This window comes from Triticum aestivum, chromosome 4A (assembly GCF_018294505.1).
Source record: "Triticum aestivum cultivar Chinese Spring chromosome 4A, IWGSC CS RefSeq v2.1, whole genome shotgun sequence".
Taxonomy (NCBI): domain Eukaryota; kingdom Viridiplantae; phylum Streptophyta; class Magnoliopsida; order Poales; family Poaceae; genus Triticum; species Triticum aestivum.
In genome coordinates, this window is record NC_057803.1 from 539,513,680 (window position 1) to 539,585,768 (window position 72,089).

Here is a 72,089-nt window from a genome sequence, read left to right on the forward strand (position 1 = left end):
CACAACAAGCATGATGGTTTCGATAGGGAACGTACCACCTTTGGTAATGAGACGATATCCGTTGCTTCTTATTGCTTTCCGAAAATTTCTAGTGTCAACATAGAACAACAGGAGTGTTGTGTTCAATCTAGGAATTTTCCGGGGTTCGTTTGGCCTTTTTATACATTAACTGGGTTTTCTAGGTATTTTATGTGCATAATTCAAATTTGAACTACAAGCACATGCTCCAATACACCAAAGTTGGTTGAAAAATCACATGTGTGTCCTTGGGTGAATTTCTAGGTCCCATGCAAGAGATGGGAATGAATTTCAAACACCATGGCATTGTTGATTGCCAGCAAAACATTGAGATGTCTGGTTTTTAAATTCTAGTAAATCCAAAACTCATCTGAAATTCATGAAACTTGGCATGCTATCATGGAGCGGCATTAACATGCTGTGTGAAAAAAAATGTCCCATTTGGGGCAGGTTCGGGTATATGCTTCTCACAAACCAGAGCTTCTCACAACAAGCATGATGGTTTTGGTAGGGAACGTCCCACCTTTGGGGACGAAACGATATCCGTTGCCTCTTACTGCTTTCAAAAAATTTCTCATGTCAACATAGAACAATAGGAGTGTTGTGTCAATTTTTGGGATTTTTTGGGGTTTGTTTGGACATATTTATGCATTAACTGGGTTTTCTAGGCATTTTATGTGCATAATTCAAATTTGAACTACAAGCACATGCTCTAATGCACCGAAGTTGGTTGACAAATCACATGTGTGTCCTTTGGTGAATTTCTAGGTCCCATGCAAGAGATGGGAATGAAATTCAAAAACCATGGCACTGTTGATTGCCGGCAAAACGTTGAGATGTCTGGTTTTTAAATTCTAGTAAATCCAAAACTCGTCTGAAATTCATGAAACTTGGCATGCTATCATGGAGCGGCATGAACATGCCGTGGTGAAAATTTTGTCCCATTTGGGGTAGGTTGGGGTATAAGCTTCTCACAACAAGCATGATGGTTTCGATAGGGAACATACCACCTTTGGTGACAGGACGATATCTGTTGCCCCTTATTGCTTTCAAATTTTTTCTCGTGTCAACACAGAACAACAGGAGTGTTGTGTCAATTTTTGTTCGTGGTTCATTTGGACATTTTTATGCATTAACTAAGTTTTCAATGCATTTATGTGCATAATTAAAATTTGAACTTCATGCACATGCTCTAGTGCATATAAATTGGTTGAAAAATCAAATCTGTGTCCTTGGGTGCATGCTTAGGTCCCATTCAAGAAGTGGGAATGAATTTCAAACACCAGGCAACGTTGATTGCCGGCAAAACATTGAGATGCCTCATTTTTAAATTCTAGTAAATTCAAAACTTGTCTGAAATTCATGAAACTTGGCATGCTATCATGGAGCGGCATCAACATGCCGTGTTAAAAGATTTGTCCCATTTGGGGCAGGTTCGGGTATATGCTTCTCACAAACCAGAGCTTCTCACAACAAGCATGATGGTTTCGGTAGGGAACGTCCCACCTTTGGGGACGAAACGATATCCATTGCCTCTCATTGCTTTCAAAAATTTTCTCGTGTCAACATAGAACAACAGGAGTGTTGTGTCAATTTTTGGGATTTTTCGGGGTTCATTTGGACATTTTTATGCATTAACTGAGTTTTCAATGCATTTATGTGCATAATTCAAATTTGAACTACATGCACATGCTCTAGTGCATATAAATTGGTTGAAAAATGAAATATGTGTCCTTGGGTGCATGCTTAGGTGCCATGCAAGAAATGGGAATGAATTTCAAACACCAGGGCACCGTTGATTGCCGGCAAAACATTGAGATGCCTTGTTTTTAAATTCTAGTAAATCCAAAACTTGTCTGAAATTCATGAAACTTGGCATGCTTTCATGGAGCGGCATCAACATGCCGTGGTAAAATTTTTGTCCCATTTGGGGCAGGTTTGGGTATATGCTTCTCACAACAAGCATCATGGTTTCGATAGGGGACATCCCACCTTTGGGGACGAAACGATATCCACTGCCTCTTATTGCTTCCAAAATTTTCTCGTGTCAACATAGAACAACAGGAGTGTTGTGTCAATTTTTGTGATTTTTCGGGGTTCTTTTGGACATTTTTATGCATTAACTGAGTTTTCAATGCATTTATGTGCATAATTCAAATTTGAACTACATGCACATGCTCCAGTGCATATAAATTGGTTGAATCTGTGTCCTTGGGTGCATGCTTAGGTCCCATGCAATAAATGGGAATGAATTTCAAACACCAGGGCGCCGTTGATTGCCGACAAAACATTGAGATGTCTGGTTTTTAAATTCTAGTAAATCCAAAACTCGTCTGAAATTCATGAAACTTGACATGCTATCATGGAATGTCGCCCGACATGATGTGGTATTTTTCGTGTCCATCTTGAGAGAAGGCGCACTCGAATAATGACGGCCAACAAAGGCATTTTGAAAAAATAGCTGCCACTTAATATCTCAAACGTTTGTATAATTCAAAACGTGTGCGTTCTGTTAACCATTCACGTGACGCCACATGTCTTCGTTTTAATGGTTGTAGAAGGTCCCGTGCGGGCAGCTGCTTGACCTTGACTGAACAGGAGGCGTGCGAGCATAGTCCGGTGCGCAGGCTAACCGAGAGGCGTGCAAGCCGTCCTCCAATGCGTAGGCTCACCGGGAAGCATGCCTGGTTTACGCTGCGCAGGCTCACTGGGAAGCGAGCCCTTTGACTTCCATGGCCACCCGCCTTCCTCTCCATTAATGGCGCCCGAGCCGTTGTTTAATACGGGCGGCCTTACCATTCTCCTCCCATTCCCCTCCCCCCCGCAGACCTCCACCGCCATGGCGCAGAATGATCATCTGCCACTAGTCTTCAGGTTTGGTGAAGTCGACTCCGAGCCGGAGGAGATAGAATATAAGGAGGAATGGGGCCTCATGGACATGGCCCAGAATGAGCTGGCCACGGCGGTTGCTGCCCCCATTCCCATCCCAGCTCCCATCCACACGCCCGTGCTAGCGACCATCCCCGTAGCATTGACGGGCTGGTCGCCGAGCACTATCGCTGAGCTAGAAGCCGCGGGCGTCAGCGAGGTCTCCGCGGATCCACGCGAGCTCGTGTACATGCCAGCGCCAGCGTCCGTGCCCGTGCACGTCCCTCCACCCATCGTGCCACCAGCCCCCGTGCGTTTGGCTGCATCCACGACACCTGTGTGCGCCTCTCCACCTACCGCGGCGCCGGTCCCCATGCGGTTGGTTGCACCTGCCACGCCCGTGCCCATGCCCGTGCGCCCCCCTCAGCGGCATGGGACGCTGCCTTCGACCGCTACCTCTCAGCGGCGCCAGTTGCCGTCCTCCCGCGCCCCACCCGTTGATTGCGCGACAACATGATGTTTGATTTACAAGTGAAGAACATTTTGTGCTGCCCTAAAGACTTCAACAACGGCGTCACGGAGGACCGTCGCTGCCGGAAATAGTTTTTTTGGGGTTTAATACTGTATCTCGAATTCTCGATCATATGAATATAAATTCGCAGTGTGACTGAATGAAAGATATGATTTGAACGAACTTGCGTTTTTCTCTCTTAATGTACGGACTTATCAAACGATTTTATTTTGAAAAAAACGTCAATGGTTTTTAAATATAAAACTCATCGCAAACATTTTAGTTAGAACACCCGTATGCAAACCAACAGCTTCCCCAGGAAGCCAAGGGAAAATGTGCCGAACAGGATTTCTGCATCCCTTCAACGCAAATGGTTGTTTTGCATGCCCGGGTGCAACCATGTACAAACAATTGGGTAAGATTTGCATATCTGTCATTTTGGGTATCTTGCCATTTCTCAAACTGGAAAGACGGACATTTGTTTATCTAGTAACATTGCCATTTGTCAACCTTGTAACATTGCGATTTGTCAAAATATGCAGCTAGAAATCACTAGCACTATCTAATTTTTGCAACTAAAATCACTAGCACTGTTCATATGGACACCACTAGCAGCCGTGAGTTCATGGACGCATATGCAAATGTACCATTGATTACATACAACAAGTCATCAACCCACAATGACAACGAGGATACACGTTGGATTATAGATCATTTCCAACAAAAAATTCTAGTAAAGTTTTTCTCACACAACAAATAACAAAGCAATGAAATGAACTTCAGCTCAACCACTCGTCGGTGTTGGAAACACTTGCTTAGAACCAGAAGTGATTCTCTGGGAAGGGCCAGCAACTATCAATATCGAGACCAACACAGGACTGATCATCCAGGCTGAAGCGGCCTATTTCGATACCCATATTGGGACGGTAGGGAAGCATAGTAATGTCCGAGGTATACATATAGTTGCTTGTCATAAATGGTAGTAATGTTGTGTCAACAGCAGCTGGATCGCCTTCCACCATCATTGGATAGTTTTGTCCAAGGAAGAATGAGTTTCCTCCAAGACTTTCAATACTGAACCAGGGAGAAGGTGTTGGCGTTAGTACACCAGTATCCATCCCGAATACCCTGCAACAGATGTTGGAATAGGTCCGGAGAGTGCGACCATACAAGACAACACCTGCTTCCTTAGTAACATCTGAAGGAAATATGCCCTAGAGGCAATAATAAAGTTATTATTTATTTCCTTATATCATGATAAATGTTTATTATTCATGCTAGAATTGTATTAACCGGAAACATAATACATGTGTGAATACATAGACAAATAGTATGTCACTAGTATGCCTCTACTTGGCTGGCTCGTTGATCAAAGATGGTTAAGTTTCCTAGCCATTGACATGGGTTGTCATTTGATTAACGGGATCACATCATTAGGAGAATGATGTGATTGACTTGACCCATTCCGTTAGCTTAGCACCCAATCGGTTAGTATGTTGCTATTGCTTTCTTCATGACTTATACATGTTCCTATGACTATGAGATTATGCAACTCCTGTTTACCGGAGGAACACTTTGTGTGCTACCAAACTTCACAACGTAACTGGGTGATTATAAAGGTGCTCTACAGGTGTCTCCGAAGGTACTTGTTGGGTTGGCGTATTTCGAGATTAGGATTTGTCACTCCGATTGTCGGAGAGGTATCTCTGGGCCCTCTCGGTAATGCACATCACTTAAGCCTTGCAAGCATTGCAACTAATGAGTTTGTTGCGGAATGATGCATTACAGAACGAGTAAAGATACTTGCCGGTAACAAGATTGAACTAGGTATTCAGATACTGACGATTGAATCTCAGGCAAGTAACATACCGATGACAAAGGGAACAACGTATGTAGTTATGCGGTCTGACCGATAAAGATCTTCGTAGAATATGTGGGAACCAATATGAGCATCCATGTTCCGCTATTGGTTATTGACCAGAGACGTGTCTCGGTCATGTCTACATAGTCCTCGAACCCGTAGGGTCCGCACGCTTAACGTTTCGATGATAGTTATATTATGAGTTTATATGTTTTGATGTACCAAAGGTGGTTTGGAGTCCCAGATGTGACCATGGACATGACGAGGAGTCTCGAAATGGTCGAGACATGAAGATTGATATATTGGAAGCCTATGTTTGGATATCGGAAGTGTTCCGGGTGAAATCGGGATTTTACCGGAGTACCGGGAGGTTACCGGAACCCCCCGGGAGGTTAATGGGCCTTAGTGGGCCTTTACGGAGAAGAGGAGACGCGGCCAGGGCTGGGCCGCACGCCCTCCCCCCTAGTCCGAATAGGACAAGGAGAGGGGGCGGCGCACCCCTTCCTTCCTCTCTCCCTCCTCTTTCCCCCTTCCAAGTCCTAATCCAACTAGGAAAAGGGGGAGTCCTACTCCCGATGGGAGTAGGACTCCTCCTGGCGCGCCCTCTCTCCTGGCCGACCGCACCCCCCTTGCTCCTTTATATACGGGGGCAGGGAGGCACCCTAGAGACACAACAATTGATCAGTTGATCTTTTAGACGTGTGCGGTGCCCCCCTCCACCATAGTCCACCTCGATAATACTGTAGCGGTGCTTAGGCGAAGCCCTGTGTCGGTAGAACGTCATCATCGTCACCACACTGTCGTGCTAACAAAACTCTCCCTCAACACTCGGCTGGATCAAAGTTCAAGGGACGTCATCGGGCTGAACGTGTGCTGAACTCGGAGGTGTCGTGTGTCCAGTACTTGATCGGTCGGATCTGAAGACGTACGACTACATCAACCGCGTTGTGCTAACGCTTCCGCTTTCTGTCTACGAGGGTACCTGGACAACACTCTCCCCTCTCGTTGCTATGCATCACCATGATCTTGTGTGTGCGTAGGATTTTTTTGAAATTACTACGTCCCCCAATAGTGGCATCCAAGCCAGGTTTTATGCGTAGATGTCATATGCACGAGTAGAACACAAGTGAGTTGTGGGCTATATAAGTCATACTGCTTACCAACATGTCATACTTTGGTTCGGCGGTGTTGTTGGATGAAGCGGCCCGGACCGACATTACGCGTACGCTTACGCGAGACTAGTTCTACGGACGTGCTTTGCACACAGGTGGCTGGCGGGTGTCAGTTTCTCCAACTTTAGTTGAACCGAGTGTGTCTACGCCCGGTCCTTGCGAAGGTTAAAACAGCACCAACTTGAGAAACTATCATTGTGGTTTTGATGCGTAGGTAAGACTAGTTCTTGCTAAGCCCGTAGCAGCCACGTAAAATTTGCAACAAACAAAGTAGAGGACGTCTAACTTGTTTTTGCAGGGCATGTTGTGATGTGATATGGTCAAGACATGATGCTAAATTTTATTGTATGAGACGATCATCTTTTGTAACCAAGTTATCGGCAACTGGCAGGAGCCATATGGTTGTCGCTTTATTGTATGCAATGCAATCGCCCTGTAATGCTTTACTTTATCGCTGAGTGGTAGCGATAGTCATAGAAGCATAAGATTGGTGAGACGACAACGATACTACGATGGAGATCAAGGTGTCGCGCCGGTGACGATGGTGATCATGACAGGTGCTTCGGAGATGGAGATCACAAGCACAAGATGATGATGGCCATATCATATCACTTATATTGATTGCATGTGATGTTTATCTTTTATGCATCTTATCTTGCTTTGATTGATGGTAGCATTATAAGATGATCCCTCACTAAATTATCAAAGTATAAGTGTTCTCTCTGAGTATGCACCGTTGCGAAAGTTCTTCGTGCTGAGACACCACATGATGATCAGGTGTGACATGCTCTACGTTCAAATACAACGGGTGCAAAACAGTTGCACATGCGGAATACTCAGGTTAAACTTGACGAGCCTAGCATATAATAGATATGGCCTCGGAACAGGGAGACCGAAAGGTCGAGCGTGAATCATATAGTAGATATGATCAACATAGTGATGTTCACCGTTGAAACTACTCCATCTCACGTGATGATCGGACATGGTTTAGTTGATATGGATCACGTGATCACTTAGAGGATTAGAGGGATGTCTATCTAAGTGGGAGTTCTTAAGTAATATGATTAATTGAACTTAAATTTATCATGAACTTAGTACCTGATAGTATCTTGCTTGTCTATGTTGATTGTAGATAGATGGCCCGTGCTGTTGTTCCATTGAATTTTAATGTGTTCCTTGAGAAAGCAAAGTTGAAAGATGATGGTAGCAATTACACGGACTGGGTCCGTAACTTGAGGATTATCCTCACTGCTGCATAGAAAAGTTACGTCCTGGAAGCACCGCCAGGTGTACCACCTGCACCAGTAACTGCAGACATTGTGAATGTCTGGCAGTCATGTGTTGATGACTACTCGATAGTTTAGTGTGCCATGCTTTACGGCGTAGAACCGGGACTTCAACGATGTTTTGAACACCATGGAGCATATGAGATGTTCCAGGAGTTGACGTTGATATTTCAAAAGAATGCCCGGATTGAGAGATATGAAGTCTCCAATAAGTTCTACAGCTGCAAGATGGAGGAGAATAGTTCTGTCAGTGAGCATATACTCAAGATGTCTGGGTACTGCAATCACTTGATTCAACTAGGAGTTAATCTTCTGGATGATAGCGTCATTGACAGAATTCTCCAATCACTGCCACCAAGCTACAAGAGCTTCGTGATGAACTATAATATGCAAGGGATGGATAAGACAATTCCTGAGCTTTCCGCAATGCTAAAGGCTGCGGAGGTAGAAATCAAGAAGGAGCATCAAGTGTTGATGGTCAATAAGACCACCAGTTTCAAGAAAAAGGGCAAATGGAAGAAGAAGGAGAACTTCAAGGAGAACAGCAAGCAAGTTTCTGCTCAGGAGAAGAAACCCAAGTCTGGACCTAAGCCTGAGACTGAGTGCTTCTACTACAAGCAGACTGGTCACTGGAAGCGGAACTGCCCCAAGTATTTGGTGGATAAGAAGGATGGCAAGGTGAACAAAGGTATATGTGATATACATGTTTTTGATGTGTACCTTACTAATGCTCGCAGTAGCACCTGGGTATTTTGATACTGGTTCTGTTGCTAATATTTGCAACTCGAAACAGGGGCTACGGATTAAGCGGAGATTGGCTGAGGACAAGGTGACGATGCGCGTGGGAAATAGTTCCAAAGTCGATGTGATTGCAGTCGGCACGCTACCTCTACATCTACCTTCAGGATTAGTATTGGACCTAAATAATTGTTATTTGGTGCCAGCGTTGAGCATGAACATTATATCTGGATCTTGTTTGGTGCGAGACGGTTATTCATTTAAATCAGAGAATAATGGTTGTTCTATTTATATTAGTAATATCTTTTATGGTCATGCACCCTTGAAGAGTGGTCTATTTTTGTTGAATCTCGATAGTAGTGATACACATATTCATAATATTGAGGCCAAAAGATGCAGAGTTGATAATGATAGTGCAACTTATTTGTGGCACTGCCGTTTAGGTCATATCGGTGTAAAGCGCATGAAGAAACTCCATACTGATGGACTTTTGGAACCACTTGATTATGAATCACTTGGTACTTGCGAACCGTGCCTCATGGGCAAGATGACTAAAATGCCGTTCTCCCATACTATGGAGAGAGCAACATATTTGTTGGAGATCATACATACAGATGTATGTGGTCCGGTGAATGTTGAGGCTCGTGGCGGATATCGTTATTTTCTCACCTTCACAGATGATTTAAGCATATATGGGTATATCTACTTAATGAAACATAAGTCTAAAACGTTTGAAAAGTTCAAAGAATTTCAGAGTGAAGTTGAAAATCATCGTAACAAGAAAACAAAGTTTCTATGATCTAATCATGGAGGAGAATATTTGAGTTATGAGTTTGGTCTTCATTTGAAACAATGCGAAATAGTTTCGCAACTCACGCCACCCGGAACACCACAACGTAATGGTGTGTGAGGGAGTCCTGGATTATGGGGTGTTCGGGTAGCCGGACTATACCTTTAGCCGAACTCCAGGACTATGAAGATACAAGATTGAAGACTCCGTCCCGTGTCCGGATGGGACTTTCCTTGGCGTGGAAGGCAAGCTTGGCGATGCGGATATTCAAGATCTCCTACCATTGTAACCGACTTTGTGTAACCCTAACCCTCTCCGGTGTCTATATAAACCGAAGGGTTTTAGCCCGTAGGACAACTTCATCATACAACAATCATACCATAGGCTAGCTTTTAGGGTTTAGCCTCCTTGATCTCGTGGTAGATCTACTCTTGTACTACCCATATCATCAATATGAATCAAGCAGGACGTAGGGTTTTACCTCCATCAAGAGGGCCCGAACCTGGGTAAAACATTGTGTCCCTTGTCTCCTGTTACCATCCGGCCTAGACGCACAGTTCGGGACCCCCTACCCGAGATCCGCCGGTTTTGACACCGACATTGGTGCTTTCATTGAGAGTTCCTCTCTGTCGTCGCTTTCAGGCCCGATGGCTTCTTCGATCATCAACCACGATGCAGTCCAGGGTGAGACTTTTGTCCCTGACAAATCTTCGTCTTCGGCGGCTTTGCACTGCGGGCCAACTCGCTTGGTCACCTTGAGCAGATCGAAAGTTACGCCCCTGGCCATCAGGTCAGGTTTGGAAGCCTAAACTACACGGCTGACATCCGCGGGTACTTGATCTTCGACGGATTCGAGCCACAGCCAAGCGTGCCGCACTGTCTCGATGGGCATGATATAGCTCTGCCGCCGAACAGCGCCTTGGAGGCCGCACACGCATCGGTTCTGACCATTGATTCGGAGCCCTCTGCGCCAATCGAGGATCAGCGGTTGGACCCTGCCTCAGGGGCTGCGATCTCAGAGGCGATCGAGCCGGACTCCAGCCCTGCACTCTGCATGACCCGTGACTCCGAGGAGCCGGATTCCTCTCCGAACTCCGAGCCCCCCGCGCCCCCGCCGATCGACTCCGATTGGGCGCCGATAATGGAGTTCACCGCCGCGGACATCTTTCAGCACTCGCCCTTCGGCGACATCCTGAATTCTCTAAAGTCTCTCTCTTTATCAGGAGAGCCCTGGCCGGACTACGGTCGGCAAGGTTGGGATACGGACGATGAAGAAATTCAAAACCCACCCACCACCCACTTCGTAGCCACTATCGACGACTTAACCGACATGCTTGACTTCGACTCCGAAGACATCGACGGCATGGATGACGATGCAGGAGACGAACAAGAACCAGCACCTGTAGGGCGTTGGAAGGCCACCTCGTCATATGACATATATATGGTGGACACTCCAAAGGATGGAGATGGCGATGGAACAACGGTGGACGATACCTCTAAGAAACAACCCAAGCACCGGCGTCAGCGGCGCTGCTCTAAGTCCCGCCAAAGCAAAAACGGTGATTCCGGCACGGGAGATAATACTACTCCGGACAGCGCCGAAGAACACCCCCTCCAGCAAAATTCGGCACAAGAGGACAGAGAAGCCAGCCCTCACGAGAGGGCAGCAGACCAATAGGTTGAGGAGGATAATTATACGCCTCCCTCCGAAGACGAGGCAAGCCTCGACGACGACGAGTTCATCGTGCCAGAGGATCTTGCCGAACAAGAGCATTTTAAACGCAGGCTCATGGCCACGGCAAGCAGCCTCAAGAAAAAGCGGAAACAGCTTAGAGCTGATCAGGATTTGCTAGCTGACAGATGGACTAAAGTCCTTGCGGCTGAAGAGTATGAACTCGAATGCCCCTCCAAGAGTTACCCAAAGCGCAGGCTGCTACCCCGACTAGAGGAGGAAGAACCTACATCACCAGTGCATGACATGGCCGACCGGCCACTTTGTGGCCGCGACAAGAGGCCTCTTGGCCCTCCACTCAAGCCATGCCCCGGCACTACGTCAAGCATACTAAGGCACGGGAAAATGCGCCTGACCTACGCAACATCCTGGAGGACAAGGCAAGGCAAACAAGATCGATCTACGGATCGTGCAGGCGCCCCGCGGCACGTGACGGTGATCGTCACTCCGGACACAATGAATCCGGCCGGGCCGAACTCAACAGACAAAGCTCCTTCGAGCTGTGTCGTGATATAGCCCAATACAGAGGCGCCGCACACCCACTATGCTTCACAGATGAAGTAATGGATCATAAAATCCCTGAGGGCTTCAAACCCGTAAACATCGAATCGTACGATGGCACAACAGATCCTGCGGTATGGATCGAGGATTATCGCCTTCATATCCACATGGCCCGCGGCGATGATCTACACGCCATCAAATAGCTCCCACTCAAACTTAAGGGACCGGCCCGACATTGGCTTAACAGCTTGCCAGCAAACTCAATCAGTTCTTGGGAGGACCTGGAAGCCGCATTCCTTGACAACTTCCAGGGCACTTACGTGCGACCACCAGACGCCGATGACCTAAGCCACATAATTCAGCAGCCAGAAGAATTGGCCAGGTAATTCTGGACACGGTTCCTAACAAAGAAAAACCAGATAGTCGACTGTCCGGACGCAGAGGCCTTAGCAGCCTTCAAGCATAATATCCGTGACGAGTGGCTGGCCCGGCACCTGGGACAGGAAAAGCCGAAATCTATGGCAGCCCTCATGACACTCATGACCCGCTTTTGCGCGGGAGAAGACAGCTGGCTAGCTCGCAGTAACAACTTAACCAAGAACACTGGTAATTTGAATACCAAGGACAAAAGTGACAGGTCGCGTCGGAACAAACAAAAGTGCCGCGTTAACAGCGACAGCAACGAGGATACGGCAGTTAATGCAGGATTCCGAGGCTACAAATCCGGTCAACGAAAACAGCCATTCAAAAGAAAAACTCATGGCCCGTCCAGTTTGGACCGAATACTTGACCGCTTGTGCCAGATACATGGCACCCCGAAAAGCCAGCCAATCACACCAACAGGGATTGTTGGGTGTTCAAGCAGGCAAGCAAGTTAAGAGCCGAAAACAAAGACAAGGGGCTGCATAGCGACGACGAGGAGGAGCCCAGGCCGCCGAACAATAGTGGACAGAAGGGATTCCCCCCACAAGTGCAGACGGTGAACATGATATACGCAACCCACATCCCCAAAAGGGAGCGGAAGCGTGCATTACGGGACGTATATGCGATGGAGCCGGTCGCCCCAAAGTTCAACCCATGGTCCTCCTGCCCGATCACCTTTGATCGAAGGGACCACCCCACTAGCACCCGTCACGGCGGCTTCGCCGCATTGGTTCTAGACCCAATCATTGACGGATTTCATCTCACAAGAGTCCTCATGGACGGCGGCAGCAGCCTGAACCTGCTTTACCAGGATACAGTGCGAAAGATGGGCATAGATCCCTCGAGGATCAAACCCACCAAAACGACCTTTAAAGGCGTCATACCAGGTGTAGAAGCCAACTGTACATGCTCAGTCACACTGGAAGTGGTCTTCGGATCTCCCGATAACTTCCGAAGCGAGGAGTTAGTCTTCGACATAGTCCCGTTCTGCAGTGGCTATCATGCACTGCTCGGGCGAACCGCATTCGCAAAATTCAACGCGGTACCGCACTATGCATACCTCAAGCTCAAGATGCCAGACCCTAGAGGAGTAATCACGGTCAATGGGAACACTGAACGCTCCCTCCGAACGGAGGAGCACACGGCAGCGCTCGTAGCAGAAGTACAAAGCAGCCTCTCTAGGCAGTTCTCCAGTTCGGCCTTCAAAAAGCCGGACACTGTCAAGCGCGCCCGGAGTACCCTACAACAAGACCGCCTGGCACGTTCCGAGCTAGCGTAGCAATGCAGCCCCAACCCTAGCCCTCGCGATATAGTGAAACCAGCGCTTCACGTACATAACTACGCTCTTGAAATACCATGGGCACAGGGGAAGGGGCACTATCACGGCACGCCCGAAATACGGCTTAAACCGCATCAGGGGCTGCCGGATTCCTTCTTTTTTTCTCTTACTCTCAGGACTCCATACTTTGGACGACCCGTTCGGCAATTCAACTACCGCACAAACGATGCAAGATCCAGGGAAGCAGACAAGCCACGCCGCATTATGGAGCACCCAGGTGGTCTCTATTGCGATCAGTATACATGTTACTTAATACAATTCCGCGGCCTGCCCCTGGCCAGGACATGTTAAATAGTCCAATTTATTTTTCTTATCGCACTATTTGTATCGTTTCACTTTCATAGCAGCCTTTCTATAAACAATGCATAGCTTTTTGTCTATTTTTTTGCATTACCCTCTTTTTATATATATGTTTATTAATAACATGCGGCATCTGTACACTGTGGTATGGCAAAATACGCCAGGGGCTTCAGTACCCATCAATATGGCGTGAGAAGTCCATCCACTTTCACAAGTGCGGCACCCCGAACTTATAGCACTATATGCATCGGCTCCGAATCATGATTTGGGTCAATAGTTGGGTTTGCCCGGCTCCTATGTTTTGGTGCCTTACATTCCGCTATATCGGCTAAGGTAGCACTAGGAGAACCACTGCGATTGTGCCCCAGTTGAGCTGGGTCGAGCACCTCAGTGGAGAAAGCTAAAACTGACTGTCATGATGAGGCGAGAGACCGGTCGCTGTTCGAGAGGTTTTTCGAGTCCTTAAAGGCTTATGCCGCTTCGAGTGAGGAACCGACTTTGTCCGGCCAAGGCGTGGATAGCGCCCCGAACTCGGTCTTCCGAGTACTAGGGGCTTCGCCGAAATTTAAAATTATAGAGTTCTATGGCTAAGTGAGAGTGTTCAAGCATTATAGTCCGATTGCCTTGTTCGTTGTGCTGACCGCCTCCCTTGACGGACCCAATCATGGGAAAAAGAGCGCTCAGGTTTATCCCGAACACCCCAGCACCAGTGACATGGGGGCAGAAGCCGACGACTGGCCATCTCTCAATTTTTTGATAAACGGCCGCACAGAAAGTAATATTTTAAATTCAAGCATTGCTTAGCGCATATGAACAAGTTTTCAGCGCATAGGATAACACGAGCGAGTTCATTCAAAAATTACATCCTTGGTACATTCATCCGCCACAAGGCGGGCACCAGCAAGAACATCCTTGTAATAGTTCTCGGGCTTGCGATGCTCCTTCCCCGGTGGCGGCCCGTCCTTCACAAGCTTCTCACCGTCCAGCTTACCCCAGTGCACCTTTGCACGGGCAAGGGCCCTACAGGCACCTTCGATGCAGACGGAACGCTTGATGACCTCGAGCCTTGGATAAGCCTCCACCAGCCGCCGCACCAGTCCGAAGTAGCTCCCAAGCAGGGCCTCTCCAGGCCACAACCAAACTATGAAGCCCTTCATGGCCTGTTCGGCCGCCTTGTGGAGCTCGACCAGCTGCTTCAGCTGGTCGCTCAAGGGCACAGGGTGTCCGGACTCAGCGTACTGAGACCAGAACACCTTCTCCGTTGAGCTGCCTTCCTCGGCTCGGTAGAATGCGGCGGCATCGGATACGCTGTGGGGAAGATCTGCGAATGCCCCTGGAGAGCTCCGGATTCGGGTAAGTAACAAGTAGTTTACTTTTATATGTCTGCTTTGCATATAGAATGCCTTACCCGCCGCTATCTTTTTCACCACATCCAATTCCTGGAGGGCCTTCTGGGCTTCGGCCTGGGCAGATTTGGCAGTTTTAAGGGCCGCAGCAAGCTCGGACGCTCGCGTCTTCGAGTCGAGCTCCAAACTCTCATGTTTTTGCATGAGAACCTGAAGCTCTTGCCGCACCTCGCCGACCTGCGCCTCAAATTTCTCCCGCTCGGCGCGCTCCGTGGCCGCTTTCTTCTCGGCCTCGGACAGCGCCTGCTTGAGGGTCGCCACCTCAGTTGTGGCCCCTACAATAAGCAGTATACTCCTGTCATTTTTTGCAATTGCGCCTTCCTATAGGCATTTTTTTCTATAAGGTATCTCTTACCTTCTTTCTCCTCGAGCTGCCGTTTGGCAAGGCCGAGCTCTTGCTCGGTCCGCTCGAGGCCCTGCTTCAAGGCACCCACCTCCGCAGTCAGTGCGGCGGTGGCCAGCAGCGAAGCCTGCATACGTATATTGACTCCTTTTTAGTTAGACTCCTGCGATATTTAATAGATCCTCTATTTGGCTTTTCTTTCCGAACGCCAAACAGAGCATCAGGGGCTACTGTCTATATGGTAATATTTTTACATATTTTTAGTTACCTCGAAGCCTGTTAGAAGGCTAGCACAAGCTTCAGTCAGTCCACTTTTGGCGGACCGAACCTTCTTTGACCACCGTACTCATGATGGCACGGTGCTCCTCGTCGATGGAGGCGCCCTTAAGCTCCTCCAACAGATTGTCCGGCGCCTCCGGTTGGACGGAGGACGTCGGCGTAGTAGGCTTGCTCCTCTTGGCAGGAGTTTGCCTACCGCGGTCCGAAACCGTTGATGATTCCAGCGCAGTGTCCGGCTTAAAGCCGGACTTGGAGCCTGGGGGGGTCTTGTCCCCTTCACTCCTGGAGTCCGGGAGGTCGCCTCGCGGCTCCTCTTGGACCACCTCCTCTCACCCCGGAGCTTGTCGCGACGCCACTTCGGCGTCATCCGCAGCACAGGGGGAAGCAGCGGGCGGAACTGAATTCACGTCCGATGAATCCAGGGAGCCGCTTGACGACTCCTCGAGCCCGTCCTTGGGCGGACTGCATGATTATATTCGACATTAGGGAAAGCTGTGCAACAAAAGGAATATCACGAGTTACTCTGGTATCCGAACACTTATGATCTCGCCGGACGCTTGGCCCTGTCCGGCCACTCCTCTTCGTCCTTGTCGGCGTCGGGGACGTCGTCCGGCGGAGGGGTTTTCCTCTTCTTGGACCCCTCGGCTTCCCCTACTGGGGCAGCCTTCCTCTTTTCTCCTCCCCCCGCTGGAGGGGGAGAGGTTTCTTCTTCCTCCTCCTCGTTTTCACGTGAGGAGTGCGTCTCAGACTCGTCGGACGACGAGTCCGACACCACCATATGCCGGGAACTCTTTCAAGTCCCCGTGCCCTTCTTCTTCTTGGCCTTCTTCTCCAGCACCACATAAGGTACCGGAACCAGCAACTTCTCTAGGAGAGCAGGGGCTGGGTCTTCGGGCAAGGGAGCTGGATAGTTAATCTGTCCGGACTTCTCCCGCCAATCCTGTCAAAGGTGAGGGAGTTTAGATCCCGCATAGAGTCAAACTATGAAAAAACTTAACATCCTGTAAAGGATGGAAATATCTTACCTCGCCAGCAGGATGCTGCGAGCTAAATCAGCGGTCTTCGGAGGCGGATGTGGGAGCCTCGGCGCCTTTGGTTAGCCCCCTCCAGACATCTTCGTACATCGTGTCGAAGAGCCTGCTCAGAGTGCGGTGCTGCGCCGGGTTGAACTCCCACAAATTGAAGTCCCGTTCTTGACACGGAAGGATCCGGCGGACGAGCATGACCTGGATTACGTTGACAAGCTTGAGCTGTTTGTTCACTAGGGACTGGATGCATTTTTGCAGTCCGGTCAACTCTTCTTCGTCACCCCACGACAAGCTCGTCTCCTTCCAGGATGTGAGCCACGTAGGGGGTCCGGATCGGAATTCAGGGGCTGCGATCCACTTTGGATCGCATGGCTCGGTGATGTAAAACCACCCTGACTGCCACCCCTTCAAGGTCTCCACAAAGGAGCCCTCGAGCCATAGGACGTTGGCAATTTTGCCCGCCATGGCACCTCCGCACTCCGCCTGGTTGCCGCGTACCACCTTTGGCTTGACGTTGAAGGTCTTGAGCCAGAGGACGAAATGGGGGCGAATGCAGAGGAAAGCCTCGCACACGACGATAAACGCTGAGATATTGAGGATGAAGTTCGGGGCCAGATCGTGGAAATCTAGGCCATAGTAGAACATGAGCCCGCGAACAAATGGGTGGAGAGGAAAACCCAGTCCGCGGAGGAAGTGGGGAAGAAATACTACCCTCTCATGGGGCCTTGGGGTAGGGAGAAGCTGCCCCTCCTCAGGAAGCTAGTGCGCGATGTCTTTGGACAAGTATCCGGCCTTCCTTAACCTTTTGACATGACCCTCCGTGACGGAGGAGACCATTCACTTGCCTCCCGCTCCGTACATTGTTGGAGAGGGTTGAGGTAGGAAGTGCGGGCTTGGCGCTGGAGCTCGGGTGCACAGAAGATGGATAGGCAAAGGAGGAAGAAGGCGTAGGTAAAAAGGTGGATCCTTATTCCCTTATATGGGCGGATGCGACTATGCGTCCCCACCAGCCTAGTAAAACTCGCTTGCCTCCCAAGCGTCGTGATAAGTGGCACGGTTGGGTTACCCACGTCCGTATTAACAAGAATCCCGTAAACAAAGGGGACACGATCTCTGCTTTGACAAGACGTGCCAAGGAAACCGCCTCGCAAAACACACTGAGGTGGAGAAGTGAAAACGATTCGAATAAAGGCTTGGCCGTAGTGTGATGTCATGCTGCGGAATACATCAGCAAATTAGATTTGTGTTAATATTATTCTCTCTATGGCAATACGTGGAAGCTTATTTTGCAGAGTCGGACACTACTCTTGGTGTTTACAAAACTTTTATGAAGAATTTGGAGGAGGAACCCGCCTTGCAATGCCGAAGACAATCTGCGCGCCGGAGTCGTCGTCATTGAAGCCTGGTTCAGGGGCTACTGAGGGAGTCCTGGATTAGGGGGTGTTCGGGTAGCCGGACTATACCTTTAGCCGAACTCCAGGACTATGAAGATACAAGATTGAAGTCTCTGTCCCGTGTCCGGATGGGGTGGAAGGCAAGCTTGGTGATGCGGATATTCAAGATCTCCTATCATTGTAACCGACTTTGTGTAACCCTAACCCTCTCCGGTGTCTATATTAAACGGAGGGTTTTAGTCCGTAGGACAACTTCATCATACAACAATCATACCATAGGCTAGCTTTTAGGGTTTAGCCTCCTTGATCTCGTGGTAGATCTACTCTTGTACTACCCATATCATCAATATTAATCAAGCATGACGTAGGGTTTTACCTCCATCAAGAGGGCCCGAACCTGGGTAAAACATTGTGTCCCTTGTCTCCTGTTACCATCCGTCCTAGATGCACAGTTTGGGACCCCCTACCCGAGATCCGCCGGTTTTTACACCGACAGTGTGTCTGAACATCGTAATCGTACTTTACTAGATATGGTGCAATCTATGATGTCTCTTACTGATTTACCGCTATCGTTTTGGGGTTATGCTTTAGAGACGGCCACATTCACGTTAAATAGGGCACCATCGAAATCCGTTGAGATGACGCCTTATGAACTATGGTTTGGCAAGAAACCAAAGTTGTCATTTCTGAAAGTTTGGGGCTGCGATGCTTATGTGAAAAAGCTTCAACCTGATAAGCTCGAACCCAAATCGGAGAAATGTGTCTTCATAGGATACCCAAAGGAGACTGCTGGGTACACCTTCTATCACAGATCCGAAGGCAGGACTTTTGTTGCTAAATTCAGAGTTTTTCTAGAGAAGGAGTTTCTCTCGAAAAAAGTGATTGGGAGGAAAGTAGAACTTGATGAGGTAACTGTACCTGCTCCCTTATTGGAAAGTAGTTCATCACAGAAACCGGTTTCTGCGAAACCTACACCAATTAGTGAGGAAGTTAATGATGATGATCATGAAACTTTAGATCAAGTTGTTGCTGAACCTCGTAGGTCAACCAGAGTAAGATCCGCAACAGAGTGGTACGGTAATCCTGTTCTGGAAGTTATGTTACTAGACCATGACGAACCTACGAACTATGAAGAAGCGGTGGTGAGCCCAGATTCCACGAAATGGGTTGAGGCCATGAAATCTGAGATGGGATCCATGTATGCGAACAAAGTGTTGACTTTGGTTGACTTGCCCGATGATCGGCAAGCAATTGAGAATAAATGGATCTTCAAGAATAAGACTGACGCTGACGATAATGTTACCGTCTATAAAGCCCGACTTGTTGCGAAAGGTTTTCAACAAGTTCAAGGGATTGACTATGATGAGACCTTCTCACCCGTAGCGATGCTTAAGTTTGTTCGAATCATGTTAGCAATTGCCGCATTTTATGATTATGAAATTTGGCACATGGATGTCAAAACTGCATTCCTGAATGGATTTCTGGAAGAAGAGTTGTATATGATGCAACTGGAAGGTTTTGTCGATCCAAAAGGAGCTAACAAAGTGTGCAAGTTCCAGCGATCCATTTATGGACTGGTGCAAGCCTCTCGGAGTTGGAATAAATGCTTTGATAGTGTGATCAAAGCATTTGGTTTTGTACAGACTTTTGGAGAAGCCCGTATTTACAAGAAAGTGAGTGGGAGCTCTGTAGCATTTCTAATATTATATGTGGATGACATATTGTTGATTGGAAATGACATAGAATTTTTGGATAACATAAAGGGATACTTGAATAAGAGTTTTTCAATGAAAGACCTCGGTGAAGCTGCTTATATATTGGGAATCAAGATATATAGAGATAGATCAAGACGCTTAATTGGACTTTCACAAAGCACATACCTTGACAAAGTTTTGAAGAAGTTCAAAATGGATCAAGCAAAGAAAGGGTTCTTGCCTATGTTACAAGGTGTGAAGTTGAGTAAGACTCAATGCCCGACCACTGCAGAAGATAGAGAGAAAATGAAAGATGTTCCCTATGCTTCAGCCATAGGCTCTATCATGTACGCAATGCTGTGTATCAGACCTGATGTGTGCCTTGCTATAAGTCTAGCAGGGAGGTACAAAAGTAATCCAGAAGTGGATCACTGGACAACGGTCAAGAACATCCTAAAATACCTGAATAGGACTAAGGATATGTTTCTCGTTTATGGAGGTGACAAAGAGCTCATCGTAAATGGTTACGTTGATGCAAGCTTTGACACTGATCCAGACAATTCTAAATCGCAAACTGGATACGTGTTTACATTGAACGATGGAGCTGTCAGTTGGTGCAGTTCTAAACAAAGTGTCGTGGCAGGATCTACGTGTGAAGCCATAGCTGCTTTGGAAGCAGCAAATGAAGGAGTCTGGATGAAGGAGTTCATATCCGATCTAGGTGTCATACCTAGTGCATCGGGTCCAATGAAAATCTTTTGTGACAATACTGGTGCAATTGCCTTGGCGAAGGAATCCAGATTTCACAAGAGAACCAAGCACATCAAGAGACGCTTCAATTCCATCCAGGATTTAGTCCAGGTGGGAGACATAGAAATTTGCAAGATACATACGGATCTGAATGTTGCAGACCCATTGACTAAGCCTCTTCCATGAGCAAAACGTGATCAGCACCAAGGCTCCATGGGTGTTAGAATCATTACTGTGTAATCTAGATTATTGACTCTAGTGCAAGTGGGAGACTGAAGGAAATATGCCTTAGAGGCAATAAGAAAGTTATTATTTATTTCCTTATATCATGATAAATGTTTATTATTCATGCTAGAATTGTATTAACCGGAAACATAATACATGTGTGAATACATAGACAAACAGTATGCCACTAGTATGCCTCTAATTGACTAGCTCGTTGATCAAAGATGGTTAAGTTTCCTAGCCATTGACATGGGTTGTCATTTGATGAACGGGATCACATCATTAGGAGAATGATGTGATTGACTTGACCCATTCCGTTAGCTTAGCACCCGATCGTTTAGTATGTTGCTATTGCTTTCTTCATGACTTATACATGTTCCTATGACTATGAGATTATGCAACTCCCGTTTACCGGAGGAACACTTTGTGTGCTATCAAACGTCACAACGTAACTGGGTGATTATAAAGGTGCTCTACAGGTGTCTCCAAAGGTACTTGTTGGGTTGGCGTATTTCAAGATTAGGATTTGTCACTCCAATTGTCGGAGAGGTATCTCTGGGCCCTCTCGGTAATGCACATCACTTAAGCCTTGCAAGTATTGCAACTAATGAGTTTGTTGCGGAATGATGCATTATGGAACGAGTAAAGAGACTTGCCGGTAACGAGATTGAACTAGGTATTGAGATACTGACGATCGAATCTCGGACAAGTAACATACCAATGACAAAGGGAACAACGTATGTAGTTATGCGGTCTGACTGATAAAGATCTTCGTGGAATATGTGGTAGCCAATATGAGCATCCAGGTTCCGCTACTGGTTATTGACCGAAGACGTGTCTCGGTCATGTCTACATAGTTCTCGAACCTGTAGGGTCCGCACGCTTAACGTTTCGACGACAGTTATATTATGAGTTTATATGTTTTGATGTACTGAAGGTGGTTCGGAGTCCTGGATGTGATCACGGGCATGACGAGGAGTCTCGAAATGGTCGAGACATGAAGATTGATATATTGGAAGCCTATTTGGATATCGAAAGTGTTCCAGGTGAAATCGGGATTTTACCGGAGTATCGGGAGGTTCCCGGAACCCCCCGGGAGGTTAATGGGCCTTAGTGGGCCTTTATGGAGAAGAGGAGAGGCGGCCAGGGCTAGGCCGCGTGCCCCCTAGTCCGAATAGGACAAGGAGAGGGGGGGCGGCGCCCCCTTCCTTCCTCTCTCCCTCCTCTTACCCCCTCCCAAGTCCTAATCCAACTAGGAAAGGGGGGAGTCCTACTCCCGATGGGAGTAGGACTCCTCCTGGCGCGCCCTCTCTCCTGGCCGGCTGCACCCCCCTTGCCCCTTTATATACGGGGGCAGGGGCACCCTAGAGACACAAAAAATGATCAGTTGATCTTTTAGCCGTGTGCGGTGCCCCCCTCCACCATGGTCCACCTCGATAATACTGTAGCGGTGCTTAGGTGAAGCCCTACGTCGGTAGAACATCATCATCGTCACCACGCCGTCGTGCTGACAAAACTCTCCCTCAACACTCGGCTAGATCGGAGTTCGAGGGACGTCATCGGGCTGAACATGTGCTGAACTCGGAGGTGCCGTGCGTTCGGTACTTCATCGGTCGGATCGTGAAGACGTACGACTACATCAACCGCGTTGTGCAAACGCTTCCGCTTTCGGTCTACGAGGGTACGTGGACAGCACTCTCCCCTCTCGTTGCTATGCATCACCTTGATCTTGCATGTGCGTAGGAATTTTTTTGAAATTACTACGTTCCCCAACAACATCAGCAGTGCCCCGTATACAGACAAGAAGAGGCGATCCATCGGAATAAGTTGCCATGCGCCACTGAGTATATGGGTCCTGCTCGTCCTCATGCTCGGGAATAAAATTTTCAAGTATAGGTGGTGGAATGTTCACAGGACCTTGGAAACACAAGAAGGTTAATTAGTAAAGGGAAACTAGCTAACCCGCATGCATGTGGATGAAACAATTATAATTACGATGGAAGACAAACGTACCGAAATCATCAGGATTCCATGCAAAAACAGTGCCACGAGTGGTGGTAGCAAACACAAGACTCTTGTATTGAATTGCATCACACTACTCATCCATGTATAGAAACTGATTTTTGAGCAATATCCATCGAGTCGAACCATGAAGGATGGCAACAAGCTTGTCGAAGATAGCGATAACATAAGCATTCCTATAACCCCAAGAGCGGTTGGGAACTCGACAAATTGCTATATTCAGTAGACGATAGTCAGCATGATCGTATTTGAACTCACGTGGAATACCGGTGTACTCAACCTCTGGGCAGTCGTCTGAGATTTTTCAAAGTGGAACCTGGTAACGAGTGTACACATTCACAAGTTCCCACTCGCAGTTGTACCCAATATAAACAACCCAATCTCCATTTGCGCCTGCCCAAGCCTTGCCCTCAAGTGATGGCATCTTAACATCATACGTATCATTATCAAGCGACATCAACTTACCCAAGGTGAGGCTTCCCTCATCCCCGCGCCAGTCAGCAGGGTCACGGCGAAGAAGATAGGGGAGATCAAACCGCTCATGAACCCTTGGGTTCCTTGTAATGATGTTATTAGTTGAGTCGAGAATGGTCTTGAACGAACCTGCCATGCTAGCCGAGGTGATGACGTCGCACCGATCAATGAGTTCCTCCACCGCATCATCATTCAGATTGGGGCAAGAATAATGGGGTCATTTCCAGCTTGTTCCCTCCATGGGGAAGACGATCAAACAATGGCATAAGGAAGGGTGAAGGCAAATGGAGGAGGGAGGAAGAGCTAGCATGCGATAGCAGTTCCAAATCGAGAGGGAAAGGCGAAGAGTCGGTGGACGGTTGCCACGATACACGAAGAGGCGCCTGGGGAGCGAACGGTTGCCATAGAGGTCACACACTGATGACAAGGGCCGAGTGAACCACATGCAATCCCATCGCACAACACACATGTCTTGTTAAGTTGAACCATTTCTGTACTCTTGTGTCAACGCAAACAGTTCATCCGAGTGAACCGCATGCCGTATATCCCACACACCTTGATCTGGTTGACCATTTATTTTGTGTTGCCCAATCACAAATAGTTCATCTGAGTGAACCATATGTTGTATATCACACACACCTTCATCTGGCTGCCCATTTCTTTTGTGTTGCTTAATCACAAACAGTTCATCCGAGTGAACCGTATGCTGTGTATCGCACATGCCTTCATCTGGCTGCCCATTTATTTTATTCCTCCTCATCGCAAACAATTAATTGAACTGAACCGTATGCCCTTCATCGCACACGCAACTAAAATCTGAACCGTGTTTGATGCATCCGTCGTCACAAATGTTTTATACGTTTCTGACGGTTTTCATACAACACCGTTTGTGATTATGGCATCGCACATAGTTTCTCGAAGGGTCTCTGATCAAAGTGTCGCGTTAGCAGCATCCTGTAGTAGTGCTTATGACACTTCTATGACAATAATTGTGACAAAACCTAGTATCATCATAGATGTGGTGGGCTCCTACTTCTATGACAAAAAATCATGATAGAAAATGGGCTTTTCGTCCTGGGCGGGCCGGAGACGCAGCTGCATGACATTCTTTGGGCCGTCCATGACGGAAAAACCGTGGTAGAAGCGAGGGCGAGGAAAATATCGGGGGAGTTCCCGGTTATGGTGGGTGGTCGGGGGCTGAGCGATGCACGTTTCTCTCGTACGTACGCGCGTGTGTGGTAATCTAGTGTGTTTTTGTGGACCTATATGTATGTTACTCAATACTCCCTATATGTATGCTTGTTTTTGTGGACCTATAATCTAGTGTGTGGTGAAGCAGCCACGTTTGCACCTTGTCATCTTCTGTTTTTTCTTACTGATGTGGCTGATGATATGAACAACATGCCATGCACATTAACCAAAATAGATACAATGGTTGTCTTTGCCCTTCATCTATGCTTGTTATGTTGACATGGTAATCCAGTAGTGTGGTGAAGCTCCCCGCATTATGAACAATGCCAAATTATGCTATTGATATTTTGAACTTACTCTTTATTTTCTAATTTGAAATTGGATGGAATTGACATCACAATTATCATCTTTGTTTATACATGTGCAAAACCTGTCATCTCTCTGCTTGTTTCGGGGTGATATGCCTGATGGCATGCACACGTCTGTTGAAGGCTATGAGACAAACCCAACATATATTGTTGTAAAGAAGGCAAAACATCTTGAAGATAGTGAGACAACCCCAATGTCTTGTCTTGATGTAGTGTTCAAGTTACTTGAGACTAGCAGTCAGACAAGCTCACAGAATTCACTGTCTGAATCAATTCGACTTCTTCAGTCCCAAGTTCTAGCAGAAAGGTGTTCTGCAACTCAAGTTCGACTTGAAGTCCTATCTCTAAGAAAGATTGCGGAGAACACCAATGAGAACTTCATTGCTAAAAAGCTACACCTGGAAGCTATGACCGACATGCTAGGCCGGTCTCACAGCCTTGCTTAGCAGCTTGTGCGGCAGTTCCCGTGCAAGGCTAACCTTTCTTGATCTGTCTTGGAAGTGGTCTCGGTTCAGTATTATTTTGTTACACTGCGATGGTGCCCAGTTTTTGTAATCTGCTTCTTCGTTGCGCTTTATGATCATTGGTGGCGAACTTCGATGCCTAGTGGATGTAATATACCATAAATCCTTTATTGCATAGTGTAGGTTTATTCTAAGTTACTATGTCGTAATTTCTTTATTGTATAGAGTAGGTTTGTTCTTAATTCCTACTAGTTACTGCCATCATTCGCTGTCTGAAAAAAATCTGATGTAGTTGACCGGGCCAAAACATTCGTCTGTAATGGGCCTGGGTTTTTAGCGGGCCACAATTGGGTCGGACTGCATCTTTCTTGGGCCCGAATGGCCATTGGGGCCTTCACACTTTGCGCCAGGCCCACAACTTACGCCGGCCTATATTCGGCCCAAATTTTAGTTGGGCCTTTAGTGGACCCAGTGCTCAGTTGGGCCCATGCAGCTTTGGGCCATAAACAGGCTGAATATTTTGCAGGCCTGTTATGGCCCAGAAGAAACCATGGGCCTTTAGCATGCCGAAATGTATGTTGTGCCTCTATTTTCACTAGTCGTCGACGCGCCTTCATCTGGCTGAAATGTAGACCGGGCCTTTTTTGGCCCAGTTATATGATGGGTCGTTACCAGGCCGAAACATATCTCGGGCCTTAGTTGGCCCACTGATATCATGGGCCTTTAAGAGGCCGAAAGCTTAGTACAGGTATCAACGGGCCAAATTATACGACATGCCTTTAATAGGCCCAAAGTCACGTTGGGCTAAACTGTTGCCACCTTTATCATGGGCCGTTAGTGGGCCAGATATCGTGTCGGACCATATATGACCCATGGGCCATTCCCAGGCCAAAATACACACCGGGCTGAAATGGGCCCATGTCTACAACGGGCCTCTAATATGCCGAAAGTCACTAGGCCATAATTGGGCCCAGATATTCGGCGAACAATTAACGGGCCAGATCTGGCTTCGGGCCGTAAATGGGCCATGTTTAAACATGCCATTATTGGGCTGGCCCACTAGTACCTAAGTAAGTACTACGGGCCTTTGACTGGGCTAGCCTTTTTAACCTATATGGGCCTCTATTGGGCCCTACCACGTGTCGACGTATCATAGGCATGTCTCCTCCATTGGACGAACGACATCTAGCCCACCGAGGAGTAGAGACGTGTTTCCTCCAGCCAATGATTATTTTACATGTGGAAAATCCCCATTGGTCCGGGCTGTTAACGGGTTATCGGATCCAAACCGGACGCCGATAGCTTAACGGCGACCCGTTACGGTGGATGCCACGTGCTGGTCACCCTTGACGAAAGCACTTCTATGACGCGCGTTTTATCATCATGGAAGTGGACACTTCCGTGATGATAATTTTGGTAATGTCATGGATCACTTCTACGACAGCACATGTATGACTATCTTGATTCTGTCATAAAATCGTCATGGATGTACATGCATGAAAAAAACATGACCTACTGTGACAAACACGTATCATCACGGAAGTGTATTTTTTGTAGTGATAATCTCCTCAAAACTCAAACATGCTCACATATTTCATCCCAATCGAGTTAATTTTCTTCTTCTTCTTACTTATCAATGCTTGCATCCTCTCTATATTTTATCCTTACAACTTGCAGATTAGAAACTTTATTCAACGTGATAGATGTTTCCTTTTGCAGTTTAGGAACAACATACTATATGCTGTCACTTTTCTTTAAAATGGTAAATTTTACTTTGGCTTTTGTGACGAACTATCATGATTTGGTTTACTACCAATAATACACAAGTATCAATTGAGTCGATATAGTTGAACCATCAAGCACATGCAGTCTCCCCATACCCAAGAAGTGTGTATAGGAGATAATTCGGAAAAGGAACAAAGGAAGACGAATAGGGCGTAGTTTCTTTTGACAAGAACCCCCCTAGAGTTTGAGATCTTCACAAGAAAGGGTCTAGTAATTGCGGCAAACCTCCCCGTGGTTTGAAATCTTCACAAAAGGCCTAGATTTTTACAAGTCGGGAGATATTGACTAGAAATTTCGGTAGCATAACACGTTTGGAAGAATCGCATGCAAACTAGCAGTACAATTTTATTCAATAAAGAATCAAGCTGTCTTGTTCATTCCAAAATTACATTCATGAAGAAGAAGGAATGTACAGAAATTTGTCTCAGTGAGCAAATGTACTATTTACTAGTGCAAGAATCTATATGGTGGTAAGAATGTACATCCTGGTAAACTACCAGGAAAACCATGTTCAGAACTGCAACTTCGTGTCTTCGATTATAGTCGGCACCATCGAGATCCTTCTGTTTAGTGTGTTGGCGTCTCGAAGCAAAATCCCAACTAAACAACAAGTCCAACAAGATAAGCATCTTTGGCATACCGCTCAGGATGAACAACTCATTGCATTGCAAAGTCCATGGCTGCGGATAAAAGATAAGCAAGGAGTAAATGCCATCAATATCAATGGTAGCCAACAGTTTTGCAACACCATGAAACAAACAATGCACAAAGCAAGAGCTACTAGGCAACAACATAGCCAAGTAGCTAGAGAACAAAATCTGGACAACCACTATGGCATCATCCAGCAACCTAAAGTGCATGATGCCAAATGGAACTAGTTCTGGACAAACACTATGGGAACACAAGGTGAAGTAACCATAGCAACATCAAGGGACTAAATCTACAAGTCTATAACTATGTAAATGAGTGGTTGTATGTTACTCAACGTGAACAAAGAATAGAGATTAGGAATATGAACACCAAGTTCACATCCAAGTACCCAACTCAAGGTCAGTGGAAATGAGCTTCTTTGCTTGACAAGGTTGTACAATTGTCACCAACCGTACGTGTGTGCACCACTGTTTTTCGAGACAAACTAGAATTCGACTAAAACACCTTGACTAGTCGATCGGCAAGGCACGAATCGTCAACAGTCTCTACCCCATAACAACTCGTCGACTCGAAATACTAGGTGCACGCACGCATGCACATGCACGCACACACACATCATGTATTCATGTCCAGATGACCAACCCATAAGCCAAGCCCTACCCTAGAAAATACCAAATACCATAGCTCAAAGGCCAGGATGACAACATGGTGGAGGTCCAAGGTCTGGGTCTGAAACTGAGTGGTAGTCCTCTCCCCTGAGTCATCAGTTCAGGCATAGTCATGTGCATCAAAAGCTTCATTCAGCTTCCCAAAGTCGGTAGATAGCTGGGTCATCTCAAAATCAAGGCCATGGAACCTGGACTCAACAATCCCCTCAAAGCTCTCTTGTTTCTTCACAAGGTAAGCTAAGCCTTGCTCGATCTGGTGACTGACTCGAGATAGGAATGCCATCTGGTCTGATCTAGACTTGGGCATCTCAAAGGTGCCATGAGCAGTAGATGTACCTGCCCCACTAGCCTGAGAAGGAGCTCTAGTAGCCTAGACTTTGCTCATGTGCAGTAGTTGAGCTTGGATCATCTGGATCCATGCTGACGGTGCACTCCCCAAGCTCTGACTGTAGTGGAAAATGCACGTGCTCTAGCAAATAGATGTGTTACCAACCTTGGAGTTGATAAGAATCCGAATATAAGGAGCATAGCCACAAGAGTGCTTCTGATATGCAACTGTCCTCTTCACCGTCTCCACTATTAAATCCATGACATTGAACATCTCAATCTCATCAACAATGTGCAACATGTCGATGGAATAACCTCTTATCATCATATCATCTCCAGACTTGGGCATAAGTGTATACCCGAGGATGGTGTTGATCATAGCAAGACTTGGTAGAAGGAAGTACACAAGACCAAGCATCCATTTCTCTCGCTCTTTGACAGGAATTGATTTTTACATGTTTGTCATAAAATCATGGTTCCGGTGGCTCTTCGCATAAGCATTAGTAAATTTCCCATCCTTAGGTGGCAATACAAGCTATTTTTCCACTATACTACTGAAGACTCATATCTTTTCCCATCTGTCATTCATTTGATTTTGCCATCGGGATAAAAATGAGTAGTGGCATAGAATTACGTGATTAGCATAGAGGCAACGATTTGGATCTGAGTGACTCATCGATGGATGGAGCTCCGATGAGCTTTGGCATTCCATCTCCCAATTCTTCGACAACAAGGCCTGGATGGATCCGATGAGGCGTGCCCGTTCGAACCACCTCCGCGGTTTGGCTAGTCTCCAAACCCCAGCCCCCTGTTTTTTCTTTGTTTTCAGAATTTGATTTTGAAATTAATTTGGTAATTTTGTAGTGAGATTGGTCAGTAATATTTTAATCTTTGCTAGTTCAAGTAATTGATTTAGGATTTCTGGATTTTGAATGTTAGGCCCAAAGGACGATTTGTTCTTGCTAGAGGTACATTACGACGGGTTTTTCTGCGGTCTTGGCAGCATGGAGTGCTACATGGATGGCCGCATTAAGTATGTTGATCAGTGTGAAGTAGGTCTCCACTGTGGATTAAGGGCATTGTGGAAGAACTAGGATATGATGTGAGTAATGTTGGTGTGTACTAGCTTCTGCCTGCGAAGAGTTTGGCAGATGGGTTACGAATTATTGAATCTGAATACTCTCACATTGACACTCTTAGAATGACTGTCATGGTGCCGAAGTTTTGGCATTTTGCACTGTATGTTGAGGGTGCATTTAGGCAGAGCACAACTAAATCTGCATAACAGGTGCCTCGACAGTATTCAGATTCAAATACAGATAGGAACAATGAAAAAAGTAAGAAGTGGGCTAAAGTGACGCAAGGGCAAGATGAAAGTGATATTGACACTGACTCTTGTGACGCCATATGTTATTATAATGAAATTGACCAATATGACGATGACCTATTCGATGAGTGGGTGGATAAGGGGGTAGAAGCACATTGTGATGTAAAAGACAAGACGAAGAAAGGTAAATGTGTAGAAGACAGTGATTATGACACTGATGATCTGGATCTTCCATCATCTAATGATGAAGAAGGAAACAAGAAGAATTTGAAGTTCACTAACTTTAGAGCTGATGACCTGATTGCTCCTTACTTCAAACTTGGCATGGCATTCCCATATGTTGTTGATCTCAGGGAAACACTGAATGAGTACATTATTCAGAATAGAGCAAACATCAAATATGCAATGAATGATCTACAGAGAGTAAGGGCTCATTATGCCGAAGGTTGTCCTTGGTTCATCTTTGCAACACCTAAAATTAGAACAAAAGGTTTTGTGGTTAAGAGATATGTGGGCATGTATACATGTGAGAGTGTGGCAGCTTAAGCAATTTACAGCCAAGTACATGTCTAAGAGGTATTTGGAGAAGTTTAGAGCTGATGAAAAGATGACACTAATTTTTATTGAAAAGGAGGATAGACCCCCGGCCTCTACATCTGGACGATGCACACGAGCATCTTATTAATTTTCCATAGAGGCCATACAAAGTAATACATGAGTGAGTTTGGAGCCACCATCTAGGCAACACATGTTGCTACTCCTATACCATTGATGTAGGTGTTGTCGGTGTCAAAATCGGCGGATCTCGGGTAGGGGGTCCCGAACTATGCGTCTAGGCGGATGGTAGCAGGAGGCAGGGGACATGATGTTTTACCCAGGTTCGGGCCCTCTTGATGGAGGTAAAACCCTATGTCCTGCCTTATTAATATTGATGATATGGGTAGTACAAGAGTAGATCTACCATGAGATCAGAGAGGCTAAACCCTAGAAGCTAGCCTATGGTATGATTGTTGTATATGATCTATCGACTAGCCTGGCCTCGGTTTATATAATGCACCAGAGGCCTAGGATAACAAGAGTCCTAGCCGAATACGCCGGTGGGGAGGAGTCCTTGTCTTGATCACCAAGTCTTGTGGAATCTTCCATGTATGTGGAAGTTGTCCGAACTGGCCCATGAGTATACGGCCATGGGGGTCCTCAGCCCAATCTAACAGATCGGGAGACGACGTGGTGAGTACCCCCTAGTCCAGGACACCGTCAGTACCCCCCTGAACCGGTCTTCAAGTTAGGGACGCTCCTCGATTCTTCCGAACTATTCTTCATCTTCGGCTGTCGGTCTTGAAAACTGGTTCAACAAATCTTCTCATTTTCGATCTTGAGGATCGCCGAAATGTATTAGACGAGTTTATATGTCAGGTATCCGAGGAGCCCCTTTAAGTTTTCGTCCTTTATCAATGCCTTCTTATTTTTATGCCACACCTCGGGTTTGAAGTTGTTCCCGGGAGGCAGTGTCCTCTTGCGTCCGAGCTCCAATGCCGGACTGCATTCGAGGTATCTTTTGCAGACAAGCACCAATGCCGGACCGCTTCCGAGCTCCAACGCCGGACTGTGTCCAAGCTCCAACGCCGGACTATATCCAAGATGTCATAGATCATCTTGGTCCAAAAAAGTTGAAGGAGTTTAGCCGAGCTTAATGCTGGAAATGCCCTCTATGGAGCCAGCCACTAGGGCCCGAGCTTTATGCCGGACTGCTTCCGAGGTGGTGCACCACCCCGACTGTGGGCCGATTTTTTGTCAATATTTTTGATTGATGCAATTTATTCTCTACCGAGATATATAGCCAGTAGCCCTCAAGGTGTGTATTGGTTTAAATCCCGAGATGCACCTGAAGGATGACGTAAGACCGCTGATCCCAGTAGCCGCCGAGACTCATGTTGATTTGTAAAATCAGCCTGAGGATCAAGTCCTAGCTCGGCAGGATACTTCAGGACACAAAAAGCGGCGTGCTCAATCCTCGAGACTCAGGTTGGGTGCGGCCGACCAACCTGAGGATTAAAATCTCCTCGAAAAACTGTATTGCACTTAAAATTTTCTGCATTGGATAGGCAATGCAGTAGCCCCTGAGACACTGGTCGGGTGGCAACACCAGATCAAGGGATCGATGTGCCCCTTTAATATTTGTAAATAATAAGCCCAAAGCCCAGTAGCCCCCGAGCCTTAATGCGGGCACGGGTGGCCGAATTAAGGATCAATATCCATAGTAAAATCACAAATTATGTGTAATGACTCTATGTATCCAAGTACTTTACGTCATTAATGCTCGGATCCGCATTGTACAAAACTTTGTTGACCGACCATCGGCTTCCACCTCCTCGGTCAGTAGTCAAGGAGTGTTTATCCTACTTTATAAAGCCTTTATGAGGGCAAAGATTTACGACAAACAAGGCAATCTGGCCATACAATTTTATAAACAAAGGTATGTAGAGAGATATGTTATATTATTGTTTAACATAAGAAATGTCTTCCAAAGAAAATAGTCCCGCTATCGGTGCCTTTCTTTGGGTTGTCATGCTGAGCATGATCATGAAACCTCAACTCTAATGTAAGAGCAAAATATCGAGGATTTAGTTTGGGAGGCCAGTTAATAGCCCCCGGTAGTGTTCAGCGACAGTCGAGGTCAAGCTGTAAACACTTCAGCCATTGTTATGAATGGCCCGTCATTTAACACTGTCATCGGATTGCTGACCAGTTTACGCTTATTGTGACAGTCAATTTTCGGCTTTCTCCACTAAGGTGCTTAACCATGTGAGCTTAAAGCACAATCGCAGTGGTTCTCCCTTGGCACACCTAGCCGAACAAAGCGGAACGTAGGAGGCAAGCGCAGGAGCCGGGCAACCCAACTATTGACCGAAGACACAATTCGAAACCAATGCATATATAGTGAGATCCGAGAATTTTTTGCCGAATCTATAAAGGTGTCCAGCATTGCACTGCGAGACTTGTGCTGAAAACACACAAATAGTTTAAAAGTGACATAAGCTAGGAAAACCAAAAAAACGTCAGTAAAAACTTGACGTCTGAACAAGATCAAGTGTTCGGTGCCAATCCGAAAATTGGGGAAAAATTTGTGCTTCTGTCATGCATTAATATTACACATCCGATCTCAAGACTTCAAGCGGGCCATCCTACGGCTGCAGCCTCCTATCCCGAAGGTGGAGTGCTTCTTGTTAGACAAGTTTAGCGAACTAAACTCGAGCAGTCACTAGAGAGAAAATGGGTTATTTGGCTATTGACCACACACTCACGTCGAAAAAGGAGCAATAGAAAAAGACTTTGCAACGACCAAGAAGAAAACACATTTACTATAAAATAGCTCATATAAATTTTAAGAGCCCCCAAGTGACTTGGGTAAAAGATTTTATGTATAATGATTGTATGTACCGAAGTACTTATATCATATCTTTGTTCAACTGAACTTTAAACGCGTCTTAACCGACCGTCGGCTTCTCCCTCTTCGGTCAAGGACCGAAAAGTGTTATGTACTCCACTTGTCGAGAATTTCGACAGTGTTTCCGATAACCAGGCAACCAGGCCATAAGGCTGTAACAGACAAAGCGCGCTCTGGGAACTTATGCTATATTACAGATGAAGTGTAAGAAGCATCTTCGAAGAAAATAGTACCCCCACCGATACATTTCTTCGGTGCTCATTATTACTATGACACTTGTGCAATAGATTTTTTGTACTCATGAGTTCCGTTGTGTGCCGACCATGGTTGAAAACAATAAGAGCGCTAGCTTTCGGCTTCACCCAGTCTGAGGTCAGAGCTCGGAGGACCCGGTCGGGACGATCGCAGAGGTGCTCCCTTTACTCCCTAGTCGAACAATCGGGAACGTAGGGGTAAGCACAGGAGCCATGCAACCTAGCTTGCGAATCGCTTAGGTCAATATGGTGCATATTACGGTGTAATACACGAACAAGGAACGAAGCTGTACAAATATAATCATATGCAAGAGGTAAAGCTCCATCAAGGGAGCCCCCAAGTAAACGGGGTATTTGAATTTGTCCGTCACAAACAAAGTTTGGACAAGGAAATTCTCTACAAGCAACTTTTTTTCAAAAAGGTATATTGCTTGGTCGAACCGAACACAAGTTAAAAATTTAAGACTTTGAGCATGAAGGCAACTTAGCTGGTTAATGTGTTCGGTATTGATGACGCGGCCCGAGCTTGATGTGGGACAAGGTTCCATCCCCCAAGCCTGTCCCGAGGTGGTGGAGCGGAGAGCTCGACACGCCGAAGTGGTGACATAGCACGGTCAATGCAGACCAGCAAAGTGACGCCGAAGTCCCCGGATCATTTTCTGTGCACAAAAAATAGTGCAAACCGGAGATAATAGTAATAAGAATAATTAAAAAAAATGTTGCAAAATAAATAATTTATGCAAAGTGAGTAATAAAATAAATATGGCCTGGCGCCGAAGACAATGTCGATGCAGGGCGTCGGCGTGATGCGGTAAAGGCGTGGCAAAGCCCGAATTCACAGGTCGGTCCGAGCTCCGGATGCGGCGTTCGCCGGACTATGTACGGAAACTGACCGAACCACCATGCGACTGTCGTTAATGCGCCACCATTTGATAGACCTGTGTACATATGATGGACAAACCAGAGTAATAATTCCTTGGAAAAAATGAACGCAAACAAGCAAAAAATACTGGGATTAATAGCACCTGGTTTATTTGTTGTAGCAATCCAAAGGAAGGTGATTCCAAAAATTGGGACTCGATCCGCACACCCATTGCCTGATGGGCGAGAAAACGACGGCATGGCAATGCCGGTAAAGGTTGGCTCGCCGAGGCAAAGCCCTCGGTCCAGCTAACGTGACGGAACTGGTCGGCTAGTGACGCCGAAGTGTCTGGAGTAGGTTGATGAAGAGATAGCGAAGCCCCCGGTCCAGCCGAGATGTCGAAGCCTTGATGTCAGCCGATGAGTCGAAGTATGTCTACGTGATGGACACCAGCTTGAAGAAGCAATAGTGCGGCCCTGCCGATGCAGGTCGTGACGTGGTCGATGCCGGCTTGATGAAGCGACCGTGCGACGATGCCGGTATGCCCGCTCCGTGTAATCCGTGGGGCGGCGATGTTGGTGATGATTTATCCTTCGCGATGCCGGACTCTTGTTCGGTTTGCCAAGATGATGATCCGAAGAAATTGAGCTCGACTCAACAAAGTGACGACGTGTCTAGCGTAGGTTGGCAGCTGTGGAGCAATATTGCCGAACTGGTTTGGCACCAGCATGATGTTGAAGATCATGTTTAAAAGATCTTAAAGTTAGTGGGATGTGTTCGGGAACAAAACACAATACCCCATACAAAACTTCCTTCAAAAAGGATGTCCGAAATCCCGTTCATAAAAAAGATGAACTCGGGTCAGATTCGTTTTCGCGCAGAAAACAGATACGAAAAGTGATGCACTAATCGGAAGGTTCCCGGAGTTTGGACGGTCGGATCGAGCTGAACGTTTGAGAGGTGGTAGATATAGGAATTCCATAGCCGATCAACGGTTGGATTTTCCAAAGAATGTCCGAGCTAGAAGCTCGACACCACGCCCTAAACTCGTCCAGATTCCTGTCCAGATTTGACAGGGCTCCGGTATATCATGGATTGACAGAGATTCCTCCATCGGAACTCGACGAAAATTTCCAGGGTTGTTGTAGACTCAATTCCACATAATTTCACCGAAGCAATCGTTAAAGAGACACTTGAGGAGGTGGCGGCGGCGGACACAAGTTTGTTGTCCAGAAAAGCAGCACGGTCGCCCAAGGGCAATGTTGACGTTGAGCCACTAGGCTCCCTGGATGATTCCTCCATGATCTTGATAGAGATCGTAGTTGATGTTTATAAAGGCCCTCATCCGAACATGATGATCGGAGGTAGGCGCAGTACTTGGTCGAACCATGGTGACCAGTCAAGCTGGTGACGAAGATGCTGAAGTCGCAGTTGATCTGCAGGCGAGCCATCAACCTTTTGTTGAACACACAGCGAAACTCTCAATGAAAGCACCAATGTCGGTGTCAAAACTGGTGGATCTTGGGTAGGGGGTCCCGAACTGTGTGTCTAGGCGGATGGTAACAGGAGGCAGGGGACACGATGTTTTATCCAGGTTCAAGCCCTCTTGATGGAGGTAAAACCCTACGTCCTGCTTGATTAATATTGATGATATGGGTAGTACAAGAGTAGATCTACCACGAGATCAGAGAGGCTAAACCCTAGAAGCTAGCCTATGGTATGATTGTTGTATATGATCTATCGACTAGCCTGGCCTCGGTTTATATAATGCACCAGAGGCCTAGGATAACAAGAGTCCTAGTCGAATACGCCGGTGGGGAGGAGTCCTTGTCTTGATCACCAAGTCTTGTGGAATCTTCCATGTATGCGGCAGTTGTCCGAACTGGCCCATGAGTATACGGCCATGGGGGTCCTCGGCCCTATCTAACAGATCGGGAGACGACGTGGTGAGTACCCCCTAGTCCAGGACACCGTCAAGTGTGCCGAATATTTGGGCCTAATACCAAATGGACATCACACCAAACCCTAACATCTCAAGCCAGATGCCCCAGCCCAGCCACACACCGGGACTGGGTCCCATATCGGACCGAGGCACTCTTAGAGGCTGCCGCCGCCATCTTCCACCGGTCCATCTCTAGAGCAGAAACTGACCCATCGACCTTGCCTAGTGTGTCGTCGACGCCAGACAACTCCACCATCCCGCACATATCCGTCCACACGCGGCTGTCACTGAACCTCCGCAGCATCATGCCACCGGGATCCTCCGTTGGCCTTGCGTGGATAAGACACCGCTCTTCCGCTTGTCCCGTCCAACTAGCACTTGCTCCAAAATGATGCCCTCAGAAGGGACAACGACATCAAAGGTACCATCATTGTCCGATTCGGTAGATCCGGATCTAGGGTTTCCCCCAGAGCATCACGAGTGGGGTGTCATGATCCGCAACAATGATGCCTCAAGAAGGGAACGACGTCATAGACGCCGCCATCATCCGCCATGAGCGAAGTTGGCGCGATTTTCACAAGAAGTCGGATCCCCCAACCTTGCAGCTTGCTGGAACCGAACGAAGCCTCACCGTGGAGACGAGGGCCGCCGTCGGCATGCCAGCAAGGAGCCTCCAGCCACCGCTTACTGGTCCTCCTTGCGCCACCGGCCAACCAAGGTTGTACCGAGACGGATCTGGACATGACGCCAGATCCGCAGCCATCGGAGCTACCCATGCGCCCACGGGCACCACCCCGTCGGCCATTTAGGTTCCCATCGCTGCCGTGCAGCAAGGGCGCAGGCCTGACCGCCGCCCGGCCTCCCTGCGTGAGACGCCACCTCTGCCTCATAGGATCTTCTGCGACGACCACCCGCCCTGGATCAGCAGTGCAGGGCCTACCGCCACTGTGGCCCTTGCCGGCGGCAGCGGCAGCTGAGAATGGAGGAGCGGGGAGGAGCTAGTGGTGCGGGATCGGGGGCCCCTCGCACCGCACGAGGGGAGGCGACGCGAGGTGGAGGAGCGTGCGGTTCGTTTGAATTAATCAAACCTTGTGTAGCAGGACTACAGACTACCACATGACCACATCAAGAAGAAAACTTGCATGAGTTAGAAGAATTGCAATGAAGCAAATACATGGGGATGAAGAAAAACAATTTGACGTGTTGTGGGATTTTTCCGTTGAGGTAAGGAGATCGAACCCAGGAAGTTGCATGTTCATGAAGTTGCGGTCTGGATGCTTCAGTTCATTGTACATGTCACTTTATGCATGCAAAGCAGGGCCTATTATTTACATAGATGGATGCCATATTAAAACCAAGTACGGTGGAAAGTTATTGACAGTTGTGGGCTTTGAACCCAATGATTGTATTTTTGCTATTGCCATGGCCTATGTTGAAAAAGAGGACACGGAAACATGGAAATGGTTTCTTAGAACACTAATTGAAGATCTTGGAATACAACAAAATACAACACCTTTGAGCATTATGAGTGATAGGCAGAAGGGGTTGATCAATGCAGTGAATTCGGAGTTCCCACACTCGGAGCATAGATTCTGTGTGAGGCACCTCTATCAGAACTTCAACAAGCAATGGAAGGGAGATATATTAAAGAACAAGCTATGGGCAATTTCTAGGTCTTACAACTTGATTGATTGGATAAAAACCTGGATGATATGAAGGAACTGGACTTGGAGGCATATAAGTACTTAGAGGCAATTGATCCACATTTATGGTGTAGGGCACATTTTAGTGAATTTCCCAAGTGTGACCTGCTACTCAATAACACATGTGAAGTGTGTCGGCGTTCTAGGAACGGGGCTCCCCAGACTTGCCTGCCTGCGGCCCACGACGTGGCTGGGCTGGCAGGTTTGTACGGCCCATCTTCATCAACAAGGCATTCAAGACCCTCGCGAGGGGCCAAGCCTCGCGAGGTGGACGACGCAAGACCTCCTCAGGAGCGGCCTCGCCAGGTAGGCTCACGAGGGGCGGAGAGATCAAGGCAAGGCAAAGCTCATGAGGTCCTCGTGACGTGAGCCATGACGATCGAGACCAGGCGGGCGCCAGCGTGCAGTGTACTTGCTTCCTCTTTGGTGCCAAGGGGGCAAGCGCGGGTGCAGAGTACCGAGGCATCAAGCAAAGGTTTCCATATTGGTGCGACGAGACCAAGACCAGAAGGACGGCAAGACGGAGGTCACCATGGAGCCCAGGACAGCGTCACCACCAGAGCCTTTGGCAGGCAAAGACCACCTTTTGTCAGGATAAGCTGTACTAGCTGTCTCCCTTCAAATTGGCCATTGTTGGCTCCCTTCCCGCTCAATATTTAGGGAGAGGACCAGGGACTATATAAGTAGAACTAGCCACCACAGGGGAGATGATCGACCTCATCACAAGGAGATTGAGATCAGATCGAGAGGCATCCCACCCAAACAAGTTCACCAAGCACAAGAACACCTCAACCTCAGGAGGCTGTTCTTCCCCTTCTACTGTTCATCATCAGCCCAAGAGGCAATCCACCATCACCACACTGGAGTAGGGTATTACACCACAATGGTGGCCCGAACCAGTATAAATCTTGTGTCTTTCTGTGTTGTGAGTTCGTCGAGTCCGTCCGCAAGATCTTAGAGAGCTAGGGCGTGGATCGATAGGGAGAAAACCTTCGCGCGCACCCGAGTGTTCGAACCTCAAGGGTCTGTCGAAACCCGTGATCTGACATTTGGCACGCTAGGTAGGGGTGCGCCGTAGCTTCTCTTCTGTCGATCTGCACTCCGTTGACACCGTGCTTCGCCCACATGGCAGGCGCCCTGCTGCCGACTCCGACGGCCAGTGTTGTAGATGGGGCCAGGGGGCTCTGAGCCCTGGCTCCCGCCCTGCGGCGGGTGAAGTGGCCGCCCAAGTTCAAGCCGAAGATGTCGACGCGCTACGATGGCGCGGCAGACCCGTCAGCTTTCCTGCTGGCGTACGAGGAGGCCGTCCTCGAAGCCGAGGGTGATGGCAAGGTCATGGACAACTGGCTTCCCATGGCGCTCGCCGGCGAGCCGCACGCCTGGCTGCTCAACCTCCCTAGATCCAAGGCGGCGTCTTGGGAGGAGCTCCGCGACCTCTTGACTGTGTGCTACGCGGCACAGGCGCACCATGCGTCACCGGCGCACCACGTGGTCGTGGCCCTACTAGGCAGCTCGCAGGCACCACCTTCAGAGTGCCCCACTAAGCCGTTCCTCCGCCAGATCGGTGTCGCTTCCACGCGCTCGGGGGCTCCGCCGGGCTGGGCCGCACCTGAGGCCGACCTCACCTTCAGCTCGGAAGACCACCCCGTCACCACCACTAGCTCGGGCATGCTTCCTATGCTCTACACGCCCACCATCTGCAACGTGGCCGTCACCAAGACCCTCATTGATGGTGGCGCTGGCCTCAACTTGCTCTCCATGGAGGCCTTCAGCCTCCTTCACGTGCCACTCAAGCGACTTAGCCTCAGCAAGCCTTTCTCAGGAGTTGGTGGTGGCGCTGCCCACTCCCTGGGGCAGATCCACCTTCCCGTCACCTTTGGCACGCGCGACAACTACCGCACCGAGCTGGTCGACTTCGACATCGCCCGCATCGGCCTCCCATACAACGCCATCCTCGGGTACCCAGCTTTGGCCCAGTTCATGGCGGTGACTCATCCAGCCTACAACCTCATGAAAATGCCAGGAAGCAAAGGTGTCTTCACCATCAAGGGGGACACCAAGGAGGTCGTGACGGTGCTCAAACTTGCCTTCAGGACCGCTGCGGCGGCGCAGCCCGTCGGCACTGGTGCCTCCGAGGCCAAGGAGGTCGAGCCAACCAAGAAGAAGCAGTTGTTCACCCAAGACAAGGCAGTGATAAAGCAGGTGCCGGTCGACGAGGACGGCTCCTCAGGGGCCACCTTCACCATAGGTGCTGGGCTCTGATACGTCTCCAACGTATCTATAATTTTTGATTGTTCCATGCTATATTATATCCTGTTTTGGACATTATTGGGCTTTACTATACACTTTTATATTATTTTTGGGACTAACCTATTGACCGGAGGCCCAACCCAGAATTGTTGTTTTTTTGCCTATTTCAGAGTTTCGCAGAAAAAGAATACCAAACGGAGACCAAACGGAATGAAACCTTCGGGAACGTGATTTTTGGAACGAACGTGATCCAGAGGACTTGGACCCTACGCCAAGAGATTTTTGGATCTCAATACTTAGTTCTCCCCCTCTCTCGTGGAGATCTATTCAATGTAATCTTCTTTTGCGATGTGTTTGTTGAGACCGATCAATTGTGGGTTTGTGATCAAGTTTATCTATGAACAATATTTGAATCTTCTCTGAATTCTTTTATGTATGATTGGTTATCTTTGCAAGTCTCTTCGAATTATCAGTTTGGTTTGGCCTACTAGATTGATCTTTCTTGCAATGGGAGAAGTGCTTAGCTTTGGGTTCAATCTTAAGGTGTCCTTTCCCAGTGATAGTAGGGGCAGCAAGGCACGTATTGTATTGTTGCCATCGAGGATAACAAGATGGGGTTTATATCATATTGCATGAGTTTATCCCTCTACATCATGTCATCTTGCTTAAAGCGCTACTCCGTTCTTTTGAACTTAATACTCTAGATGCATGCTGGATAGCGATCGATGTGTGGAGTAATAGTAGTTGATGCAGGCAGGAGTCGGTCTACTTGTCTCAGACATGATGCCTATATACATGATAATACCTAGATTTTCTCATAACTATGCTCAGTTTTGACAATTGCTCAATAGTAATTTGTTTACCCACCGTAATACTTATGTTCTCGAGAGAAGCCACTAGTGAAACCTATGGCCCACGGGTCTATTTTCCATCATATTAATCTTCTGTCAACAAGCTATTTCCTTTTCCGTTTATTTTGCTTTCTTTACTTTGCATCTTTATCATAAAAATACCAAAAATATTATCTTACCATATCTATCAGATCTCACTTTTGTAAGTGACCATGAAGGGATTGACAACCCCTTTATTGCGTTGGTTGCGAGGATTTTCTTTGTTTGTGTAGGTGCGAGGGACTCATGCGCGACCTCCTACTGGATTGATACCTTGGTTCTCAAAATCTGAGGGAAATACTTACACTACTTTGCTACATCACCCTTTCCTCTTCAAGGGAAAACCAACGCAGTGCTCAAGAGGTAGCAAGAAGGATTTCTGGCACCGTTGCCGGGGAGGCTTACGCAAGGTCAAGTCAAGATTTTGACTCCCAACAACGAGCCATTTCTAGCGCCGTTGCCGGGGAGTCTACACAAAAGTCAACATACCAAGTACCCATCACAAACCCTTATCTCCTGCATTTCATTATTTGCCATTTGCCTCTCATTTTCCTCTCCCCCACTTCACCCTTGTCATTTTATTTGCCCTCTCTCTCCGTCCTCCTTATCTTTCTCTATTTGCCTCTTTTTGCCCGTCTCTTGTTTGCTTGTGTGTTGGATTGCTTGCTTGTGATGATGGCTCAAGATAATACCAAATTGTGTGACACTACTAATACCAACAACAATGATTTTATTAGCACTCCGATTGCTCCTCTTACCGATGTTGAATCTTGTGAAATTAATGTTGCTTTGTTGAATCTTGTCATGAAAGATTCGTTTTCCGGCCTTCCTAGTGAAGATGCCGCTACCCATCTAAACAACTTTGTTGACTTATGTGATATGCAAAAGAAGAAAGATGTGGACAATGATATTGTTAAATTGAAGCTATTTCCTTTTTTGCTTAGAGATCATGCTAAAGCTTGGTTTTCGTCTTTGCCTAAAAATAGTATTGATCGTGGAATAAGTGCAAAGATGCTTTTATCTCTAAGTATTTTCCTCCCGCTAAGATCATATCTCTTAGAAACGATATCATGAATTTTAAGCAACTTGATCGTGAACATGTTGCACAAGCTTGGGAGAGGATGAAATTAATGATACATAATTGCCCTACACATGGTTTGAATTTATGGATGATTATACAAAAATTTTATGCCAGATTGAATTTAGCTTCTAGAAATCTTTTAGATTCGGCCATGGGAGGCAATTTTATGGAAATCACTTTAGGAGAAGCTACTAAACTCCTAGATAATATTATGGTTAATTATTCTCAATGGCACACTGAAAGATCTACTAATAAGAAAGTGCATGCGATAGAAGAAATTAATATTTTGAGTGGAAAGATGGATGAACTTATGAAATTATTTGCTAATAAAAGTGTTTCTTCTGATCCTAATGATATGCCTTTGTCTACGTTAATTGAGAACATAATGAATCTATGGATGTGAATTTTGTTGGTAGGAATAATTTTGGTAACAACGTGTATAGAGGAAACTTTAATCCTAGGCCGTACCCTAGTAATTCCTCTAATAATTATGGTAATTCCAACAACAATTCTGATGGAAATTTTAATAAGATACCCTCTGATTTTGAATCTAATATTAAAGAATTTATTATTCACAAAAGAATTTCAATGCTTTGATTGAAGAAAAATTGCTTAAGATTGATTAATTGGCTAGGAACGTTGATAGAATTTCTCTTGATGTTGATTCTTTGAAACTTAGGTCTATACCACCTAAGCATGATATCAATGAGTCTCTCAAAGCCATGAGAATTTCCATTGATGAGTGCAAATAAAGAACCGCTAGGATGCGTGCTAAGAAAGATTGTTTTGTGAAAGCGTGTTCTTCTAGTTTTCATGAAAATAAAGATGAAGATATAAAAGTTACTGATGTGTCCCCTATTAAATCTTTGTTTTGCAATATGAATCTTGATAATGATGGGACTTAATATGATCCACCTTTACCTAGAAGGCGTTCCAAAAATTCGGAGTCTTTAGATCTTGATGCTAAAATTGTTAAAAGTCGGATTGAAGAAGTCAAAACTTTAAATATCTATGAACCCACTATTTTGGATCTCAAGGAATTTAATTATGATAATTGCTCTTTGATAGATTGTGTTTCCTTTTTGCAATCCGTGCTAAATTCTCCTCATGATTATAGTCAAAATAAAGCCTTTACCAAACGTATCGTTGATGCTTTGATGCAATCTTATGAAGAAAAACTTGAGTTGGAAGTTTCTATCCCTAGAAAACTTTATGATGAGTGGGAACCTACTATTAAAATTAAAATTAAAGATCATCAATGCTATGCTTCGTGTGATTTGGGTGCTAGTGTTTCCACGATTCCAAAGACTTTGTGTGATTTGCTAGGTTTCCATGATTTTGATGATTGCTCTTTAAACTTGCACCTTGCGGATTCAACTATTAAGAAACCTATGGGAAAAATTAATGATGTTCTTATTTTTGCAAATAGGAATTATGTGCCCGTGGATTTTATTGTTCTTGACATAGATTGCAATCCTTCATGTCCTATTATTCTTGGTAGACCTTTCCTTAGAACGATTGGTGCAATTATTGATATGAAGGAAGGAAATATTAGATTCCAATTTACGTTAAGGAAAGGCATGGAACACTTCCCTAGAAAGAAAATTAAATTACCATATGAATCTATTATGAGAGCTATTTATGGATTGCCTACCAAAGATGGCAATACCTAGATCTATCCTTGCTTTTATGCCTAGCTAGGGGCGTTAAACGATAGCGCTTGTTGGGATGCAGCGCAATTTTATTTTTATTCCTTTCTTTTTGCTCCTGTTTAGTAATAAATAATTTATCTAGCATCTGTTTTGGTTGTGTTTTTTGTGTTTAATTAGTGTTTGTGCCAAGTAGAACCGTTGGGAAGACTTGGGGAAAGTCTTTTTAATCCTGCTGTAAAAAAACAGAAACTTTAGCGCTCACGAGAATTGCTGCCATTTTTATTTGGAAAGTGATATTTAGTTAATTATTTTTGAAGATGATTAATAGATAAATTACTCACATCCAGAAATTTATTTTAGAATTTTTGGGGTTCCAGGACTTGCGTTAGCTACAGATTACTACAGACTGTTGTGTTTTTGACAGATTCTGTTTTTCGTGTGTTGTTTGCTTATTTTGATGAATCTATGGCTAGTAAAATAGTTTATAAACCATAGATAAATTGGAATCAGTAGGTTTAACACCAATATAAATAAAGAATGAGTTCATTACAGTACCTTGAGGTGGTGTTTTGTTTTCTTTCGCTAACGGAGCTCACGAGATTTTCTACTTTAAGTTTTGTGTTGTGAAGTTTTCAAGTTTTGGGTGAAAGATTTGATGGATTATGGAACAAGGAGTGGCAAGATCGTAAGCTTGGGGATTCCCATGGCACCCCAAGATAATCTAAGGACACCAAAAAGTCCAAGCTTGGGGATGCCCCGGAAGGCATCCCCTCTTTTGTCTACTTCCACCGGTAACTTTACTTGGAGCTATATTTTTATTTACCACATGATATGTGTTTTGCTTGGAGCGTCTTGTATTATTTGAGTCTTTATTTGTTAGTTTTCCACAATCATCCTTTCTGTACACACCTTTTGAGAGAGACACACATGATTCGGAAATTGTTAGAATACTCTATGTGCTTCACTTATATCTTTTGAGTTATATAGTTTTTGCTCTAGTGCTTCACTTATATCTTTTAGAGCACGGTGGTGGATTTGTTTTATAGAAACTATTGTTCTCTCATGCTTCACTTAGAATAGTTTGAGAGTCCTACAAAACAGTGTGGTAATTTGCTTTAATTAAGTTAGGCATTCAAGATTTATTTTTTCTTATGAGTGTGTTGAATACTATGAGAAGTTTGATACTTGATAATTGTTTTGAGATATGGAGATGGTGAAATTAGATTCATGCTAGTTGAGTAGTTGTGAATTTGAGAAATACTTGTGTTTAAGTTTGTGATCCCCGTAGCATGCACGTATGGTGAACCGTTATGTGAAGAAGTCGGAGCATGATTTATTTGTTGATTGTCTTCCTTATGAGTGGCGGTCGGGGACGAGCGATGGTCTTTTCCTACAAATATATCCCCCTAGGAGCATGCGTGTAATATTTTGTTTCGATAACTAATAGATTTTTGCAATAAGTATGTGAGTTCTTTATGAATAATGTTGAGTCCATGGAAAATACGCACTCTCACCCTTCCACCATTGCTAGCCTCTCTAATACCGCGCACTTTTTGCCGGTATCATACACCCACCATATACCTTCCTCAAAACAGCCACCATACCTACCTATCATGGCATTTCCATAGCCATTCTGAGATATATTGCCATGCAACTTTCCACCGTTCCGTTTACTATGACACGCTTCATCATTGTCATATTGCTTGCATGATCATGTAGTTGACATTGTATTTGTGGCAAAACCACCATTCATGATTCTTTCATACATGTCACTCTTGATTCATTGCATATCCCGGTACACCGCCGGGAGGCATTCACATAGAGTCATATTTTGTTCTAAGTATTGAGTTGTAATTGTTGAGTTGTAAGTAAATAAAAGTGTGATGATCATCATTTTTAGAGCATTGTCCCAAGTGAGGAAAGGATGATGGAGACTATGATTCCCCCACAAGTCGGGATGAGACTCCGGACTAAAAAAAGAGGCCATAAAAAGAAAAGGCCCAATCAAATAAAAAATGAGAGAAAAAGAGAGAAGGGACAATGCTACTATCCTTTTACCACACTTGTGCTTCAAGGTAGCACCATGATCTTCAGGATAGAGAGTCTCCTATGATATCACTTTCATATACTAGTGGGAATTTTTCATTATAGAGCTTGGCTTGTATATTCCAATGACGGGCTTCCTCAAAATGCCCTAGGTCTTCGTGAGCAAGCGAGTTGGATGCACACCCACTTAGTTCTTTTTGTTGAGCTTTCATATACTTATTGCTCTAGTGCATCCATTGCATGGCGATCCCTACTCACTCACATTGATATCTATTAATGGGCATCTCCATAGCCCGTTAATATGCCTAGTTGATGTGAGACTATCTTCTCCCTTTTTGTCTTCTCCACAACCACCATTCTATTCGAAATATAGTGCTATGTCCATGGCTCATGCTCATGTATTGCGTGAAGATTGAAAAAGTTTGAGAACTCCAAAAGTATGAAATAATTGCTTGGCTTGTCATCGGGTTGTGCATGATTTAAATACTTTGTGTTGTGAAGATGGAGCATAGCCAGACTATATGATTTTGTAGGGATAACTTTCTTTGGCCATGTTATTTTGAAGAGACATAATTGCTTAGTTAGTATGCTTGAAGTATTATAGTATTATTATTTCTATGTCAATATTGAACTTTTGTCTTGAATCCTTCGGATCTGAATATTCATACCACAATTAAGAGGATTACATTGAAATTATGCCAAGTAGCATTCCACATAAAAAAAATCTGTTTTTATCATTTACCTACTCGAGGACGAGCAGGAATTAAGCTAGGGGATGCTTCATACGTCTCCAACATATCTATAATTTTTTATTGTTCCATGCTATATTATATCCTGTTTTGGACATTATTGGGCTTTATTATACACTTTTATATTATTTTTGGGACTAACCTATTAACCGGAGACACAGCCCAGAATTGTTGTTTTTTTGCCTATTTCAGAGTTTCCCAGAAAAAGAATATCAAACGGAGTCCAAATGGAATGATACCTTCGGGAACATGATTTTTGGAATGAACGTGATCCAGAGGACTTGGACCCTACGTCAAGAAAGCTACCAGGAAGACACGAGGTAGGGGGCGCGCCTACCCCCCAGGTGCGCCCTCCACCCTCGTGGGGCCCATGTTGGTCCACCGACGTACTCCTTCCTCCTATATGTACCTACGTACCCCAAAACAACCAGATACGGAGCCAAAACCATAATTCCACTGCCGTAACTTTCTGTATCCGTGAGATCCCATCTTGGGGCCTTTTCCGGAGCTCCGCCGGAGGGGGCATCCATCACAGAGGGCTTCTACATCAACACCATAGCCTCTCCGATGAATTGTGAGTAGTTTAATTCAGACCTTCGGGTCCATAGTTATTAGCTAGATGGCTTCTTCTCTCTTTTTGGATCTTAATACAAAGTTCTCCCCTCTCTTGTGGAGATCTATTTGATGTAATCTTCTTTTGCGGTGTGTTTGTTGAGACCGATGAATTGTGGGTTTATCATCAAGTTTATCTATGAACAATATTTGAATCTTCTCTGAATTCTTTTATGTATAATTGGTTATCTTTGCAAGTCTCTTCGAATTGTCAGTTTGGTTTGGCATACTAGATTGATCTTTCTTGCAATGGGAGAAGTGCTTAGCTTTGGGTTCAATCTTGCGGTGTCCTTTCCCAATGACAGTAGGGGCAGCAAGGCACGTATTTTATTGTTGCCATCAAGGATAACAAGATGGGGTTTATATCATATTGCATGAGTTTATCCCTCTACATCATGTCATCTTGCTTAAAGCGTTACTCTGTTCTTTTGAACTTAATACTCTAGATGCATGCGGGCTAGCGGTCGATGTGTGGATTAATAGTAGTTGATGCAGGCAGGAGTCGGTCTATTTGTCTCAGATGAGATGCCTATATACATGATCATACCTAGATATTCTCGTAACTATGCTCAATTCTGTCAATTGCTCCACAATAATTTGTTTACCCACCGTAATACTTATGTTCTCGAGAGAAGCCACTAGTGAAACCTATGGCCCCCGGGTCTATTTTCCATCATATTAATCTTCCGTCAACAAGCTATTTCCTTTTCCGTTTATTTTTCTTTCTTTACTTTGCATCTTTATCATAAAAATACCAAAAATATTATCTTATCATATCTATCAGATCTCACTTTCGTAAGTGGCCGTGAAGGGATTAACAACCCCTTTATTGCGTTGGTTGCGAGGATTTTCTTTGTTTGTGTAGGTGCGAGGGACTCGTGCGTGGCCTCCTACTGGATTGATACCTTGGTTCTCAAAAACTGAGGGAAATACTTACGCTACTTTGCTGCATCACCCTTTCCTCTTCAAGGGAAAACCAACACAGTGCTCAAGAGGTAGCAAGAAGGATTTATGGCGCCGTTGCCGGGGAGGCTTACGCAAGGTCAAGTCAAGATTTGGACTCCCGACAACGAGCAAGGCGGCAGTCCACGGAGAAGCATGCCTTCATCATCCAAGAGACCCGCAAGTTGGAGGCGGCGGGCGCCGTTCGTGAGGTTAGGTACCTCGAATGGCTGGCGAACCCAGTCGTGGTCCCGAAGAAAGGCGGGAAGGAGCAAATGTGTGTCGACTTCACCAACCTCAACAAGACGTGCCCTCAAGATCCGTTCCCTCTCCTGCGCACGACCAAATCGTCGACTCCATAGCTGAGTGCGACCTACTGTGCTTCCTGGATGCGTTCTCAGGGTATCACCAAATCAAGCTGGCGGTGGAAGATGTAGAGAAGACAACCTTCTTGACCCCGTGTGGGGTGTACTGCTACACCTGCATGCCCTTCGAATTGCGCAACGCGGGTGCGACCTTTCAGCGGCAGATGCACATCGCTTTAGGGTGGCAGCTCGGGAGGAACACGGAGGCCTACGTCAACGACATTGTGGTAAAGTCACGGGAGGCGAGAACCTTGATCCAAGAACTGGAGGAGACCTTTGAAAGCCTGCGCCAGGTGAACTTGCGACTTAACCCATAAAAGTGTGTGTTCGGCGTTCCTTCCGGCAAGTTGCTGTGATTCCTCGTGTCACACAGAGGGATCGAGGCGAACCCGGAGAAGATCAAGGCCATTGAGGGCATGAGCCCGCCGCAGACCCTCAAGGAAATGCAGAAGCTGGTTGGTCGGGTAACTGCATTGGGGCACTTCATCTCCAAGCTGGGAGAGTGCGGCTTACCCTTTTTCAAGATGAAGAAGAAGAAGGGCCCGTTCGAGTGGACTCCGGAGGCCGACTGAGCCTTCCAAGACCTCAAGAGATACCTGACCAGCCCACCGGTGTTGGTGGCGCCACAGCCTCTTGAGCCTCTAGTACTTTATCTTGCCGCCACCCCATACTCCGCCAGCGCTGCGCTAGTGGCGGTTCAGGAGGAGCACCAGACCAAGAGTGCGCCGCGCCAAGCTACGTCGCCAGCTGAGATGACACAATATCAGGGAGGCGCAGCAAGAGCCATAGCGGCAGCAACAGAAGACCAAGCTCGGCAGGATGACACCATAGAGATTCCCGCAAGGGACCAAGCGCCAGGGGTCCCACCACCTCAGGAGGCACCCTAGCTTGCGCAAGACGCGAGCTTCGCCAACACGCCGGTCCTTGTCGAGCACCCGGTGTACTTCATCAGCACGGTGTTGCGGGACGCGAGGGCACGCTATCCTATGCCTCAGAAGCTCCTGCTCGCGCTCCTGATGGCCTCGCGCAAGTTGTGGCACTACTTCCAAGGCCACCTCATCAAAGTCATCTCGGCCTACTCGTTGGAGAGGGTGCTCAGGAGCCCCAACTCTGCCGGAAGGGTCGCCGAGTGGAACATCGAGCTGTAGGGATCGGTGTCAAAACCGGCAGATCTCGGGTAGGGGGTCCCGAACTATGCGTCTAAGGCGGATGGTAACAGGAGGCAGGGGACACAATGTTTACCCAGGTTCGTGCCCTCTCGATGGAGTTAATACCCTACTTCCAGCTTGATTGATCTTGATGATATGAGTATTACAAGAGTTTATCTACCACGAGATCGTAGAGGCTAAACCCTAGAAGCTAGCCTATGATTATGATTGTTGTTGTCCTATGGAGTAAACCCTCTAGTTTATATAGACACCGGAGGGGGCTAGGGTTACACAGAGTCGTTTACAAGGGAGGAGATCTACATATCCAAATTGCTAAGCTTGCCTTCCACGCAAAGGAGAGTCCCACCCGCACATGGGACAAAGTTTTCAATCTTGTATCTTCATAGTCCAATAGTCCGGCTGTCCGAGGACCCCCTAATCCAGGACTACCTCAGTAGCCCCTGAACCATGCTTCAATGACGATGAGTCCGGCGCGCAGATTGTCTTCGGCATTGCAAGACGGGTTCTTCTCCAAATTCCGAATACCTGTCGAGTAGTGTTCGGCTTCCCATGAATGTTGCACTCCTTGGCTTCTGCGCCTAATAATGGCTATCCTCCACGTGTTGAGCGAATGCGAGAAGTCGGGATATTTTTACACTTGCCACCCTAACCATGTGAGTAAATCGTCTATTTAAAGAGACGGGGATCCTCAGATCCAGATCACTCCATCCTCCCACAGTGAGTATCCATCGGAGCGCGCCCGGAAAAAGTCCATCCCATCATGGCCCACCATCGCAGCTCCTCCTCTCGCTCCCGTAGCCCTAAGCCAAGCAATTGGAAGAAGTGTTTTGTCCCCCACAGCCAATTAGTAGAGTTACAGACCCAGGGGTTTCTCCCTCCGACGTATATGGTCCCCGTTCGAGCCGGACTTGCCACTTACAACGGAGGGGAGCAAGCGGAGAGCTTTCCCAACCCATCCATGGGGAGCGGGTATGCCTTGTCCCTTATTGAGGGGGGCTTGGATTTCCAATCCATCCATTCCTCCGTGGGCTCCTTGAGTTCTACGGCCTCCAGCTGCATAACTTTACTCCCGCCTCCATATTACACATCGCTGGCTACGTTGCCCTTTGCGAGCTGTTTTTGGGCCGCGAAGCTCATTTCGAGCTATGGAAGAGGCTATTCTGCCTCATACCCCGTACACAGGAGGGGTCAATATATCAAGTGGGCGGAGCCGAGATATGGCACATCACCGGGACCGGATACCTTTCCGGTTCTCCGAAGAAGACATCTGAAGACTGGCCTTCGGAGTGGTTTTATATGGAGGACGTCCCCCTTCCGGACCCTATTCGAATGGGACTTCCTGAGTTCAATAACGCCCCTTTGAAGAAACGCCGCAGCTGGCGCTCTTGGAGCCCCCAGGAGGAAGATAACAGAGAGGTCCTGTACCTGATGGGCCGGATAAAAACGCTGGCCAAATCAGGATTGACAATAATCGAGGTTATGTCAATATGTATAGTGCGGGGGGTGCAGCCACTTCAATATCGGGGACAACCCATGTGGCACTTTAATGGAGAAGACGATGCCACCCGCTGCGGTCGTATGGGACCGGACTCCATCGCTGCTCTAGCGAAAATACTGTCCGATTTATACAAAGGAGAGGAAGAGGAGTTCATCCGCATTAAGCCACGGGATGGATTCTCCATGTACAACCCCCCAAACTGGGTGAGCTGCTACTTTCTACTCCAGACCTTCCCGCATTCTTCGTCATAAGTATTTACCTTGCTATTTCATAGCAGGAACTGCGAAAAGCTGTGAAGGAGGTCCACAGCCCGTCTCCACAACCAGAGGACCCAGACCGGGCCCTCGACCGGACTCGAAGAAGATCCAGACACATTTGTGGAGCTCATCGACAGGACGTTCTATCAGTTAAGCTGTGACGGTGCCTTGGTGGCCATCATAGCCGATTATCCTGGACTGCTCCCCTCATCGCATGTAAGTAAAACCGGAGTCCCAACTTCCGAGAAGGATCCCTATTTTTCGCACTTCACCTACCGCACACATATGGTGTCTTACAGGGAAGGCCCTCGGGACGCCATGCCGAACCCGCAGTGACTCACCAACAAGGGGCACCGAAGCCGGGTAGGCTTAAAAGGAAGGCGGTTAGGACTGAGACGCCATCGTAGAGGTATGAAAAAGAACCCTGCTCTGTGGTTGTAGTCCTTTAAAATATAATAACGTCCATGGTTCCTGGCAGGAAAAACGCTCGCCGGACCATATCCAGAAAGCCTGCTGGCCAAGCCTCCACCAGCCGGGCTCCAGAGCCGGACTTACAGGCAGATGCTAACATGGGGCCAACACTGGATGTTCCTCCCATAGAGGATGCGGATAGGCTGTCCGCTACGAATTCCGAAGTGGAGAGTGCCATGAATCACAGGCATCGCCAGGCTGTACTCCACGACACTTGTTTCTCTCAAGAGGCGTTCGATGCCTTCAATTCAGGAGACACGTACATCCGAGCTGCTCAAAATGGTCTTGCCCGAGCCATGAACCAGTATGTGAAGGATATACGGGTAAGAAAATCTAATAATTATGTATATCAGTAGCCCCTGAGACTTGTGTCGGCGTTCTGGGAATGGGGGTCCCCAGACTTGCCTGCCTGCGGCGTGGCTCAAGCGGGGCCCAGCGCGGCCCATCTTCATCAGCTCAAGCTCAAAGACCCTCGCGAGGGACCAGGCCTCGCGGGGCGGATGACAGGAACCTTCCTCAGAGGCCTCATCAGGCAGGCTCGCGAGGAGGTGGAGAGATCAAGGCAGGGGTACCTCACGAGGAACCCGTGACACAAGCCATGACGATCGAGACCAGGCGGGCACCGACCTGCGTAGTGTCCTTGTTTCCCCTTTGGTGCAAAGGGGGCAAGCACAGGCCAAGGCGTCAGGCAAGGGTTACCATTCCGGTGCAACGAGACCAGGACCAGCCGGACGGCAGGACGGAGGTCACCGTGGAGCCCAAGACGGCGTCATCGCCAGTGCTTTTGGCAGCCGAAGACCACCTTTGGTCAGCATAACTTGTACTAGATGTTCCCCTTCAAAATGGCCAATTGTTAGCGCCCTTCCCGCTCATTATTTGGGGAGAGGCCCAGGGCCTCTATAAATAGAGCTAGCCACCACAGAAGGAGGGGACGGCTGGAAATCTAGTAGAACCATAGCAGAGAGAGAGGAAGAGGTGACGGAACTCACCCTAGCAACTCATCGCACCAACTCAAGAACACCTCTCGCGAGGCTGTTCTTCCCTTGTACTGTCCATCATCAGCCCCAGAGGCAATCCACCACACCACACACTAGAGTAGGGTATTACACCACAACGGTGGCCCGAACCAGTATAAACCTCGTGTCTCTTGTGTTGTTCATCATTTTCATCTTAGTTCGCACGAGAGGATCGGACGTAGATCGGTAGGGGAGAGATCTCCGCGCGCACCCCAGTGTTCGAACCTCCAGGGTCTGCTGGAACCCGAAACCCGACATTTGGCGCGCCAGGTAGGGGTGCGCCGGAGTCCTCCCTCCTGACGACCCGCTCTCCCCCGACATCGCGTCCCGCCCTCATGGCGGACAACGCGCCGCCCGCTCCAGCAACGGATGCCGACACTGGGGCCAGGGGCTCCGGGCCTTGGCCCCCGCCTTGCGGCAAGTGCAGTGGCCGCGCAAGTTCAGGCCCGAGATGCCGCCGCGCTACGACGGCGCGACGGACCCGATGATTTTCCTGCTGGCATACGAGGAGGCCGTCCTCAGAGCCGGGGCGACGATCGGGTGATGGCCAACTGGTTACCCATGGCCCTCACCGGCATCCCGCGCGTGTGGCTCCTCTACCTGCCGACAGCCTCTGTCACCTCCTGGGAGGAGCTGCGCGACCTCTTCCTCGCCCGTTTCGCCGCACCAGCGCCGCCCGTCGTCGCAGCTCTCCTGGGTGGCTCCCAGGCACCACCCTCGAGTCATCACGTCAAGCCGTTCGCCCGCCGGATCAGCACCGCCTCCAGGCGCCAAGAAGCCCCCCCGGGCTGGGTGGCGCCCGAGGCCGATCTAACCTTCGACTCGGAGGACCACCCCTTCAACCCCATTGGTTCGGGCGCGCTCCCGATGCTGTGCACCCCCACCATCTGCCAAGTGGCCGTCACCAGGACCCTCATCGACGGTGGTGCCGGCCTCAACGTGCTCTCGGTGGAGGCCTTCAGCCTACTCCACGTGCCGCCGGAGCGGCTCCAACCCAGCAGGCCTTTCTTGGGCGTCAGAGCCGGTTCTACCGCCTCCTTGGGACAGATCCGCCTCCCAGTGACCTTCGGCACCTGCGACAACTTCCGCACGGAGCTGATCGACTTCGACATCGCCCCTATCGGCCTCCCCTACAACGCCATCCTGGGCTATCCGGCCTTGGCTCGGTTCATGGCAGCAACTCACCCGGCGTACAACCTCATGAAGATGCCCGGGAGCAGCGGCGCCCTCACCGTGTCAGGAGACACAAGGGATGCGCTGCAGGTGCTCCGGCTTGTTTTCAGGGCGGCCGCGGTGGCGCAGCCCACTAGCACCGACGCCCTTGAGCCCAAGGGGGCTGCGCCGGCTAAAAAGAAGCAGTTGTTCACCCAAGACAAGGCGAAACCAAGCAGGTACCAGTCGACGAGGACGGGTCCACTGGCGCCACCTTCACCATAGGGGCCAACCTCGAGCCCGAGCAGGAGAAGGCCCTAATCAGGTTCCTGCGTGCGAACAAGAAGGTGTTCGCGTGGGAACCAGATCAGTTAGCGGGGGTCCCAAGGGAAGTGATTGAGCATCACCTCAACGTGTGCCCCAATGTACGCCCCGTGAAGCAGAAGGCAAGGCGGCAGTCTACTGAGAAACAGGCTTTCATCGTTCAAGAGACCCGGAAGCTAGAGGCGGCAGGGGTTATCCGCGAGGTCCGCTTCCCCGATTAGCTGGCTAATCCTGTTGTCGTGCCAAAGAAGGGGGGGAAGAGCACATGTGCGTCGACTTCACCAACCTCAACAAGGCCTGCCCGCAGGATCCATTTCCGCTCCCCCGCATCGACCAGATAGTCGACTCCACCGCAGAGTGTGACCTATTGTGCTTCCTGGATGCCTTCTCGGGCTATCACCAGATCAAGATGGCGGTAGAAGACGTGGAGAAGACGGCTTTCCTGACCCCGTGTGGAGTGTACTGCTATACGTGTATGCCGTTTGGGCTGCGCAACATAGGCGTGACCTTTCAGCAGCTGATGCACATCGCCTTAGGCCGGCAGCTCGGGAGGAACGCTGAAGCTTACGTCGATGACATTGTGGTGAAGTCTCGTGAGGCAAGAACCCTGATACAGGACCTGGAAGAAACCTTTGCCAGCCTCAACGAAGTGGACCTACGGCTCAACCCGGAGAAGTGCGTATTTGGAGTCCCCTCGGGCAAGCTCCTGGGTTTCCTCGTATCCCACAGGGGCATCGAGGCCAACCCGGAGAAGGTCAAGGCAGTCGAAGATATGAGCCCGCCGAGGACCCTCAGAGAAATGCAGAAGCTCACCGGGCGTGTGACTGCGTTGGGGCGCTTCATCTCCAAGCTGGGGGAACGAGCCCTGCCCTTCTTCAAGCTGATGAAGAAAAAGGGCCCCTTCGAATGGACTGAAGAGGCCGACAAGGCATTCCAAGACCTCAAGAGGTACCTTACCAGTCCGCCAGTGATGGTAGCTCCGCGTCCTCGGGAGCCCCTGGTGCTCTACCTTGCGGCCACCCCCTACTCCGCCAGCGCAGCCCTGGTGGCGGTCAGGGAGGAGCGTTGTGCCAAGGCCGCATCGACCGTCCGAACTAAAGCAAAGCAGAGCTAGGAGGGCCTCGCGAAGGCCACAACCACAGCCGGAAAGGGACAGCCGCAGCAGGAGAACGCACCCGGAGCAGGAGAGGCCTCTTCTGGTGACCAAGCCCCGGGGGCTCCGTCGTCTCCAGAGACGCCTCGACCTCTGGAGGACGCAAGCAGCACCAACACCCTCAACCTCGTCGAGCATCCCGTGTACTTCGTCAGCACGGTGCTACGGGACGCAAGGGCACGGTATCCCATGCCTCAAAAACTCCTCCTCGCGCTACTAGTGGCCTCGCGCAAGCTGCACCACTACTTCCAAGGACATCCCATCAAGGTCGTCTCAGCATACCCCTTGGAAAGAGTGCTCAGGAGCCCCAACTCAGCTGGAAGGGTCGCCGAATGGAACATTGAGCTACAAGCATTTCAGCTTGAATTCAGCACGACCAGAGTTATCAAGGGAGTCGCACTTGCAGATTTCATGGCGGAATGGGCAGAAGCGCCGGGTCTCGAGGCAGGCGAAGACCGATCACTTTCCCCGGGAAGTGAAGCACCGGACGGCTGGGTCGTGTACTTCAATGGGGTGTTCTCCCGACACGGTGCAGGAGCTGGCGCAGTGCTTGTGTCCCCTACCCAGGACAAACTCTATTACGCCGTGCAACTCTGCTTCCAGCACGGAGAGAAGGCCTCCAACAACATAGCAGAATACGAAGGCCTGATAGCAGGCTTGAAAGCCGCGATCGCCTTAGGGGTAAAGCGCCTCACCATCAAGGGCGATTCACAGCTCCTCGTCAACTTCTCCAACAAGATATACAAGCCGAAGGACGAGCACATGGAAGCTTACCACGCTGAAGTCCGCAGGATGGAGAAACAGTTCTGGGGGCTGGAGCTATAGCATGTGCCTCGCGGCACCAATCAGGAGGCTAACGACATTGCCAAGAGGGCGTCTAGGCGGCTGCTGCAGGAACCTGGCGTCTTCGAGGAGCAGCTCTTCAAGCCCTCGGCGGCGCCGTCGCTATCAGGCACGGCGCAACCAAGGGAGGAGCCTCCTCAGCCGCCTGCCTCGGGAGCTCCGGTCTGCGGCCCGGCATCAGGGGCACGCCTGCTCCTGGCGTTGGAGCCTCAGGAGGGATGTTGGATCCCAGAGCTCAAGGACTACCTGATGCAAGGGATTCTGCCGGAGAATGAGGAGGAGGCGGAGCATGTGGCACGGCAAGCCACGGCTTATTGCATCCAGGATGGCGAGCTCTACAGGAAGCGGCCAAATGACGTGTCCCTACGTTGCATTTCCAGGGAGCAAGGAAAGGAACTGCTGGCGGACATACACAGCGGAGACTGCGGGCACCACTCGTCGTCACGAACCCTCGTCGGCAAGGCGTTCCGCAGCGGGTTCTACTGGCCCACAGCACTCAGCGACGCCGTTGAGCTGGTGAAGGCTTGCGAGGCCTGCCAGTTTCACGCTAAACAGATCCATCAGCCTGCGGGGGGTCTGCAGACCATACCCCTCTCCTGGCCGTTTGCAGTTTGGGGGTTGGACATTCTGGGCCCGTTCCCTCGGGCGCCAGGGGGCTATCGCTACCTCTACGTCGCCGTGGACAAGTTCACCAAGTGGGCCGAGGTGGAAGCTGTCCACACAATCCCGGCAGGCTCGGCAGTCAAGTTCATCAAGGGCCTCGTGAGCCGGTTTGGGGTGCCTAACCGCATCATCACTGACAACGGTTCGCAATTCACCAGTAATCTCTTCAAAACTTACTGTGCTAACCTTGGAACGCAGATATGCTACGCTTCGGTAGCACACCCCCGGAGCAATGGCCAGGCTGAACGAGCCAACGCGGAGGTCCTGAGGGGCCTCAAGGCCAGGACCTTCAAGAAGAAGCTGGAGGCCTATGGCAGGGGCTGGCATGACGAACTCTAGTCCCTGCTATGGTCAATCCGCACGACAACGACCAAGCCGACTGGCGAGACCCTGTTCTTCCTCGTCTACGGAGTGGAGGTTGTTCTCCCTCACGAGGTCAGACATCGCTCTGCACGGGTCCTGGCATTTGACGAGGCTCAGCAGGACGCCATGCGGGGGACAGATCTCGTGCTGGGGGAGGAACGCCGTCGGGAAGCCGCACTGCGAGCGGCAAGGTATCAACAGGCGCTACGACGATACCACAGCCGCAACATCCGCCCTAGGACCCTTGAGGTAGGGGATCTCATGCTCAGAAGGGTTCTCTCTAGGGAGGGGCTGCACAAGCTCTCTCCCATGTGGGAGGGCCCGTTCAAGGTTGTTGATGTTTCTAGGCTTGGCTCCGCGCGCTTGGAGACTCTACAGGGAGTACCCATCCAGAACCCATGGAACATTCAACATCTCCGGAGGTTCTACCCCTGAGTGAAGCCGCTGCATTTTGGAAAAGGCCCGGTGCCTATGAAGAAGGCGAATGCGAGTGAAGCTTGCGTTTTGGAAAAGGCCCGGTGCCTGTGAAGAAGGTGAATGCCTATGAAGCCGCTGCGTTTTGGAAAAGGCCCGGTGCCTGTGAAGAAGGCGAATGCCTATGAAGCCGCTGCGTTTTGGAAAAGGCCCGGAGCCTATGAAGAAGGCGAACGCCTGTGAAGCTGCCGCATTTCAAGAAAGGCCTGGTGCCTGTGAAGAAGGCCAATGCCTGTGAAGCTCGCCGCCCGTGACACTCTCACGTAATAATGAGTGGGTCTGTACACGCCCCGGAGTCTCCGAAGTGCCGCCCTCGGGCCTCGGGGGCTCCCGCCCACGCCCAGTGGCAGCACTTAGCTCCACGCTGGTGAGAAGACGTCGAAGACTAGAATAGGCACCGGACGCGGCTTTCCCATTTGCTTTCTGCAGTTGGCTTGTTTATTCCCGTTTGAAGTTTTTATTGGAGTTGCTGACGTTCCTGGCTTGTGGCTCTTTGTCTTTCTCGCTCGCTCGCCTCGTTTTCTCTCGAAGTCTCGCGAGGGAGGATCGTGCGCGCCCTCGCGAGTGTTTTCTGCCCCGATCGTTTGGAGATTTCCTATCCGAGTCCACTGCGGAGCACCCCTCCCAGTCCGTGCCCCACGGGCATCGTGACACGAGTGCAGGACCTGGGCCGATCGCCCGCACAGCTAAGACCATAAGTTACCCCTCCTACTGATCCTTGCAGGGCACGAAGCGCACGAGGAGCCCACGGCCTCGGGAGGCGAGGACCGCGCCAAGCCCCACCGAGCTAAAATAGTTCCCGCACATGGGAGCGCGGCACGAAAACATGGAGTAGAAATAGCGGAAACAACGCGATGGTTAAACAGCAACAGTTCTAATACTTCCCCGCAGGGCCCTACGTTACCTACTATTTTTGCGCAGGATAAGGAAGAAAACAAAACAGGCATGATTCGTCCTGCGCCAACCCACAGCGAAGGCTCGAGCTGATCCTGGGGATCAGGCGGATCCCTCCTCTCGCTTCACCGGGGCGCGACGGCGGGCTGACCCGCTACCTTCACCTAAGCGGGTGCGATGGCGAGGAGGCTGGTCGCGGCCACCGCTGGAGGAGCTGCTGCCTGAGAGGGGGTTGCCGAAGCATGGCGAACCCCGAGCACCGCCGCCTGTACGCCAGTCGCCATCTTCATCCTGGTTAGGGCCAGGGCTGGGTAGGCGGCTGCGGTCGTCGTCTTCAGGGCAACACCCGGCACGGCGACTGTCTTCCCCGAACACCCTCACGTAGAGGGTGGCGTCGCCATCAAACTTGAAGTACAGGGTGCGCCGCGAGCTCAGGCCACGCGCGCGGGCAAACGTTTGCTAGCCGCGTGTCAGAGCCCCGTTCCCAGAAACGGAGACCTCTAGCGACGCCCGGGAGGCCCTGCTGCAGCATCCGTCTGCCTGGAGCCAGAAGCCACAACGGGCGCTGGCCGGCAGTTCATCTACGAAGAAATGGGGGAGCTGGAGCCTGGTGCTAGATGGGTCTGCCGACCACACGACGAACTCCGACAGCATCTCCGCAGGGCGAAAGCGTGGCCTAGGGGGGCGCGCACCCACGGCGTGCCCCCCGTCGGCAACCGGGCGCTCACCACTGCGCCAGGAACCGCCTCCATGGCCGCGGGAGGCCACCACGGGGACCGTGGTATACTTGCGAGGGCGGCCTCGGCCGCGCTTGGCCGGGGTGGGGGGGGAGTCAGGCCCAGCCTAGGGGGCCTTTCCTTTCTCCGCGGCCAAGAATCTCTTTGGAGCCATGGGAGCGACGAGTAATCGAGAAGAAGGAAATGAGCAGCAACGAGGGACGGGCCGAAGGGGGTCGCCCAGCCCCGTACTTATAGCCGGAGGAGGCCAACCGCCGTGCACCACGATCGCAGGTAATCATGACCGGTTTCTCTGCATGCAGGGACTTATCAAGTCATGCGGTCGCCGAGGCGTCATGGGGAAGCCCAGTCGCCCACGTCCAATCAGTCGCCACGCGGCGCCCAAGACCACAGGCTGATAGGGCCCGCAGCGCTTCGCGCTTGCCCTTTCATTTTCCTACTAGGCCAAGCCCGGGCACGCCTTGGGCCCGGGGGCTACTGTCGGCATTCTGGGAACGAGGGTCCCCAGACTTGCCTGCCTGCGGCCTGCGATGTGGCTCAAGCGGGGCCCAGCGCGGCCCATCTTCATCAGCTCAAGCTCAAAGACCCTCGCGAGGGGCCAGGCCTCGCGGGGCGGATGACAGGAAGCTTCCTCAGAGGCAGCCTCATCAGGCAGGCTCGCGAGGAGGCGGAGGGATCAAGGCAGGGGTACCTCGCCAGGAACCCGTGACGCAAGCCATGACGATCGAGACCAGCCGGGCGCCAGGCGGGCGCCGGCCTGCGCAGCGTCCTTGTTTCCCCTTTGGTGCAAAGGGGGCAAGCACAGGCCAAGGCGTCAGGCAAGGGTTACCATTCCGGTGCAACGAGACCAGGACTAGCCGGACGGCAGGAGGATGTCACCGTGGAGCCCGAGACGGCGTCATCACCAGTGCTTTTGGCAGCCGAAGACCACCTTTGGTCAGGATAACTTGTACTGGATGTTCCTCTTCAAATTGGCCAATTGTTGGCGCCCTTCCCGCTCATTATTTGGGGAGAGGCCCAGGGCCTCTATAAATAGAGCTAGCCACCACAGAAGGAGGGGACGGCTGGAAATCTGGTAGAACCATTGCAGAGAGAGAGAGGAAGAGGCGACTGAACTCACCCTAGCAGCTCATCGCACCAGCTCAAGAACACCTCTCGCGAGGATGTTCTTCCCTTGTACTGTCCATCATCAGCCCCAGAGGTAATCCACCACACCACACACTAGAGTAGGGTATTACACCACAACGGTGGCCCGAACTAGTATAAACCTCGTGTCTCTTATGTTGTTCATCATTTTCATCTTAGTTCGCATGAGAGGATCGGACGTAGATCGGTAGGGGAGAGATCTCCACGCGCACCCCAGTGTTCGAACCTCAAGGGTCTGCCGGAACCCGAAACCCGACAACTTGAAACAGTTGGCACAACTGATTTAAGGATAATTGTTTGCGTATGTTCTTACGGAGAAGAATACCCAGTTGTCTCAAGAGCTGGAGGAGTGCAAAGCCCAGCTACGGGCCGCAGTTGCCGCAATGAAGGAGTCCGAGAAGGCCCCATCTAGTAACACCTGGTTCTATCTAAAAGATTGACATGTACCGGTTAGTATTCGGCATGCATGCAAATCTAACAATAGATTCTGCAGATGATCCCAGAGTGAATCCGGAGGTCGTGCGAGGGGATGAGCAACATGCTCAACGACAGTTAAAGGCTGGCGAGCGCGTGCTTACGCAGGTTAGGCGGGATAAAAACAATCTCCAAGATGCCAATACCCGACTGGGCGTTGAACTGAAAGATGTTCGGGCCCAGCTTGCTGACTCCGTAAAGGAGAATAAGAGGCTTCGATGCGGAATTTTTAGTAAGTGCTTGAACGAACTTTTATAGAGTTCGGCGAAGAAACCGGCTAACAGAGTTATATATGTAGGTATGCTGACGGGTCGTCCCGCAGAGGAGATGCCCGGGTCTGCGGGTGATCTTCTGCCAGAGCTCTCACAGCTGCACGAACAAGTTCGGCAGGTGATGCAGGGCATTGCCCAAGCCTTGTGGTCATCCGCCTCCCTGCCAGGAGGCATGGGGGAGCTTGTAGAGATGCTCAAGGGAGCGCGGCGGCGCTTCCGATTATGGAAGATATCAACCTGCTGACAAGGTGCCAGGGAAGCCTGGGCCATGGTGAAGACGCGATATACCAAGGCTGACCCGAACCACATGGCCGAGGTCGGACCTGTGGGGTCTAATGGGAAAGAGATCCCCGTCAGTTTGGTGTATGACCAGGTGAAATTAGCCGCAAAGTATTCCCAACAGGATTGTAGGCTAGACAGCCTGTTGGATGGTATAGAAGAAGAATTTAGTCAGTCTAAGTGACTGTGTACTTCAAGTGACATATATTGTCCCTAGCCGAAATGTAAATCATTTGTCATGGCGGACCTTTTCGGTTCAACCTCTGGACCCGACAGTCCGGAGTGTATCCGAATACCTGCTCAGTTATGTAAAAACCGGGGTACGCGTGGAAACCATGCGTAGGGGTCATAAGTGCTTGAACAGACAAGTACCCAACTAGTTATGTTATATTACATGGATAGCAAGAAACATCTTCCAGGGAGAATAGTTCCGTTAAGGGTTCCTTTCCCTGGGTATGCATGCATTAATGTGCATGTCCAAACTATGAGAGGAGACGCAGGATATAAACATCTGGGGGCATGTATTACAATAAATAAAAGTCATCTTTTGTTCACCGGCCAAATATTCCCTTAAGAATGCTAGCTTTCGGCTTCACCCAGTCTGAGGTACACATCCGGCTGACCCGGCAGTAACAATCGCAGAGGTGCTCCCCTTATGCCCTAGCCGAATTATCGGGAACGTAGGGCATAAACACAAGAGCCAGACAACCCAGCTTGGCCAAAACTTAAGTCATATCGATGCATATAATGGCAAAGAAAAGGTACGTGTGGAAAAGTAACACATGTGCGGGGGGCATAGAGCCCGGGACATAGTTATATTAAGCTTCTGTATAAGAAGCCCCCAGGTATAATGAGCATGCCTAGCGTGTCAGGATTGTGTAGTCAAGACAGATTTTAGCCTTTTAAGGCCGTGAAGAAAAAGGGAAGAAAGAAAGAAAAGACAGATAATGGATAGATAAAAAATTGACGGAGGTAAGGAGATGAACACAGAGTCCGGCACTAGGCGTAGAACCTTCGGAGTCTGGCTGTGTTCCACGCGATTGGCTCGAGTCGATTGTCCGATGCATCCCGGAGACGGTACGCTCCACCGGTCAGAACTTTGTCAATAATGAAGGGACCTTCCCATTTGGGCTTGAGGTTGTCATTTTTCTTCTCCGGTAGGCGTAGAACGAGTTCGCCAACGTTATAAGTTTTGGCCCGTACTTCTCTGCTTTGATACCGCCGAGCCTGTTGCTGATAGAATGCGGAGCGGGCTTTTGCCACGTCACGCTCCTCCTCCAGGGCGTCCAAACTGTCCTTCCGATCAAGCTCGGCTTCTTTCTCTTCGTACATGCACACTCGAGGTGAGTCATGAATGATGTCGCAGGGCACTTGATACGTCTCCAACGTATATATAATTTTTGATTGCTCTATGCTATATTATCTACTGTTTTAGACATTATTGGGCTTTATTTTCCACTTTTATATTATTTTTTGGACTAACCTATTAACCGGAGGCCCAGCCAAGAATTGTTGTTTTTTGCCTGTTTTAGGGTTTCAAAGAAAAGGAGTATCAAACAGAGTCCAAACAGAATGAAACCTTCAGAAACGTGATTTTCTCATCAGATAAGATCCAGGAGACTTGGACCCTCCGTCAACAAAGCCATGAGGTGCTCACGAGGGTAGGGGCGCCCCCCCTAGGGCGCGCCCCCTGCCTCATGGGCTCCTCGAAGCTCCATCGACGTACTTCTTCCTCCTATATATATATATATATCCACGTACCCCCAAACGATCGGGGACGGAGGCAAAAACCTAATTCCACCGCCGCAACTTTCTGTATCCACGAGATCCCATCTTGAGGCCTGTTCCGGAGCTCTGCCGGAGGAGGCATCGATCACGGAGGGCTTCTACATCATCATCCAAGCCCCTCCGATGAAGTGTGAGTAGTTTACTTCAGACCTACGGGTCCATAGCTAGTAGCTAGATGGCTTCTTATCTCTTTTTGGATCTCAATACAATGTTCTCCCCCTCTCTCGTGGAGATCTATTCGATGTAATCTTCTTTTTGCGGTGTGTTTGTTGAGACCGATGAATTGTGGGTTTATGATCAAGTCTATCTATGAATAATATTTGAATCTTCTCTGAATTCTTTTATGTATGATTGGTTATCTTTGCAAGTCTCTTCGAATTATCAGTTTGGTTTGGCCTACTAGATTGGTTGTTCTTGCAATGGGAGAAGTGCTTAGCTTTGGGTTCGATCTCGCGGTGTCCTTTCCCAGTGACAGAAGGGGAAGCAAGCCACGTATTGTATTGTTGCCATCAAGGATAACAAGATGGGGGGTTTTATCATATTGCATGAAATTATCCCTCTACATCATGTCATCTTGCTTAAGGCGTTACTCTGTTTTTAACTTAATACTCTAGATGCATGCTGGATAGCGGTCGATGAGTGGAGTAATAGTTGTAGATGCAGAATCGTTTCGGTCTACTTGTCTCAGATGTGATGCCTATATACATGATCATACCTAGATATTCTCATAACTATGCTAAATTCTGTCAATTGCTCAACAGTAATTTGTTGACCCACCGTAGAATGCTTATGCTCTTGAGAGAAGCCACTAGTGAAACCTATGGCCCCCGGGTCTCTTTCTCATCATATCAATCTCCATCACTTTATTATTGCTTTGCTTTTACTTTACTTACTTTGCATCTCTATACCAAAAATACCAAAAAAATATTATTTATTATCTCTATCAGATCTCACTTTCGTAAGTGACCGTGAAGGGATTGACAACCCCTAAGTGCGTTGGTTGCATTGAGCTATTGTTTTTGTGTAGGTACGAGGGACTCAAGCGTAGCCTCCTACTGGATTGATACCTTGGTTCTCAAAAACTGAGGGAAATACTTACGCTACTTTGCTGCATCATCCTTCGGGGAAATCCAATGTAGTGCTCAAGAGGTAGCAGCAGTACCGCCTCTGCGCCGTACACCATAAAGAACGGTGTGTATCCGGTAGTGCGATTCGGCGTGGTCCACAGCCCCCATAGTACGGAGTCGAGCTCCTCCACTCTGTGCGTATCTGATTCCTTCAAGGATCACACTAATCTGGGTTTAATGCCGCTCATGATAAGACCATTTGCTCGCTCGACTTGACCGTTAGTTTGTGGGTGATAGACAGAGGCATAATCGAGCTTAATGCCCATGTTGCTGCACCAAGTTTTTACATCGTCGGCTGTAAAGTTCGAGTCGTTATCGGTGATGATGCTGTGGGGGATGCCGTAACGGTGTACAACCCCGGATATGAAGTCTATCACTGGTCCGGACTAAGCCGTTTTAACTGGTTTGGCTTCTATCCATTTGGTGAATTTATCCACCATGACCAATAGGTAGTTTTTTCTTATGGCTTCCCCCTTTAAGGGGTCCGACCATATCAAGCCCCCAGACCGCAAAGGGCCAAGTAATGGGGATTGTTGGGAGAGCGGTAGGTGGCATATGGCTTTGGTTTGCGAAAAGCTGGCAACTGACGCAACATTGAACGAGGTCCTGTGCGTCTGCTCGGGCCGTCGGCCAGTAAAAACCTGTACAGAAGGCCTTTCTTACAAGGGCCCGAGCTGCGGCGTGGTGTTCGCCAAGTCCATCATGAATTTCTGCCAAAAGTTGTCGTCCTTCCTCTTCGGAGATGCACCTTTGAAGTACTCCGGTAGCGCTTTTCTTATAAAGCTCTCCCTCATGGACCTTGTAGGCTTTAGACCACCGCACGATGCAACGTGCCTCGTTTGGGTCATCAGGGAGTTCTTGCCTAGTTAGGTAAGCCAAGAAGGGTTCTGTCCACGGGGCAATGACAACCATAATCAGGTGGGTCGAAGGTGTTATTTCGGTGGCAGAGCCTCCGATTACGTCAGAGTGTTCGGGGTCTGGTGTTGTGGCCGGATCTGGACTGCTTTTGCCGGTCTCCCCTTCCCGCACCACAGATGGCTTAAATAGCCTTTCCAAGAACATATTAGGTGGGACAGGGTCGCACTTAGCGCCGATGCGTGCGAGGATATCCACCGCTTGATTGTTTTCTCGGACCACATGGTGGAATTTGAGGCCCTGGAACCGATCTGACATTTTGAGGATGGCGTTGTGGTAAGCCGCCATTTTTGGGTCCTTGGCATCAAAGTCCCCATTTATTTGAGATATTGCAAGGTTCAAATCCCCCCACACCTCTAGGCGTTGAATTCCCATGGAGAATGCCATCTAGAGACCATGCAACAGGGCCTCATATTCTGCTGCATTGTTGGAGTCTGTGTATAATATTTGGAGTACGTATTGGACTGTATCTCCGGTGGGGGATGTCAGGACGACGCCTGCCCCCAGACCAGCCAGCATCTTAGAGCCGTCAAAGTGCATGATCCAATTGGAGTACGCGCCATACTCTTTAGGCAGTTCGGTGACGAAATCAGCCAGTACTTGCGACTTAATGGCTCGTCGTGGTTTATATGTTATGTAGAACGGGAGGAGCTCGATAGCCCATTTAGCAATCCGGCCCGTGGCAGCACGGTTATTTATTATGTCATTGAGTGGTACTTCGGAGGCCACCATAATTGAACACTCTTGAAAGTAGTGTCGTAGTTTCCGGGATGTCATGAAGACCGCGTATGCTATCTTTTGATAATGTGGGTACCGTGATTTGCATGGAGTGAGGACGGTGGATACGTAGTATACCGGCTTTTGAAGCGGGAACTTATGTCCGTTCGTCTCTCGTTCGATGACGAGCACTGCGCTTACAACTTGGTGTGATGCCGCTATATATAACAACATTGGTTCGCCGACATTCGGCGCGGCCAAGATTGGGTTGGTGGCCAATACGGCTTTTATTTCTTCCAATCCGGCCGTGGCCGCATCTGTCCACTCTAAGTGTTCGGTGCGTCGAAGAAGGCAATAAAGAGGTAGTGCCTTTTCTCCTAATCGGGAGATAAAGCGGCTTAAGGCAGCCACGCATCCAGTTAACTTCTGGATTTGCTTGAGATCTGTTGGGATAGCCAACTGTGACCAAGCACGGATTTTAGCCGGATTTGCTTCAATTCCTCTATTTGAGACGATGAAGCCCAAGAGCTTTCTGGCGGGCACGCCGAAAATGCATTTTTCCGGATTGAGCTTGATGTCATATGTTTGGAGATTGTCGAACATGAGGCTCAAGTCGTCTATTAAGGACTCGACGTGTCTTGTATTAATGACCACATCGTCTACGTAAGCCTCCACTATTTTGCCGATTTGTGTTTCCAGGCATGTCTGAATCATGCGTTGATAGGTTGCACCGGCGTTTTTGAGCCCGAAAGGCATGGTGTTAAAACAGAAGGGGCCGTATGGAGTGATGAATGCCATTGCGGCTTGATCGGGCTCCGCCATCTTAATTTGATGGTATCCGGAGTATGCGTCGAGGAAGCACAATGAGTCGTGTCGTGCGGTAGCGTCAATAATTTGATCGATGCGGGGGAGGGGGAAGGGATCCTTGGGGCAAGCCTTGTTAAGGTCCTTGAAATCCACACATAGGCGCCAGGATTTGTCCTTCTTTGGTACCATCACCAAGTTTGCTAGCAAGTTCGGATGTTTTATTTCTCTAATGAATCCGGCCTCGAGTAACTTGGCTAGCTCTTCTCCCATGGCTTGTCTCTTAGGCTTAGAGAAATGTTGAAGAGTCTGCTTGACCGGCTTGAACCCCTTTAGAATGTTAAGGCTATGCTTGGCCAGCCTGTGTGGGATTCCTAGCATGTCTGAAGGATGCCACGCGAAGATGTCCCAATTCTCACGCAAGAACTCCCGTAGTGCGGCATCTGTTTTGGGGTTCAGCCGTGCCCCGATGGATGCTGTTTTTGTAGGGTCCGTTGGGTGGACCTGGAATTTGACTATTTTGTCCGCTGGTTTAAAAGAGGTGGACTTGGGTCTTTTGTCAAGTATCACGTCGTCCCTGTTCACCGTGGAGCACAACGCATTTAGTTCTTCGGCCGCAAGGGCTTCGGATAACGCCTCGAGGGCTATGTCCGGATCGCTAGCCAGAGTGATGATTCCATTGGGCCCGGGCATTTTGAGCTTCATGTACCCGTAATGGGGTATAGCTTGGAAGATCGTGAATGCCTCCCGCCCTAAAAGGGCGTGGTATCCGCTACTAAACGGGGCCACTTGGAATGTGATTTCTTCGGACCTATAATTCTCCGACGTGCCGAATACCACATCCAGTGTGATTTTTCCCGCACATCGTGCCTCCCGACTAGGGATGATTCCTTTGAAGGTCGTGCTGCTTTGCTCAATGCGGATCTTGTCTATTTCCATTTTTCTAAGAGTTTCCTCGTAGATGAGGTTTAATCCGCTGCCACCATCCATGAGCACTTTAGTAAGCCGGAAGCCGTCCACAATTGGACTAAGGACCAAAGCGGCTGGTGCTCGGGCTGTTCGGAATTGAGGTTTGTCACTGGCATTGAAGGTTATGGCCGTGTCGTTCCATGGATTTATTGCTACAACGTGGCAGACTTCGGCAAGGCTGTGGAGTGTTCGCTTGCGCCTATTATTTGAGGCGAAGGTCTCGAAGACTGTCAATATTGTATTGTTATTTTCTGCGGGATGGTACTCTGTTGTATTTTTGATGAGGATATCCTCGCCGCTCTTGGATACCTGCCGGAGTATCCAACATGCTCTAAGGTTGTGTGTTGGCATGGTATCCATTGTATTGTGAATTTTGCATGGTGCATTGAGCCATCCCTCCAATACAGTTCTACGCCCTGTAGTGGGCTTTTGTTTCTTTGTAATTGGATCGGGTGACTTATGAGAGTACACCCTTTTAGTTCGGACAGGGGGTTTAGTGAGAGCCGGAGGGTCCCAGAATTTGGTTTGGGTTTTCCAGGCGCTTTCCATCGCATAGTACTTCCGTACTATGGCCGCTAAGTCAGCAAAGTGTGCTATGTCACAGCGGCTTATGGCGTTGAGGATTCCCTTGTCCGTGCAATTTTTGCAAAAGAATGAAATTGCGTCTTCCTCGCGACAGTCCTTGACCTTGCTCATTACAAGAAGGAATCTGGCCCAATAGTGATGTACCGTCTCTTGGGGCTCTTGTCTAATGTGGGAAAGATCACTTGAGTCTGGGTGGGTGGGTAAATTTAGGTCCAAGCCTTGAACCATATGATACCCAGGGGCGGAGGAGTTTCCGAGCTTGGCAGTTCGGGCTCCGGGATGTTGCCCAATAGTTCTGGCCCGCTGTCTGATTCTAGGTTCGAAGCTTGGGCCATGTCCTCCCGTGGACGGGTATCCGGCTCGGAGAGCTCGGGAATTCGGACATAGTTTGTCCTCAAAATAGAGGAAGCATTTCTACATTGCTCCTCCACCACCACTATCTGATGGGTGACCGGCGGAAAGTTAATCTCCCTTTGGTCGGGTTTAAGCCCGATCTGATCATAGTCCGTTGCGACTCCTAGGGCGGCGATAGGATCCAAGAGCTTGTTCAGAGAAGAGAACTCTATTGGATCCATCTGCTCGGCGAATCCCGAGCCGACATGGAGGCTATTTTTGATGACATGAGAAGTCATCGTCGGCGCGATGACCGAACGGGCGGTAATGACGAAGCCGCCTAGTCGGAGAGTTTGGCCTACAGCCAGGGCTCCCCCCGAGGTAATGTTGTCCTTGACAACAAGACGAGCCATCAAGCCTTACCATGGCGGCACAGTGGAACTCTCAATGAAAGCACCAATGTCGGTGTCAAAACCGGCGGATCTCGGGTAGGGGGTCCCGAACTGTGCGTCTAAGGCGGATGGTAACAGGAGGCAGGGGACACAATGTTTACCCAGGTTCGGGCCCTCTCGATGGAGGTAATACCCTACTTCCTGCTTGATTGATCTTGATGATATGAGTATTACAAGAGTTGATCTACCACGAGATCGTAGAGGCTAAACCCTAGAAGCTAGCCTATGGTATGACTGTTGTTGTCCTACGGACTAGAACACCGGAGGGCCTAGGGTTACACTGACTCGGTTACAAGGCAGGAGATCTACATATCCGAATTGCCAAGCTTGCCTTCCATGCAAAGGAGAGTCGCACCCGGACATAGGACGAAGTCTTCAATCTTGTATCTTCATAGTCCAACAGTCCGGCCAAAGGATATAGTCCGGCTGTCCTAGGCCTGGAGGTGCAGCATGTGCCTCGTGGCACCAACAAGGAAGCTGATGACGTCGCCGGGAGGGCATCCAAGCGGCAGCCCCAAGAGCCTGGCGTCTTCAAGGAGCGGCTCTTCAAGCCGTCAGCGACGCCACCACTTTCAAGCATGGCACGGCCTCGAGAGGAGCTCCCAGAACCGCCTACCACAGGAGCCCCAGCTTGTGGCCCAACCTCAGGAGCTCACTTGCTCTAGGCGCTTGAGCCTCAAGAAGGATGTTGGACCAAGGAATTCAAGGAATATCTGGTGCGAGGGGTGCTACCGGAGAAGGAAGAGGACACAGAGCACGTGGCCCGGCAAGCCACGACATACTGCATCCAGGACGGTGAGTTGTACCGAAAGCGACCAAATGATGTTTCGTTGCGTTGCATTTCCAGGGACCAGGGAAAGGAGTTGCTGAATGACATACACGGCGGGGACTGCGGACACCACTCGTCGTCACGGACTCTCGTCAGCAAGGTGTTCCGCAGTGGATTCTACTGGCCCACGACGCTCAACGACGCAGCTGAGCTGGTGAAGTCCTGCGAAGCTTGCCAGTTCCATGCCAAGCATATCCATCAACCAGCTCAGGGCCTCCAGACCATACCGCTCACATGGCCGTTCGCGGTTTGGGGGCTGGATATCTTGGGCCCATTCCCTCGAGCGCCAGGAGGCTACCGCTACCTCTACGTCGCGATCGACAAGTTCACCAAGTGGGCGGAAGTGGAAGCCGTCCGCACCATCCCTGCTGGTTCTGCGGTTAAGTTCATCAAGGGCCTCGTGAGCCGTTTTGGGGTCCCCAACCGCATCATCACCGACAATGGCTCGCAGTTCACCAGTAACTTCTTCAAAACATATTGTGCTAACCTTGGAACGCAGATCTGCTACGCTTCGATGGCGCATCCCAGGAGCAATGGCCAGGCTGAAGAAGAACATACTGTGCTAACCTTGGAACGCAGACCATGAAGCAACATGTGGGCGTATGTCCATGGAATCCTGTGCGAAGAAGTGATGAAGTAGAGGGGAAGGATGTGACATGTGAGGCAAGAAGCAGGGAACGAGTATGCACAGCTAAAAAGCAGATCCATCTAATCCAATGTAATCTAATACGGCGAACCAGATTTGTTTGAGTAGAAAAAGATAGATAGATGGAGTGATTCCTTCGCCTCTGCGTCGGCATCAACTCAGTTCCCCAATCCAAAACCCTAGAACATCATACTTATACACTCTGCTACTCTGTTACAGTCCGATTGATACAAGCATCTGTGAGAGGATCGGGAGAGGAATTGGTCTGCTCTTGTTGATTTGAGTTGTGTAACCGTGTCCATCCCCACGGGAACTTCACTGAGGGGAGGCGGAGGTGGCGGGGAGGGCGCGGGTGCGGGTTGTCAGCCTCGACAGCGGCGAACTGCAGCAGCGCGGTGCGTGTGGCCCGCAGCGACCGGAGGTACAGCGCGCGGGCGGCGGCCATGTTTTTAGATGCCAGCAGCCTATATTCGTTGTTGTTTTTAGGTGTCTTCACTCACTGCAGTCGTGCTGCATCTCTCAAGCTGTTCTGTTTCATTCCCTTCACTAAAAATGTCTCGTTGTTGTTCTGCGTATTTGCAGGAGACCATCAAGAAGGAAGTCGCTAGCATGTGTCTGCTGTGGCCAAAGACACAACAGTTCCCTACAATGGATCCCCCAAAGTAAAGTTTTGATCACTCTGTGGTTGCTCGTGTGTTGTTTCTAGAAAATGTCTGTTCCTAATGGCTTTTGTACTAATAGCGCATCAAAGAGGCATGTTGGAATTCTAGTCGTGAAGGTTTCAGGAGCACAAAATCTGGAAAAGAAGGGCCTCATGAACGCAGACATGAACGCGCCAACACGGAGGTCCTGAGAGGCCTCAAGACCAGGACCTTCAAGAAGATGCTCGAGGCCTGCGGCAGGGGCTGGCACGACGAGCTCCAGTCCGTGCTGTGGTCCATCCGCACCACCGCCACTAAGCCGACGGGCGAGACCCCATTCTTCCTTGTCTACGGAGCCGAAACGGTC